Here is a 72089-nt window from a genome sequence, read left to right on the forward strand (position 1 = left end):
CACTAAAATTCCTGGGGCCTCCAGTCTCTTGACTGGTTAGGTGCATCTTCTCTGACTGAACCTGGGAGTCCTCTGCTGTATATGTGTTGGAGGTCTCATATCAGCTGGTGTATGCTGCCTGGTTGGTGATCCAGTATCTAGGAGATCTCAGGGGTCCAGGTTTATTGAGACTGCTGGTCTTCCTACAGGGTTCCCTTCCTCCTTAGCTTGCTCCAGCTTTTCCCTAATTCAATAAGAGGAGTCAGCAGCTTCGAATTCTGTCCATTGGTTGGGTGCACATATCTGCATCTGACTCTTTCAGCTGCTAGTTGAGTCTTTTGAGAGCAGACATGATAGGTCACTTTTTTTGAATGCCCCATATATTTTACTTTTTTGGTTAGAGTTATCCCAAGATATTTCACATTATCTGGGCTATTTTGAAGGGAATTGTTTCCCTAATTTCTTTGTGAGCCCATTTATCATTTGTATAAAGGAAGGTTACTGATTTATTTGAGTTAATTTATATATGGCCAGTTTGTTGTTTATTAGCTGGAGCAGTTCTCTGGTAGAACTTTCGTGATCACTTATATATCTTATCATCTGCAAATAGTGGTACTATTAATTCTTATTTGCCAATTTGTATTGCCTTGATCTGTTTTTGTTGTCTTCAACTCATCCCAAACTTGATCTACTATTACCTCATCCCATCTGCCAATCTCTTACTGGTCAACCTCTTCCAAATCATCACCCATGTTATCACATTGGCTCCCAATTCCTACAACCACCATCTCCATCATCATGATCTCTTCCTCTCTTCTATTGTTCTACTTTCTGACTTAATAGCACACACACACACACACACACACACACACACACACACACACACACACGCATGCACACATATACACAGGCACAAGCACACATGTGTGCATACACACACAGACACAAACACACAAACACACACACACGAAATTTTACATATATATTCTATATATGTGATGTATTTATCTTTCTGAACTTGGTTATTATTTTGAATAGCATAATGGTCTGATTCTGTACAATTTTATACCAATTACATGATCACATTTTGCTTATGGCTAGTACATTTTCCTTGTGAACATATACAACATTTAGAATATTATGTTTTATTTCTGAAAATAAAATGTAGCTACTTCATTTCCCACTTCCCTTTTCTCCATCTAAGCCTTTCCAACACTACAAATTTCTCTTCTGAAATCCTTGGCATCTATTTTTTCTAGTTACTGAATTCATACATATATACACATACACACATACACATATATACACACACATGCATATATACATACATATATATACATATATACACATACATATATAAAGATATTAGATGAGTGAGATGGATTATATGTATGAATCTGTGCATGTAAAATGAAATTTATAAACATAATATTCTCTGAACAATGCAACAATGCGAAAATTAATGTATTCAATGGAATGATTGAACAAAATTGTCTCAAAAATATTTGTTCATGGTGATCTTTTAACTGACTGTAGCCTTGATTCTAAAAGACAAATGCATTCCCTTTGTAAGGCACATGCTACAACTGCATCACGCAGGGAGAAAGAACTCTGAGTTAAGTGCCTTGGCTGGGGCTGAAGAAAATAGTCAGTGCTTCGAAGCATGTGACACATTTCCAGAAGACCCAGTTGGATTTACAGTCTTCATGCCAGCTGGCTCACAAATACCTATAATTCTAGATCAGGGAGATTTGATGCCACTGTAGTTTAAGAGATATTTATAAACATGAGCAAACACATACAGAGAGATGGAGAGACTTAAAAATAATAAAATGAAGTGTATAAATTACCTCAGTTTAGACTTGAAATTAATCTCTACTATGAACTCTAATGTTTTTACTCTAAACCTAAGACCTTCTATATTAAGGTGAGGTGACTATGAAACTTAAACATTTTTAAATTTCCTACTGTCAATATTCAGAAGTTATCAAATTACCATTTGCTTGAATAATGCTGTTTTGAAATGCCTAGTATTCAAAATTGTTCTACAAGTTTCATTCATTGCTGTGAAATGTGGAGCGGCTAATTGTTCCAAAATGGCAATAAATATAATTCTGTTATTTCCGCAATGGCAAATATCCAGTATTGATTTTTTAAAGTGGAAAAAATGTAGCTAACTCTGAAAAAGAAAGTGTTCTATTGCTAAATTTTCAAATATTTACTCATGAGTTAATGCTTTCCTAAAATCATCACCTAGAAGTACAATCATCAAACACACAGATGTCTTGATGCCAGTGTAAAAATATAGTAACAAAGCTTATCAATCTTACTACACCACAACCTGAGTATTGCAACATATCTGAAGCATAAGTAAAAGATATTAAAATAGCCTTTATGACTATGATAGAGGCCCATAAAGAAGGAATAAATAAATCCCTTATAGAAACACATGAAAGCAGAAACAAGCAGTGAAATAAAATGAATAAAATAGTTCATGACCTGAAAGAAGAAAATAATAAATAAATAAAACCCAAACTAAGCAAAGTTTAAAAATGAGAATTTACACAACAGAAAACTCAGAGGCAAGCCTTACCAAAGAATACAAGAGATAGAAAAGGCAATTTCAGACAATAAAGACATGATAGAAGAAATAAATACCTAAGTCAAAGAAAATGTTAAATGTAAAATAGACCTAGAATGAAATATTCAGGAAATCTCAGACAGTAAAAACAATTTCCTTAGGCTAAAAGAGGACATATCCATTCTATACAAGCGGAGTGCAGAACACAAATTAGATTGAACAAGAAAGCACAACATAGAGTAAACAAAACACAAAATGCACAGGCAAAGAATAATTATTGAAAGCTGTAATGGAGGGGCTGGGGATTTAGCTCAGTGGTAGAGCGCTTACCTAGGAAGCACAAGGCCCTGGGTTCGGTCCCCAGCTCCGAAAAAAAGAACCAAAAAAAAAAAAAAAAAAAAAAGAAAGCTGTAATGGAAAATGACCAAGTGACATACATAAAAGACCTATCAGAATTACAACTGACCTCTTCATGGATACTTAAAAATTAAATAAATGCATTAATTAATTAATTAATTAATTAAAAAACCCAGAAGGTATTTTCTGCAAACTCTAAAATATATTGAGTGCCAACACAGAATACCATGCACAGTAAAAGTTTTAAGTAAAATATGTAAAGAAGATAGAATACTACGATAAAACCAAATTTAAAAAAAAAAATCTTTGCCTAGCGAGCGCAAGGCCCTGGGTTCGGTCCCCAGCTCCGAAAAAAAAAAAAGATAAAAAATAAAATCTATCTATAAATCAAACATTATATAAAGTACAAGAAGGAAAATATAAAAGTAAAGAACTAAACCACATAAAAGAAAATAAAATACATAATCCCAGAATAGCAATTTTAAAAAGGAGACACACACCAACTCAACCACTATTATCACCAGCATTGTCACCAATAACCTCACTACCACCAAAACCACCAAGAATAAAGTAACAGGAATCAACAAACACTGTTAAATTTTATGTCTAAATACTAATATTCTCAGTTCTGTAATAAAAATACAAAAACCATGGAAGTAGATAAAGAAAGGATTTATTCCTCTATTGTGTTCAAAAATTGCAACTTACAACCAATGATAGAATCACCTCATGTTTAAAAGGGGCTAAAATATATTCCAAATAGCTGGATATCAGAATCAATCTCACATATCAATTTTAACAAAATAGGCTTCAATTCAAAACTAATCAGAAGAGATAGGGAATGAGATTAGATGTTAATCAAAGGAAAACTCCAAGTAAAGGATCCTAAAATTCTTAACATAAATGAATTAAACACAAGGACGACAAGTTTATAAATGAAGCACAACCACTTATCAAATCACATATGAAACCTCAATTACTGAGAGAGGAAACTTGAATACCCCTTTCTTATGAAAAGTGAGGTGGTCAGTACTACCCGAAGACCCAGCTATTTCACTCCTAGGCATATACACCAAAACGCTCCAACATATAACAAGGATACATCCACTATGCTCATAGCAGCCTTATTTATAATAACCAGAAGAGGAAAAAAATCCAAATGTCCATCAACAGAGGAATGGAAACAGAAACTGTGGTACATTTACACAATGGAGTACTACTCAGATATTAAAACCAATGAGTTCATGAAATTTATAGGCAAATGGATGGAGCTAGAAAACATCATCCTGAGTAAGGTAACACAATCACAAAAGAACACACATGGTATGCATTCACTGATAAGTGAATATTAGCCCAAAAGCCCAGAATACCCAAGTTACAATACACAGCCCACATAAAGCTCAAGAAGAAGAAAGACCAGTGTGGATGTTCCAGTCCTTCTTAGAAGGGGGAACAAAATACTCACAGGAAGAAATGCAGAGACAAAATGTGGAGCAAAAACTGAAGGTAAGGCCATCCAGAGGCTGGCACGCATGGGGATCCATTCCAAATACAGCCACCAAAGCCAGATACTATTGCAAATGCCAAGAAGTGCATGCTGACAGGAGCCTGATATAACTGTCTCCTGAAAGGCTTTGCCAGGGTCTGATAAATACAGAGCAGATACTTACAGCCAACCACTGAACTGAGAATGGGGTCCCCAAAGGAGGAGTTAGAGGAAGGACTGAAGGAGCTGAAGGGGTTTTCAACCCCATAGGAAGAACAATATAAAACAGATACCCCAGAGCTCCCAGGGACTAAACCACCAACCAAAGAGTATAAATGGAGTGACAGATGGCTCCAGCTGCATATGTAGCAAACAATGGACCTTTCAGGCATCAATCAAAGGATGGGTCCTTGGTCCTGTGAAGGCTTGATGCCCCAATCTAGGGGAATTTCAGGATCAGGAGGCAGAAGGTGGGTGGGGGAGGAGGTGGGGGGACTCTGGAGGGGAAATTGAGAATGGGGATAACATTTGAAATATAAATAAAGAAAACATGCAATAAAAAATGAAAATTAAAAAAAAAGAAACAAAAGAAAAGTGAGGTGATCTAGACAGAAACTAAACAGAGAATTTCTGGAGATACGTTATTAAAGAAAAGGCCCTAAGAGATATTTATAGAATATTTCAGGCACACTCAATGGAATATACCTTCTCAGCATATTACAGAATTTTTTTGTAAATGTCACTTTCATTTCCTTGAATGAAGTGATGAAAAGAGAGCTATACCCAAGCTGTGCTGAATTCAGTGTTTCCTTTTCTGTTGCAATCATCCCTAGGACTAGGCCTAAAAGCTTCTAGCCTCTATACAATCTAATCTTCCAAGCTGACTGACTCAATCCAACTTCTCTTGGCTTCTCAATGCTCTACTTAGCATCATAATAACTTTGGTAATCTGTTTTAATCTTCTGGCTCCTTATCATTCCCAAGCTCATTCTGCCTCCACATATGTCTAGCTTGTCACTCTATAACCTAAATTCGCAAAACAGTTGAGACCAACTGCCATAAACACTCTTTCTCTCTCTTGCTGCTCTTAAATAATTTCTCCTATGCACTTTTTATTTGAATTGGACATATCCTATCTCTGACCCATTCTGTTAAATCTTTCTCTGATTCTTCATTTTGTTTGTCCCTCAATTAGACATTTCAAAGATGGCTGCTTCCTTCTACAAACTAGCCTTACCTTCCGTTTTAGGCATCAACGGTATGCACTGAATGAGTGTTTGTGTACCATCCAGATCATACTGTAATTTAGTGTTTGAATTCTGGTGTATCATATCTTTAGATGTGACCCTTTGCCAGAGCAGCTGTGTTGCTGTATTAAAATTCTTACACATTTTCTCTAAAATTACACCATATTTGGACACAAACAAAGCTTCTACAGCTACAAGAAAATAGAAAAATCACACTGCATTCTATTGGTCTATCAAGTAGCTTTAGCTAGATATCAATTATTAAAACAAAGGAAGTTTATGAAGTCATGGAAACTGAATAACTCTCTACTAAATGAAAAAATGTATCAAGACAAATATTAAAAAGAAATTACAGACTATCTAAAATTGAATGAAAATGAATATTCAACATAAACCAAACTTATAGGATACAATGAAGATGGTTCTAAAAGACAAGTTGATAGAAAATACGAAGAGAGTATGCTATAGTGATCTCATACTACAAACTTAACTGCGAACCTGATATTTCCAAAACCAAAGAAGAAATCACATCCAAATTCAGCAAAAATAATTAAACCCAGAGCTGAATTTAATAAAATAAAACTGATCAAACAATACAAAGAATTAATGAATGATTTATTTGAAAAAAAGAAACATTTGATAAGCCTATATCCAAATAATGTAAAAAGAAGAGGAAAAATATTCAAATTAATAAAATTAGAAATGAAAAATAGTTATAACAACAGGCATCAGTGACATCCAGTAAATCATAAAAGCCTATACTCCAACAAATTGGAAAATCTGAATTTTCTAAACTCCTATCCCTTTTCAAAGTTAAATAAAGATTATATAAGCAATTTAAATTTAATCCCCTTGAAATAGAAAGAATAGTAAAAAGGTCTCCCAACCAAAAAGCTTCCAGAACCAGATGATTTTAATGCAGAATCCAAACTTTCAAAGCAAATTTAATATCAATATTTTTCAAATAGTTGACAAAATAAAAATTGAGGAAAACTTACCAAATTTATTCACAAGGCTGTAATTACCCTCACACTCAGAAAACATAAAGATACACTAAAGACAAGAATTAGAGAGCAATTTCCAATATGAGCATACATATAGAAAAATATCCATAAACCAAATCCAGGAATACATCAAAAAGATCAATTTCCATGATCAAGAACACATCATCCTAGAGATACAAGGATAACTCAGCAAAGATATATAAATTGATAAATGCAATCCACCATATAAACACTTGGAAAAAGAAATCCAAGTGGTTGAGTATTTGATGAAGAAATGGCATTTGACAAAATTCAGCATCCATACAGTGATTTGAGATTCAGATAACATAGCTCAATATAAGGCAAGGTTTTATAGAAAGCCTATAGCCAACATCAAATTAGAGAGGAATCCAAAGCAATTTTAGAATAAATTTTAGTGGGGTAGATCCAGGGTGGGTGAGAAAGGGAATATCAGGTCGGAATGATGCGAGAGGGGATTGAAGTAGGAAATGAGAGGAGGGACAGCTAGAATTGAAGAGTATTTAAGTGACAGCATAAAAATATAGTACAAAGGAAGGAAACAAAATGACTCCTAATGTTATTCTCCTATATTCATACATCAGTGCATTATTTAGCCACCATTCAGAAAGGCTTCATCTGAAGCAAACATTGAGGGAATAAATTGAGGCCCACAACTAGATATCACACAGAGATAGAGACCTTGGAACACGCAACTCTACAGGAGATGTCTCCATCAAATCTCTCCACTCAGAGTTCAGGGAACCCTGCAGAAGAGGAGGAAGAAAGAAGAGAGGCTAGGAGAACAAGGACCCCTAAAACAACTTTGCAAATCTGAAATGAACTCACAGAGGCTAAAACAGCTGTCACAGAGCCTAGCCCCAGTTCTCTGGCATATTTACTAGAGCTTTGGGTTTAGTACTTTGATGGGATGACTCCTATTCAGCAATGTGAATGAGTAGGTCCCTGATTCTTGTGCCTGCTCTTGAGGATTTCATTTTTCTGTCAGCCTTTCTTGTGCAACTTTTATATGATAGTTTTTGCTTTATATTTTATTTTATTTTGTTATGTTGTGTTGTTATCTCTTAAATGTCTGTTCGTTTCTAATAGAAGATAGTGAATCAGGATGGGAGAGGAGATGGGAACTATGTAGAGAGATATTATACTATATTCAGATTATATTATATGAAAAAAATCATGCTTGGTAAGAGGAATAAATTGAAATATTAAAAATATTTTATTATTTCTTTTATAACCAAATATGATATATTTGGACCATATTTACCAACAATTCTCTTGATGATGAGTTATAGTAAGTAGCACTACTTGATAGTAATTAGGAGTTCTGTACTTACTAATGGTATGGCTTTGTTAGGGGAAATATGACACTAAGAATGGGCTTTGGAGTTTTAAATAAATGAGACCCACTGAAGCTCTCTTCAAGATAGCTGGAGTTCTGGATATAGAACCCTCAGTAACATTTCAAGAACCATATCTGTCCACATGCTACCATGTTGCTTGCCATGATGATAATCGACTGAACCTGTGAAACCTTATGAAACAGGCACAATTTAATATATTCCTTTATAAGAGCTTCCATAGTCTATTGAAAGCAATAAATCATTGAATAAGACACCCTAAATGAAAACTGGTTCTTTCATCAAGAGCTATAAATTATCTACAGCACAGATTCTCATCCAGGGATTAGGGCATGTGAACACTATATCCCTCTATGGTGGAATGTTGACTGTGGTGATTTCATACAGGTTTTAGATAGGCAGCCAAAGAGACTGTGAGTTCATAAATTCAGCAGTCTGATAATTTCAAGAGTCCACTATTTTACTATAGTCCTCTACGTCTTCTGGCCCTTACATTCTCTCTGCCACTTTCACAGTGCTCTCTAATCCCAAGGAGGAAGGGTAATGCAAAGTGTTTGTGACTGCCCACTCATCTGGATTATATTCTGTACATTTTGACTAATTATAAGTTTCTATGTTAACCACCCTCAACTATACAAAAAAACTTGTCTGATGAGATGTGAGAGGTGCACTCATCTGCAGGTAAAAAAGATACAGATTTGAATGCATTTATACTTTGTTCATTTATCACAATAATTGTAATAAATTCACAGTGGGGCCTATGAGTTCCCCAACAGTGGTCTCATAGCCATATTTGCAGGATTCCCCTTTTATTAGTTAAATTAATTTCACTGTTAAATAGTAACAAAAATACAAATCAATGACCTGTTTGCCAAGGACCACCCTGGGATTGAAGAGGGTGAGAAAGGCATCCTGAGAGAAGGCATGTTTACAGAAGAAAGAGAAATGAGTCAAAGTCAAATTGTGGGTTACACCTGATAGACTATGTTTTGCTCAAGACACCTTTCCTACATCTGTAGACAGCTTTCTCTTGCAATTCCAAAAACTCCCAAGATAGCTCTTCTCTTGAAGATCAAAAGCCTGGTCTTTTATTCACATATAAATTTACTCATTAATCCAGCTTCCCTTAGGATTATCCAATGAATCAGCATCCCAAGACCCCAGCCCCTTGATCTTTAGAAAGAGACAACAAACCCATTTTTTAATATTGCAAATATATTCAGAGATCAGTCTGCCTTTTTTAATCATAGACAATAAGCTAACTGGATTGAATCTTGCACTGAGATCACCATTCCTGCCAAATCTGTGCCTAAACTAGCTCTGTACCAGGCTGACCTTGAACTCAGGGATATCCCTGCTTTTGTATCTACCTAACAAGCTGGTTCACACTGTAGCTACCTCTGCTTTTTTAGGTCTGTGACGCTCCTTATACATATCATATTGCATCCTTATATTGTGCATTGCTGGTCTTGTGCTTTCAGAGTTCTTTCCCTCAGCACAAAGCACTGCTCTGAAGGTCTCTGCCTTTACTCTTTTGCTCAAAAATTAGCCACACCCTAGCCTCTCAGACTCCTGATGTCTCTGATTATCATGGAGACATTAACTTTGGCAGAGAGAACATTCCTTTGAGGAAGAACATGAATATTATATAAACAAACCTAATGCCCACAGGATCCATCAGCATTCATGGTGTCTCATACCCTCCTGGCTCTTTTTCAGCGACAGTAACCATGTCATACCTTCTCTTCTACATGGCCAAGTAGGAGTAGGCACCTGATCTTATGGAAAACAGCATGGATCCTCCACTTGAAACAGACATAGCATCCTTGAGATCATACTACTGATTAAGGTCCATAGGAAGCAGAGCCAGTGTATCAAAGATTGACACATTGCTCACATCAGTGACATTACAATAGCTATCACTAACAAAAGGGCCTGGTGTATGGTAGATGGTGAATTAGGAAGAACATGAAACTTCTCAGCCATCTCAATCTTCAGTTATAAACTAGATACATTGTACGCTTTTAGCAACACATTCTAATATTAATAATGGTAACCTGTTACTTATATTGTGCTTTCTAGTGAATTCCTTTTATTCCTATTCACCATTCTAATGACCATGCTGCTTCTAATATAAGTATTGATGCAGGTGTTCAGGGAAACAATATGTCCCTAGCAAATGAACTTTCCCAAAGATAATTTGGATTCTTTATGAGATGGAAAAGGGCAGTAAAAGATTTTAATCTCACTGGAAATCAGTAGGAAGGTAGGCTTACTCATTGACAGTAGGAGTACTGTCAAAGATCTGAGGCTAGAGATACTGAGGGAGAATAAACTAGCTGAAAAGTGGCACAAATGTTCAGAGACTGTGACAAAAACTCCTGGGGGGGGGCATTTAGCCAAAACCACATATAATTGTGAGTTTTAACATAAAATTAACACACTAGTATACTACTTGATGCTAGTACAGGTGATTTTAAAACTAACTCCACTTTAAATCTAATTCCAGGCTTTTAATATGGTTTGGACAGATTTGTCCTTTCGTCCTAAAGGAGGGGCTTGCTTTGGGTAGAGGGGCTAATTTTTCACAGTAATGAAGGGATATATATCTGTCTTTGCCTAAATATTGCCACATGTAATGTGTGTGTTCTACAGTAGATAGCCAGCAAGAGCCACAATGAACCTATCAAGGGAGATAAAACATGGGTGGGCTCAGGACACAGCACTGACTAGATGACATAAAAACCTGTCCTTCCAAAGGAACTTTTGACTTCCCACAGTGTCCTCAAGCCCATGATTCATGTCACATATTTGAATGTGTGGCTATCTGAACACAAACACAATCAGTGTTGCTCCCTTAAAACATTCTCATGCCAGAACCTGGACTTTGATTTACCAAGCAGAAATCCAGAGTAATACAGTCAATTGTTTTCAAGCGTTCCACAGTTAATGGCTAAGTCTTATAATACTGCAAGTGAATAAGAGAACACACATTTTCTCCATGGTCACAAGTGTCCAGAAATCCCAGGTTTGGTTCCCGGATATGTTCTACAACCACCATCCCTTCATGAGAAACATAGTTAAAAGGCAGTAGTTAGAAGACTACAGTTCCAGCACAGGTAAATCATGGACTTGAACAATAGTACCTGGCCAGAGCAGGGAAAACATAACTAGCTACCAATGTATACCCTGTCAGCACATGAGAACAAGGGGCCTTGCATATTTATGGACAACATGATCACTAACATAGTTATTTTGGTGACAAGTTGGCAGAAGTTGGGACAAATTAAAGCAAATGATCCCAAAAGTTTTTTCACCTCACAAGCTGGGCTTTGTAACACCATGTGTGTGCTTCATCCATACTGTATATATTTATTCACTCTTCATCTATTTGTGATTGTTGTCGGTACTGTTCATTCTAGAATCCAGGGCCATGAACATTCCAGTCCAATATTCTCCTGATAAATTATAATCCACCTCAAGTTAAAAGATTAAGTATTCAGAGGTCAGGTTAGGAAACAAGCTATATTTACTTTTAAAGGCAGATACAAGGGGCAATACCCTGCAGGTTGAGTGACAGCAATGAACCATGATGACTGTAGAGAATCTGAGATGAAGAGACGGAGAGTGGGGTTCAGGCATTTGAGCTTAGGAAGCAGCCTTGGCCACCATGTTTCTCCTCTCAAGGCTGAAGGACCCTGTGGGAAGATGGAAAGCTGATCAGACATGTAGGTATATAATTTCCAGGGAAGGGTCTCTAAGAAACACCTCTAACTATTTCCCCAAAGCTAACTGTTTCCAGAGTTGCTTGCACATAGATTGGCAGAGAAAAATCATGGACCATGCTGGAAGATAGCTGAGGCCTGGATGCCCATTGTGATCCACAGAATTAAGTGGGGTAAGACTTCTGTGACCTCACAGGATAAATCCAAAACCTAGTGACTGCAGTGTTCTCTACCTGAGGCAAATCAGTGTAAATCAAGGAGTTTTGGTATTCACAGCAAACCCACATGTCTAGGTAAGTTTGAGCTGTGATCTAGAATGGATACTATCTGGAATTCATCATGTGAATGACTCACTCAGTTTAAGATAATTATTCATGTGGATATTAAATGACAAGACTAAAACATAGTAAGTACTTGAAGTGTCCCTGACTGGGGAGAGTTCATTGCAAGAAGAACAAGAAATGACAAGAGTTAGAGGTCTCATAGTAGTGGGATTTGCCACCCAAGAACTCAGGGAGAGGAATCCCTCCCCTCACCAAGGAGAGAGGCCTTTGAATAAAGTTACACATGAATACCTAAGCCAGGACTCCAGCCTCCAGTCTAGAAAAGAAAAAAATGAAGCATTGGTGTCTGCATGCATACATTTTACCAACACTCATTGGTCATCCAGGAAAAGCAGACAAAGCACACAGGGTACTGGTGTCTGAGTTTACCTGAGATCTTCAGACCCTGGCAGTGGTAAACTTTTCATTTGTACTCAGATAGCTGCCACAATGTGAGCATAAACATCAATGTCACTATCACAGGAAACATTAAGACAGCACACTGTCCTTGTACTTATATTAGATGTGTATTTTTCATTTGTGTGTGTGTTTCTGCTCACGTGTGTGGTCCTGTCTGCAGGTCCATGTCCATATGTGTGAAGGTGTCTGTAGTTGACATTTAATGAGGTCATGTCTTTCTCTACTAAGATATACATTGTTTTATATGAGTCAGGGCAATTCTATGTGCAGACTTGTTAAGATGACACACACAATATGTATAGCCTATTTGTTGGGACAGTGTGCTCATCACAAAGTGAGAAAGCATGGCATTCCTCCTGCTATACATACAGACACATGATAAAGATGGACAGAGGTGGGATCAGGGCTCTGTTCCGTCATAGAATAGCTCATGGCCATGATAAAGTCCATGACCTTGATAGGAGGAAATATAGGTCTACTAGGATAGAATGGTATTCAGTAGGAAGTATAGGTTTGTAGGTTTATGTGGGGTCCCATGTCAGCTACACCACTGGTCATGTCTACTTAGGGAGGCGGGACACAAGAAGTGTGACTGTGCTCTACCCCATGGCTTCACTGGGTGGGTGTCGGGTCATAGGGAAGCAGATGGACATCACTCTGGGAATAAGGAAGCACTATCTGAGATCTTGGGGACTCCTGTAGCTGGCCCGGCGGTCCCTGGCCCATCAAGGAGGCCAGGGCTATTGGGTTCTCAAGCTCTTGGGCATCCAGGTATTGAGGAAAGTTTGGGCTATGTACTTGGAGAAATCCATACAGGATTTCTAAGAGGCCTAATTTGTTCTCAGTGTGTTATACTAGAAGGTAGGGCTGATAAAGGGTATGAAGCACAGTGTGGTCCATGAAGTAATCTTTAACAGGACCTGTTATATAGCCATAGAAACAGTTGAAATGTCAGCAGGAAATGTGCTAATAATTAAGCAAAGAAGTACTCAGGGAAATGATAACCACAACTCACTAAAGCATGAGGCCACAGGACGACTATACCCAGTTTGTACCATATGAAAAGAATCCAGGTACAGAATGAAGCTCTGCTCTTGTACCCTATAGTGGGGACAACTTTGAACTATGGAAGCTTACAGTGTCCTGGGAAGGTAGAAGATACTTCACAGAGTCCTACTTTCTGAAGTTGTGAAGGTACTTTGCTATTATTCAAGTCAGTAATCTTGCCTTCTTTAAACATGTGTTGTCTGCAGCATGACTGAAGGTGTGAAATACAGTGGAAATAGCATCCCAGCACTCTATGTAAGCCAATATTAAATTTAAATTCTATGTTACTTAGCTCATATGGTCTTGTTGTATATTTATATAAGTGTCTGTGCCCTTAGGTATGCAGGTTTGCATGTAAGAACAGGAGAAAAGACAAGAATACTGGTGAGTGGGGCTCAAGGAAGTGTGTGAGGTATTCCTAATCTAACACAACAATGGATCTAGAAAGAGTTCAAACATAATGAACACAAAGATTTATGCATAGAGGCATGCCATATAGAAGCTCAAGGAGAAGACATTATACATATGCCATTTAGAAAGCCCTCTGGAAGAAACTGTCAAGTCTATACTTGGTCTAAGGCCCAAGGTTTGAGCCTACAGAAGGTTAGTGGTTAATTCCTTACATCACCCACCTAGGAAATCCACTCAGGTAGTACATTCTGCACAGGGTAGATAGGGATTGCTTCACTGGACCTTCTCTTAGGCTTTTCTAGTCAAGAATCTTCCCAGAAAAAATCTATTCACCTCATTGATCCTTCCTTGTCCGGCCATAGGCATGCCATACTCTCTCTTCATCTTTCATACTTAAACTGATTATAATACATATGTTAATACATTTTTGGATGACTGTGTTTATATGTGTGTGGAGGAACTAGTCAGTTGTTCTGTTGTTGTTTTGTTTTGTTTTTGGGTTTTTTGTTTGTTTTTGTTTTTTTTTTTATTCTATTAATCTCCATCTGTATTTGAGAAATGGCAAGGCAGAGACTGCAGTGGTCTGAGGACTCTGGTTTCCAAACTGTGCCCGAATTAAGCTCTGTTCTGATTCTCTTCTCCAGTGAGTGACATTCTCAGGATTCAGCTAGGGAAACTTTATGACATCCTGCTTTCTGGGTAATGCTACTTCAAGCTGTATTTAATAGTGGTTAAGTGACAGGTTGAATGCTAAATTTGTTAATCAGTTCTATAACCAAATACTGCAGATGGCTCAATCTAAGTCTCATGACAAGAGAAACTTGATGTTAACCTGAGAATCAGAAATAATAGACCAATGTTTGAACTTTGTACATTGTGTTGAAGGAGAATTCAGCCCAACTTGCATGGCTCTAAGAAGAAGTGAAATTCCTTACAGGAGAAGAAATAGAAGACAGTGTCCCACGAATGGCCCTAAGCGAAAGCTGTAGGATGATGTCATTACACAAGTAAGGCAAGTACAAGATAGAATGAGGCCTGTAATTGGATGAGAACAAAGGGTGGGTGGGAGAAAAGTTTGAGGGAAGAGGACAGGAGAAGCCACAGAATAGAACAAGGAGGCTGACGTTATGATTCCACTCTGTGTATTTGCAGGTTGTTATGAATATTCTTAAGGGATAGATGTGTACAGGGCTTTGTATGTTTAGGTGGGCAATTGTATCTTATCAATTGGATCAGAGGTTATTGTGTTGTTTGTTCTTTCTTGTAGCAATTTAAGTTTAAGAGAGTGTGTGGCAGCTAGAGACCCGAAGTCACCAAGGAATTGGGATGTATGTTTCTGGCAAGATATCTACCAGATATCTTGGGGCACTGTGGTGCCAGATCTAGTGGGGGGGTAAAATATAGTCCATTTCTTATAAATTTTACAACAATAGAAAGCCTTCAATACTCCCTACAAGAACCATTCCAAAAGGTATGCCTGGGCAACCTTTGATCTTTTTTAAACTCTAAAGCCTGGCCTTTGTGACCTCATATCCAGGGCTAAAGTCACAATTACAAATATGCCCTGCTTTGGATGGCAGAAGAGTCCATTATATTGGGCTATGATTTACAGTCATGAGAAAGTAGGTACTGATTCTTTCAGGTAAGTCAGCGTGGTGGTTTGAATATGCTTGGCTCAAGGAGGTGTCTCTTTATTCTAGTAGGTGTTGTCTTATTGAAGGGTGTCAATGTTGGGATTGGCTTCGAAATCTTCTTTCTAGTTGACTGGTAGTCAATCATCTGTTGTTTGCCTTGGGACCAAGATGTAGAACTCTAAATTCCTCCAATGCCATGCCAGACTGGAAACTGCTGTGCTTGCCACCATGGTGATAATGGACTGAACATAAGAACCTGTAAACCAGGCCCAATTAAATGATGTCCATTGTAAAAGTTGCCTTGGTCATGTCTCTTCACAGCAATGGGAACCTTAACAAAGAGAGTCAGTGGAGAAAATTTTTTGAGTAAAGACATGATCTTACATTAGTGTATATGCTTGGCAGAGGGCTTTCTAGAAAGGGATGATTATGGGACATAATTTGGTATTTGAAGAGTTTTTGAAGTACAAGTGTGACCATAAGAAGAGATGAAATCAGAAAGACCAGAAAAATACATGACACACAGTCAGAGGACACAATCTCCATACCTATGAATTGGGCCTTGTGAAGATCTACACAGCCTCTAATGTTTAAGTGGGACATCCTCTAGGCACATGGAGGACTAACCTTTCTTGTTTCTCTTAAATACCTGTGGTATTCTAGCAAAAGATCTGATAACAGAAGGAAGGGAAGCCTGCATGATAACTTTGTGGAATATACCCTCTTTGTACCTACTTAGAAGCAACAATCTTTCCACATGACCTCACAGGGCCTCTCCACTACTGGCACAGCCACCTATGCAACAGGAAGTACTTTGCGAACTATCTTTCCCTCCTCCATCTTTTATCTTTCTATTTCTCTAATGTATGCTGTGCTTCCTCTGGACTGTGGGCTGTATGTTCTTTATCAGTATATTATTTCCCTGGGGATAGTTCAAAGATATTCTACATGTACTAGAGATGCTAGAGAAGGTCACCAATTAAATTTCTCTATCAATATCCACACATCTATTTTATTTTCCAGAAAGGCTGCTAATAAACCAAAACTAAACAAAAAATAGGTTTGGACAAACGTGGAATCCAAAGACTCTACAACCTTAACTGTAAAAAAAAAAAAATCTGATACAGTATACCCAGAAAACATATGCATCAGGCAAAATTCTGAGAACAAAAAAGCGCAGAAAAAAGAATGATATAATGAAAATTGTCAAAACAAACATGGGCCCTGAAGTAGCTGGATCTAAATGTGAAAGTGAAAGTATTTGAGATTTAAACATGACCCCAAAGACCCAAACATAGAAGAGAAGTGTTCCTAGGCCTAAAACAGACCATTATAAAGGCCCAAAGACAGAAGTATGCCTTGGAGTAATGATGATGCCTGGGGCAAAAAAAGTTGTGTGCCTGGAAAAAAAATGTAACCCTGAAGAAACTGTGCACAGAACAAGATGAAAAGGGGTCCAGAATCAGATCCAGACCATACTGATGAATCTGATACTGAAAGAGATGTGGGACTTGATAAATTTCTGAAATGAAAGAGGCCTGGCCCAAACCAGGAAAAGGAGTGTGCCAAGGACAAACCCTAAACATGAAGAATCCCATCCCTAAAGAAAGAAGAGATATGGGTCTGCACCAACCTCTAATCTTGAAGATGTGGGTTTATGTAAATTCATGAAATGATAGAGGATTGGGCCAAACACACACACACACACACACACACACACACACACACACACACACACACACACACACACAATCTGCCTGGGCTAAAGAATTTCTAGTGCAAAAACAAGCTAGATAGGCCTGGGCCCATCTCTGATCCTGAAGAAAACTGGGCCAAAACCCAGAACATATAGGTCCCTAGGCCTAGATCTGGGTGAAATAGAGAGACAAAGATGTATGAGTGGGCCAATTCTTCAACCTGAAGAAACCCAAGCCAAAAAAGAGAAGGTAGTACAGCCCCATCAATCCCTGATCCTGAGGATGCCAAGTCTCAAAAAGAGAGGAGTTATGGGCCTAGGTTCATCCCTGAACTTGAAAATGCCCAGGGCCAAAAGAAGAGGAAATATGGGCCTGGACCCATCCTTGACCTGTAGATGCCTGGGCTCCGAAAGATAAAAAAAAAAAAAAAAATATGACGCCTGGGTCCATCCTTAACATGGAAGATACCCAGGTCCAAAAAGGGAAGAAATGTGGGCATGGGCCATTTCCTTACCCTGAAGATAGATGCCAAACTCCAAACCAAGAAAATGTATGGTTTCACAAAGAGAAAAGCTAAGGGTCTGTGCTCATCCTTGACCTTGAAGATGTATTAGCCCAAAAAGAGAAGACATTTTTTCCTATGTACATTCAAGAAATTAAATAGGCCTGCATCAAAAAGAGAAATAAACTGTGCCTGGAACAGTTGCTGACTCTGAAGAAATATGTTCTTCACTAAGGTAAAATTAGGTGAGATTACACAAAGTATGCCTGTTCCAAACTTAAAGGGAAACAAATGTATGGCTAGAGAATAAGCCATGAGGCATTCTGACCCAAGGAATTAATTAAAATTGATATTTAAACAAACCAAGGCATCAATGCAGAAATGTGCTTTCTTGTTCAGTAATAATCTTGGACCCACCTACAATACTTCCTATATTGATTAATATAAGCTGACATCTTTAGATTCAAATATATGGATCACATGTACATATATTTCCTCCAACACATGTGAGCACAGATGTCACTATCATCATAATAAACCTAGGGCTCATCTAATAACCTATCAATAAAGATATATCTTATAAATTGTTTAATACTGCATCCTATAATCTATCCAAGAAAATTCTTGACCTCAAATAACTTTTTTCTGTTTCTTTCATTTCCTTTTCTTCCCTCTTCTTTTCTTTTTCTTTTTTCTTTTTTCCTTTTTTTTCTTTTTTCTTTTTCTTTTTTTAATGCAACAAACATTTTCCAAATGTAACTCAGGCCACAGTCTATTATCCAAGTAAAATTTGTCCACATGCCAGTTAATCAGAGCAAGATATTTGCTCTAAAAAGGTGAACTTGATGATAGCTCAATTATTAAAACAGGTGCAAAGGCATAATAAACAGATACCAAATAAAAAACTGAAGCTATTTAGACTCCAAACGACATGAGGCTATATTATCTTCAAGGATGTGTAGACTGTCCCTTCCAATCCAGGACACAATATGAGCAGAAAGAAGCCACATCTTAAAGGAAACAAGCTTATTGAGCTAATTCACCAAAGGAAATGGACATACCCATGATTCTGATCTGGTGTGATGCTAGACATTATCATCAGGTCTATTTATTTTGTTGGATAAACCAACATCTCATTTGTGAGCCAGGACATGCCATATTTTGACTCACCGACAACCATTCAGCAATGACTGAGATTACCATCAAATAACCATGAAATACCATCAATGCTATCTGGATGCTCCTTGTGGTACAATAGTGGTTTGTGGACTTTACTAGTTATTCTTCTGACATCAGCAACACTCACATATCAATGTGTCACAGCAACTTCATTGTTTTTTAAGTATACTGGGTCACACAGAAAATAAAATAATACTTGGAATCAAAGGTGTTTGGGCCACATCCAGAAATTCTCTGTGCCCAGGTCTTCCTAAGTAAGGACTTCCAGAAATCATGGATAACAACTGGGCCTCACATGTGACCTTGGTCATATTTCACATAGGGACATCAATAGGTACCTAATAACTCCCTACCAAGAATTCTTGTCTCAGCTTAAATTCAAGGATGTTTGGGCTATATCTTTATATGACCCAAGACAAACATTATTACAAAGGATACCAGACCACATCATCGATTTAAAAGAGTCAGAGGCTTATATAAATAATCAAACAAAATGGATATACATAAATATAAAGCATCATGTGAATCTAGCCTTATTTAAGTTCAAAAGATATTTTTCCTTGCCAGTCTCTGCTCAACAGAAATCATGGAATCATACAAAGGCCTTCCTTGCCTTATAGATACCTGACAAACAAAAACCAAATCTCAAGTGTATGTGGGCCATGACCTCTCTTCTTCCAACCCAGGAAACATTAATTCAGGAATCAAGAATCAAACCACATCATTCATGGTGTCTGACCCACATGACCATCAAAAAATATGAGCTGAGTTTATAGTTAAGGATGTATGGACTACACCCTCTATTTATGTCCAACCATATCCTATCTGGACTCCAAGAAATACATTAACAGTTGATGTAAATTGTGAGCCCATATTAAATTCTCCAAGTATGGATTCACTGTACTAACAAGAGGGTTGGTGGCTTAATCATTGAATTCCCACTTATTACCTCCAGATTAATAGGCTAAATCTTTTTACCCTCATTTCACCCAACTCAGGTAGCATTCTCAATTAGAGATTAAAGATTACTTCACAAACCATCACATTTGATTATCAAATACCATGGGTACATTTGGGGATCAAAGGTGTATGGGCTGCACCCAAGAATTCCATGTTCAAGTTTGTCTGGACTACTATGGATCAAAGTTAACAGTTTGCCCTCAAAAGGGACTACACCAAATACTAATCCAACAAGGTTGGACAAACATTAGTACCTTTGTGTGATGTTCTGAAGAATAATATAAGACCACAATGTGATACTAATGAAATCCTGGAAGCTTACCAAAAACACTAGGTCCAGCTTAAATTCCTGGGTATGTTTGGGATGTACCCTCTCTTTTTATGATCCTGAACAATCTAAACTACAAGGAAGCTAGGACCATGGTATTCCCTGAATAGAAACAAGGACTAACCTGAATAACAAAACAATATAGAAATAGTCTAACATACATGACTAACCGGCATTGCCCTTATCTTGACTTCAAGTGTTTTTGTGATCCAAGCAAGCATTGCTCAGTGGATTATTGACCATCAACTTATTATCAATATATGCTGGAGAGCCTTGATCAATGAATCCAGTGAGAGATTATAATAGAATGTATTTGGAACTTTATATTAACTCGACCCAAGATACCAAGACAAGCCCTTTATGATGTCAGGGCACATGGGAACATTAAGCTGGGTAGACAGATCCTATCTTGTGCACAGATCCTATCTGGGTTTCAATATAGTTGATGCTAATTGAGAGTTAAGTCAGTACTAAGCCTGCTAAGTATGCTAGTCTCACTTTAAACAGAAATGGTGCTTGTCTCACAAGTGACATAAAGGCAGTCTTAAAATAATATCAATGATGTTCTAACATATTGGGACAAGGTAAAATCCAAGGGTATCTGAGTTACACCCTATCTTTATATCACCTAATACTATCCTCAAAGAACCTATACAAAAATGATACAATATGCCCTTAAATGGGACAAGGACTGTTGACTTGAATCTTCAAAGCTAAATACATAAGAATCTTGCTGAAAACAATCTACAGTTTCAATGCAATCCCTCATCAAAATCCCAAAACAATTCTTCATAAAGTTAGAAAGAGCAATTTGCAAATTCATTTGGAATGACAAAAAAACCAGGATAACAAAAATTGTACTCAACAATAAAGAATTTCTGTAGGACTTAACATTCCTGAACTCCAGCTGTATTACAGAGCAATAGTGATTAAAAAAATGTATGGTATTGGTACAGAGACAGGCAGGTAGATAAATGTAATAAAATAGAAGACCCAGAAATTAACCCACACACCTATGGTCACTTACTCTTTGACATAGGAACTGAAACCATCCAGTAGAAAAAAGATAGCATTTTCAACAAATAGTGCTGGTTCAACTGGTGGTCAACTTCGGCATGTAGAAGAATGCAAATTGATCCATATTTTTATTTCATTATGTTTCAAATGTTATTCCCTTTTCCAGTTCCCTGTCCATAAGCCCATTATCCCCTCTCCCTCCCCCATGCGGAGTATTTCCCCTCTATGCACCCTGCTTACAGAACCCCTGACACTCCCTGGCACTGAGAGTCCAACCTTGACAGGACCAATGGGCTTCCCCTTCCACTGATGCCCCCAACAAGGCTATTTATTCTCTGCTACATATGAAGTTGGAACCTGGGTCAGCAGTTGGTTGGGATTGTTCTTCTTATGGGGTTGCAAGCTCGTTCACTCTTTCAATCCTTCCTCTAATTCGCCAAAGTGGGACCTATTCTCAGTTCAGTTACTTACTGCTAGCATTCATCTCTGTACTTGATATGCTCTGGATATGTCACTCAGTAGAGATTTATATCCGGTTCCTTTCAGCATGCAATTTTTAGTTTCATCAATCTTATCTAGTTTCAGTGAACATATATATATATATATATATATATATATATATATATATATATATATATATATATATATATATGCCTTGTAAGGGGGACTGGAAACATCCCATTTTGGTCTTCCTTCTTCTTGAGCTTCCTGAGGTTTTGTATTGCATATTCAGTAATTCTAGCTTCTGTGCTAACATCCACTTATCAGTGAGTGCATACCATGTGTGTTTATTTTTCTGTGATTAGGTAACCTCACTCAGTATGATATTTTCTAGTTCATTCCATTTGCCTATGAATTTCATGAAGTCATTGTTTTTTATTACTAAGTAGTACTCCATTGTGTAGATGCACCACATTTTTTAATCCATTCCTCTGTTGCATCTGGGTTCATTCCAGCTTCTGGTTATTATAAATAAGACTGCTATGAACATAGTGGAGCATGTATTTTGGTTATAATCTTTTGGTAATATGCCAAGGAGAGATATAGTTGGGTCTTAAGATAGTGGAAAGCCCAATTTTTCTGAGGAACCTCCAGATTGATTTCCAGAGTGGTTGTACCAGTTTGCAGTCCACCAGTGGAGGAGTGTTCTTCTTTCTCCACATCCTTGCCAGCATCTTCTATTACCTGAAAGTTTTATCTTAGCCATTATGACATGTGTGAAGTGGAATTCGAGGGACGTTTTGATTTGCATTTCCTAGTGACTAATGATGTTGAACTTTTCTTTAGGTGCTTCTCTGCCATTCGAATTTCCTCAGGTGAGAATTTTTTATCACTGTACCCCATTTTAATAGGGTTATTTGGCTTTCTGGAGTCTAACTTCTTGAGTTATTTGTATATTTTAGATTGTAGCCCTCTATTAGATGTAGGATTGGAAAGATCTTTCCCAAACTGTTGGTTGCCATTTTGTCCTAATAACAGTGTCCTTTGCCTTACAGAAGTTTTGCAGTTTTATGAGGTCCCATTTGTCGATTCTTGGTCTTAGAGCCTAAGCCATTGGTGTTTTATATAGGAAATTTTACCCAGTGCCCATGTGTTCAAGACTCTTCTGCATTTTTTTCTATTAGTTTGAGTGTATCTGTTTTGATGAGGTCCTTGATCCACTTGGACTTAAGCTATGTACAGGGTGATAAGAAAGGATCGATTTCTTCTACATGCTGACCTTCATTTCAATCAGCACCATTTGTTGAAAATGCTCTTTCTTCTATTGGATGGTTTTGTTACCTTTGGCAAAAATCAAGTGACCATAGGTGTGTTGTTTCATTTCTGAGTCTTCAATTCTATTCCACTGATCCATCTGCCTGTCTCTGGACCAATACTATACAGTTTTTATCACTATTGCTCTGTAATACTGCGTGAGGGGAGGGATAGTGGTTACCACAGATATTCTTTTATTATTGAGTATATTTTTTGCTATCCTGGGCTTTTTCTAATTCAAATTGAATTTACAAATTGCTCTTTCTATCTCTATAAAGAATTGATTCCAAATTGGATGGGGATTGCATTGAATTTGCAGATTGCTTTTGGCAAAATGGGCATTTTTTTACATTAATCCTGCCAATCCATGAGCATCGTAGATCTTTCCACCTTTTGAGTTCTTCTTCAATTTCTTTCTTCAGAGAATTGAAGTTCTTGTCGTATAGATCTTTCCCTTGCGTGGTTAAAGTCACACCAAGATATTTTATATTATTTGGAATTATTGAGAAGGATGCCATTTCCCAAATTACTTTCTCAGACAGTTTATTCTTTCAGTAGAGGAAGACTACTGATTTATTTTAGTTCATTTTATACCCAGAAATTTCATTGAAGTTGTTTATTAAGTTTATTAGTTCTCTGGTGTAACTTTTGTGGTCACTTAAGTATACTATAATATCATCCGCAAATAGTGAAATTTTGACTTCTTTCTTCCAATTTGTGTACCTTTGACCTCTTTTCGTTTTCTGATTACTCTAGCTAGGATTTCAAGTACTATATTGGATAAGTTGGGAGAGAGTGGAAAGCCTTGTCTAGACACTGGTTTTAGTGGGACTCCTTCAAATGTCCCTCGATTTAGTTTGATTTTAGCTACTGGTTTGCCATTTAATGGATTAGTGTTTAGATATGCGCCTTGAAATCTTGACATTTCATGGAGGGTTGTCAAATTTTAGAAAATCCTTTCTTAGCATCTAATGAAATGATCATGTGATTCTTACCTTTGAGTTTGTTATGTTGATTAATTTCCATATATTAAACCATCCCTGGAATGAAGCCTACTTTGTCATGATGGATGATCATTTTGATGTGTTCTTGCATTCAATTTGCAAGAATTTTATTGGGTATTTTCCAGCAATATTCATAAGGGAAATTGGTCTGCAGATCTCTTTCTTTTTTGGGTCTTTGTGTGGTTCAGGTAGAAGAGTAATTGTGGCTTCATAGAAGAAATTTTGTAGTATTCCATCTGTATCTTTTTGGGGGTGGATAAATTTGACTGTATTAGTATGAGGTCTTCGATGAAGTTCTGATAGATTTCTGCACTAAACCCATCTGGTCTTTGGCTATTTTTGGTTGGTAGAGTTTAATAACTGCTTCCATTTCTTCATGAGTTATGGGGCTGTTTAGATGTTTATTTTTTCCTGATTTAACTTTGGTAACTGATATCTGTCTAGAAAATACTCCATTTCCTCCAGATTTTCCAATTTTGATGAATATAGGCTTTTGTAGTAGGTTCCGATGGTTTTGGGAATTTCCTCAGATTCTGTTGTTATATTTACCTTCTCACTTCTTTTTTTTCTCCATCTTTATTAAATTGGGTATTTCTTATTTACATTTCAATTGTTATTCCCTATATAGGTTTCCAGGTAATCAGCCCCCTAACCCCTCACCCTCCCCTTCTATATTGGTGTTTCCCTCCCCATCCTCCCCCCATTACCGCCCTCCCCCAAACAATCCCTTTCACTGGGGGTTCAGTCTTGACAGGACCAAAGGCTTCCCCTTCCATTGGTGCCCTTACTAGGCTATTCATTGCTACCTATGCAGTCGGAGCCCAGGGTCAGTCCATGAATAGACATTGGGTAGTGGCTTAGTCCCTGGAAGCTCTGGTTGGTAGGAAATGTTGTTCATATGGGGTCTCAAGCCCCTTCAAGCTCTTTCAGTCCTTTCTCTGATTCTTTCAACGGGGGTCCCGTCCTCAGTTCAGTGGTTTGCTGCAGGTATTCGGCTATGTATTTGCCATATTCTGGCTGTGTCACTTAGGAGAGATCTACATCCAGTTTCTGTCAGCTGCACTTCTTAGCTTCATCCATCTTATCAAGTTTGGTGGCTGTATATGTATGGGCCACATGTGAGGCAGGTTCTGATTGGGCGATCCTTTGGGTTCCTCCTGGGGTTTGTTTCTTTGTGTTCTGGAGTATTTAAGTGTGCTGTCATGCTGCTGATGTATACTCTCTCCTGTTTCTTTTTGCAGGCACTCATAGGTATGAGTTTTCTTCTTAGCACCACTTTCATTGTGTCCCATACGTTTGGGAATGTTATATCTTCATTTTCATTAAATTCTAGGAAGTCTTTAATTTCTTGCTTTATTTCTTCCTTGACCAAGTTGTCATTTAGTAGGACATTGTTCAAGTTTCATGTATATGTGTGCTTTCTGTCATTATTTTTTTATTGAACACCAGCCTTAGTCTGGAGAGATCTAATAGGATGCCTTTGATTATTTTTGTCTTCCTGTATCTGTTTAGTCTTTTTGGTGACCAATTATATGTCAGTTTTGGAGAATATATCATGAGCTGCTGAGAAGAAGGTATATCCTTTTATTTTAGGATGGAATGTTCTATCAATATCTGTTAAATTCTTTTGGTTCATTACTTCTGTTAGTTTCTCTATGTCTCTGTTTAATTTCTGTTTCCATGATTTGTCCATTGATGAAAGTGGAGTGTTGAAAACTCCTACTAATATTGTGTGAGGTGCAATGCGTGGTTTCAGCTTTAGTAAGATCCCTTTAATGAATGTAGGTGCCCTGCAGTTGGAACATAGATATATATGATTGAGAGTTCATTTCTTGATGGATTTTTCCTTTGATGAATATGAAGTATACTTCCTTATCTTTTTTGATGACTTTTGGTTGAAAGTTAGTTTTTTTTCGATATTAGAATGGCAACTCCATCTTTTCTTATTTTTTGAACCCTTTGCTTGTAAAGTTGTTTTCCAGCCTTTTACTCTGAGGCAGTGTCTGTCTTTGTCTCTGAGGTGTGTTTCCTATATGCAGCAAAATACTGGGTCCTCTTTATGTATCTAGTCTCTTAGTCTATGTCTTTTTACTGGGGAATTGAGTCCATTTATGTTGAGAGATATTAAGGAATAGTGATTGTCCCTGATATTTTCATTGTTAGAGGTGGATTTATGTTTTTGTGTTTTTCTTCTTTTGGTTTCATTACAAGGGGATTAATCTCTTGCTTTTTGTATGGCATAGTTTTTCCTCTTATGTTGGAGTTTTTCATCAATTATCCTTTGTTGGGCTGGATTTGTAGAAAGATATTGTGTAAATTTGTTTTGTAATGGAATATCTTCATTTCTCCCTCAATGTTAATTGATTGTTTTGCTGGATATAGTAGCCTGGGCTGGGTTTTGTGTTCCTTTAGTATCTGTATGTCATCTGTCAAGGATCTTCTGGCTTTCATAGGCTCTGGTGAGAAGCCTGGTATAATTCTTATAGGTCTGTCTTTATATGTCACTTGACCTTTTCCCCCTACTGCTTTTTAATATTTTTTCTTTGTTTTGTGCATTTGCTGTTTTAACTATTATGGGATGGGAGGAATTTCTTTTTTGGTCCAATCTCTTTGGACTTTGTAAGCTTTTTGTATGTTTGTGGGTATCACTTTAGTTTAGGGAAGTTTTCTTCTGTAATCTTGTTGGAGATATTTACTGGCCCTTTAACTTGGGTGTCTTCATTTTCTTCTATACCTATTATCCTTAGGTTTGATCTTCTCATTGTATCCTGGATTTCCTGGAGGTTTTGGACCAGGAGTTTTTGCATTTTACATTACCTTTCATGGTTCTGTTGATGTTTTCTATAGTATCTTCTGCCCCTGAGATTCTCCCTTCTATCTCTTGTATTCTTTTGGTGATGCTTGCATGTGTGACTCCTGGTCACTTCCTTAGGTTTTCTATCTCTAGAGTTGTTCCCCTTTGTCCTTTCTTTATTGTTTCTACTTCCATTTTTAAATCCTGAATGGTTTTGTTCATTTCCTTCACCCGCTTGGTTGTGTTTTCTTGTAGTTCTTTCAGGGATTCTTGTGTTTCCTATTTAAGAGCCTCTACTTGTTTACTTGTGTTGTCCTGCATTTCTTTAAGGGATTTATTTATGTCCTTCTTATAGTTTTCCATCATTATCCTAAAATGTGATTTTAAATCTAAATCTTGATTTTCCAGTATGTTTGGATATCCAGTATTTTCTTTGGTGGGAAAACTGGGCTCTGATGATACCCAGTATCTTGGCTTCTGTTGCATTTTTCCTGTGCTTTCTTCTCACCATAAGGTTATTTCTGGTATTTGCTTATCTTGCCATTTCTGATAGTGGCTTGACCCTCCTGTAGGCCTCTCTGTCAGCACTCCTGTTTTCCTCTTTCCTTTCTGCTGTTTGTGGGAACAGCTTCTCTGATCTCAGTTGTGTAGGTGCTCCTGGTGACTATCTTTCAGCACTAGGTGTGGGCAGGAATCAGATGGTTCCTGCCCTGGACTGTTCTTAGGTCCTTGAACCCATGGGGCACAGTTGGCACTAGGCAGTTCATTCTTGGGTTGCAATGTGGGCAGAGGGTAGTTGCCTCTGATTTCTCATGAGCATCCTCACTTCTGAGGGTCCTGCTCTCTCATTCACATGATTTGGGTGCAGGGAGCTATTTGACTGTTTCAGTTCAGTTCAGTTCTGGGCACAGACCAGAACCGCAGGTACCGGTGGCTGAGTGTTCCTTTATTCCTGTGTCCAGAGCCACTATGCATTTTCCCCTCGGACCAGGGATGTGGGCAAAGGTGGGCAAAAGTGGCAGTCTGTCCAGAAGTCTCAGTATTTCTGCACTTCTGGGTGTTCAGCTCTCTTCCCTATGGGATTTGGGTGCAGGGAACTGTGGGATACATTCTTATCACCCTGTACAATGATCAAATACAATGGATCAAGTACCTCAACATAAAACCAGATGTGATAACCCTAATAAAGAGAAATTGGGAAAGAGCTTTGAACACATGGTCACAGGAGAAATTTTCCTGAACAGACCACCAAAGAGTTATGCTCTAAATCAAGAATCTACAAATGGGACCTCAGAATTGAAAAGTTTCTGCAAGGCAAAGGACACTGTCATCAGGACAAAATGGCAACCTAGAAATAGGAAAAAGATCTTTACCAATCCTATGTCTTGATAGAGGGCTAATATCCAATATAGACAAAAATTCAAGAAGGTAAACTTCAGAGAATCAAATAACCCTATTAAAAAATGGGCTATAGAGCTAAACAAAGAATTCTCAACTGAGGAACATCAAATGGCTGAGAAGCACCTAAAGAAATGTTAAACATCCTCAGTCATCAGTAAAACGCAAATCAAAACAAATCTGAGATTTCAATTCACATCATTCAGAATAGCTAAGATCAAAAACTTGGGTGACAACAGATGCTGGCAAGGATGTGGAAAATGAGGAACACTCCTCCATTGGTGGTAGGATTGCAAGCTAGCACAATCACTCTGGAAATTGTTCTGGAATTTCCTGAGCAAATTAGACATTTTACTCCATGATGACCCAGCAATATCACTTCTGTGAATATACCCAAAAGATTTTCCAACATGTAACAAGGGCAATGCTCCACCATTTTTCTAGCACCCTTATTTATTAGAGCCAGAAACTGGAGAGAACCCAGATGTTTTTCAATAGAAGAATGGGTACAGAAAATGTGGTCCAGCTACACAATGGAATATTACACAGCTATTAAAAACAACGACTTCATGAAATTCTTAGGCCTATAGATGGAACATGAAAATATCATCCTGAGTGAGGTAACCCAATCACAAAAGAACATACATGGTATACATTTACTGTTAAATGGATATTAGCCCAAAATCTCAGAATACCCAAGATACAATTCACAAAACACATGAAGCTCAATAAGAAGGAAGACCAAAGTGTGGATGCATCATACATTCTCAGAAGGTGGAACAAAATTACTCACAGGAGGAAATATGGAGACAATGTGTGGAGCAGAGACTGCCCCACCTGAAGGATCCATCCCATATACAGACAAGAAACCCAGACAATATTTCAGATGCCAAGAAGTGCATGCTGGCAGGAGACTGATATAGCTGTCTACTAAGAGGCTCTGCCAGATCCTGTAGATGCTTGCAGTAAATCATTATTCTAACAATGGGGTCCCCATTCAAATCTGGAAACATATGCAAGCAAACATAATGGAACAGACTCAGCATATTGTAGGCATACATTTATGCATTTCTCAAAAGGTAAGTACCAATTATAAAAAAAAAATAAACCATGAATTTGAAAGAGTAGGGGTGAAGAGACATAGTAAGGAAGCTAGGTGTGAGGAAATGTTGAATTTTATTTTAATTTTGAAGTTGCAAAATATATACTTTGGAAACTTTAATGAAGTCTTAGACAGTTCAATATTTAATACAATATTTATACAATGACATACTACACGTATGCCTATTATAATTTAATATCCATAGCTCTACCCCTAGATCTTGTTTCTCACAAGGAATCATACTCACAGACATTAAAGCATCAGGTTTGAAAAGTGGGATCCATGGTGACAAGGACTGCCACCATGAACTTTTAAATTAGCCAACATTCCAAAGCTTAATACTTTATCTTTTGTTACAATTGGATGTTATCTACTCATTTTCCAAAGCCCCATCTCTCATGTTAAAATCCACCCCTGTAACTAGGCTACCTTAATGTAAAAGAAAAGCAACATGGAAGACTACATTACCCTCAACTTGTTGCTGGATCAGCAGAACCCTTGTCTGCCACAGATTTATACCTGAATTTGTCAGATATCAGAAAGCTAGTGATGCATCTGATAAATATATTTTTTAGATTTTCTATTTCAAAGACCTAAGGAAAGTTCATTTAGATGTGACATTCTACTACTTTCCCAAACCTCAAATACACTTACTTGTTTCAGATAGCCTCATACATATTATACTAGTTTGCACTTTTATGCAAATTATGTGGTTAGTTGGTCCATGCCCAGCATAAATCTTTGAAATATATCTAAGTCACTGTGGAAAACTCATGCATATGAGGCACACTGATTAGGTCATTGAATGTCTACATTATGTGCTAGGAGAAGATATTTCTTAAAATGTAGTTTTTAATAATCAACATTTTCAAGTTTTATTTTTAAATTTTTCCATTAAATTATTCATTTTAACATGCTGATCATAGCTCACCATCTCTTCCCAGTCCCCAATTGCATGGCTTTCCACCATCATCACTTCCCATCATTTCTGAGAAGGGGGAGATCCCCCAGTGAGTACCAACCCACCATGATACTTCAAGGTAGGACTAGGCATATCCTTCCCCACTGATGCTGGACAAGACAGCCTAGTTAGGGAATCTATGGGTAGGCAATAGAGTCAGGGTATGCCCACGCTCCACTTCTTAGAAGACCCACATGAAAACCAACCTAAACATACACACACACACACACACACACACACACACACACACAGAGGGGGAGAGAGAGAGAGAGAGAGAGAGAGAGAGAGAGAGAGAGACTAGATATAGATATAGATATAGATATAGATATAGATATAGATATAGATATAGATAAAATCTTCCAAATATATGCAGGGGCCTAAGTCCAATCATTGTGTGTTTTTCAGTCTTTGGGAGCTCTCAGGGCTCCAGGATAGTCTTTTGTGGAGTTACTCTCAGCTCCAGGTTCTGCAATCCTTCCCTCACCTCCTTATAAGCATAGCCTGAGGCTACAAGGTAGTTGGAGGAAGTCAGGCCTACAGTGTGTCACTGTTAATCCTCTGAGGAAAGTTCAGCACATCCCCTCTAAATTGTCAGGGGTTCCTATTGCATTCATTTATGTCTATCTCACAATGAGCACCTGTGTATCCAGGTTATCAGTGACAAACATAGTTGTCAACAGTTTCTTCACATGTTGTATCATTGTGTAAGGCTTTGACCAACAAAGAGCCATCAAAGTCTCACAGTGTGAGACTTTTTGTGAATCTGTTACCCATGCAGTCATAATAACAGTTGTTTCCTCCATGCATACAGGGTGACATAACTAACTGGCATATTCATCAAAGTTGTGTTCACATTGATCTTCAAGGAATCCATATACATTTTCGTGGATTAAAGCTCCAAGATTATCCTGATACATGGTACCATGTAGATACTGCTGGGATCTACATTCCATCAATATCTCATTCACAGTTCATACCAAAATACTCTTAAGGACAGATATTGATGTATTGTTCTACCTTGTTGAAGCATACAGCCTTATTCATGCAGGGATCAGAAACATATTCATCCAATTCCAAGTCACAATACCTGCCTTGGTATCGAAGCACACTGAAGCAGGAGTAGTCATTGCAGTACACGATAGATAGACTCATTGTACTTGTCACATAGAACCTTCCAGAATATATATGTATGACAGACACAAATAGGATGCTCAGGGTCTATATAACAGATGCCTCCCGACTCATTATTATTGATCATATCTCTTTTGATTTTGGCAATAGGTCTTGCTACATATCCCATATACTGGCTTCTAGGTCACAACACATCTCTTATCTCTCTCTCTCTCAAGGGCTTAAATTCAGGGACCATCATGTCTGGCTCTAGTACTCACATCTGCAATTAGAGCTACAACTACAGGTGAAAGCACATTAATACATACAGCTTGTATTTTTGCTGCTTGTCCTCAATGTGGTGGCCGGTAAATGTTCTGCAATGACAAGGAGGATCAAGAAAATTGGAATATATATTAATGCATCAGATCCAAGACCTTTGGCTAATCTATCTAAAGGTTTTGCTGATGAGTGCAACTTAGGCTGGACACTAAAGAAGAGAAAGGACAAATAGGATGAATATTAAATTAAATTTCATATAAATTCTGATATAATTAATATTAATTATGTTAATAGTGAATATAGTTTTACCTTAAATAAAATTTAGCTCTTAAAAACATTTTGTAAAATGAAATTCTTCATCCCTATGATTTTTTTATCTTTCTTAATTTTAGTATTTCTTATTTACATTTCAATTGTTATTCTCCTTCCTGATTTCTGGGCCAACATCCCCATAACACCTCCCCCTCCCTTACAAAAGGGCTTCCCCTCCCCATCCTCCCCCCATTACCACCCTCCCCTCAACAATCACATTCACTGGCGGTTCAGTCTTGACAGGACCAAGGTCTTCCCCTTCTACTGGTGCTCTTATTAGGCTATTCATTGCTATCTATGAGGTTGGAGCCCAGGGTCAGTCCACGTATAGTCTTTGGGTAGTGGCTTAGTCCCTGGAAGCTCTAGTTGGTTGGCATTGTTGTTCATATGGGGTCTCAAGTCCCTTCAAGCTCTTTCAGTCCTTTCTCTAATTCCTTCAATGGGGGTCCCGTTCTCAGTTTAGTGGTTTGCTTCTGGCATTCACCTATGTATTTGCTGTATTCTGGGCGTGTCTCTCAGGGGAGATCTAAATCCGGTTCCTGTCAGCCTGCACTTCTTTGGTTTATCCATCTTATCTAGTTTGGTGGTTGTATATGTATGGACCATCCAATTGAAGAAAAGATACCATTTTCAGCAAATGGTGCTGGTTCAACGGGATGTCAGCATATAGAAGATAGATATAGATATAGATTGATCCATGCATATCACCCTGTACAAAGCTTAAGTCCAAGTGGACCAAGGACCTCTACATCAAACAAGATACACTCAAATTAATAAAAGAAAAAGTGGGGAAGAATCTCAAACACATGGGTGTCCCGTGCTGTCTCTCGCCAGCAAGAATATGTGGGAACACATGAATCCTTCTGTAGCCAAAATGCTTATATTTATTAATAGAGAGGGCGTCCGGGCGCCAGCATGGCGCGGCTTATATACACCCTAGCACGGCGCAGCCACACCTGATTGGTTGCTTACCCATGATCTCATTAGGCACGCCCCGGAGTGGGCAAAGACCTGGCACGAAGGCACTCTTGCACATGCGCACACAGTTAACTTCCTGAAAGGAAGTCGTCTGGCATGGCGGAGGCCAGCGCCATCTTGTAATGGCGAAAGCTATCCTGGCCTTCCACGTGGGGTGCAGTGGAAGCCAGCACCATCTTGTGGTGGCGAATGTTATTGCAGCCCTCTACATCTCTCCCTTATTATTTTATTAATTAATAATAAATTATTGTCTAGGCTGGTCTAGGTCTCTGCAGTTACGTCCATCTGCTGTGGCTCCTGTCTTAGATCATTCCTCTATGTAACAGCCAATCTGTCGAAAGGTAACCCTATCGCCACCGGGCCCCATGTACTGTGCATGAGGAAAGTTGCCCATCTCTGGATACCACAGTGCTGTGTGACAGTAACTGTTAAATGACCTAGGGCGAACTCTATAAAGAGGCCAGCCAGAAGATGAGTTAGTGGGGGAATCATGATCACCCTATCGCGTGCAATGAGGAAACCTCAGCGATGTGGAAGGGCTGATCAAAGAATCATTGAGTATCTCTCATCCCAGTGCAATGGATCCACAGATCCATGGGGTGCAAGAGCAGAGAACTCAGATACCGACTAATTTTTGAAGATAGATAACCAAATTTCAGGGGAGGCCCCTTGTTCAATGGCCACAAGTGCTTGAGTGATAACGGCCTTGTCACGTTTCTATTGAGATCTGAGTTTGTAAACCAACCATAGCATGAACACTAATCCACAGCATAGGGCTGCACCAGACAGAGCCACTCCTGATAAGTAGTGGCCACCTCATTTGGTTCACCTCAGCTGTTACCACCAAGGGCCGTAGTCAAGCCGCTCCTATAATAAAATTTTAGAATTCCCAATTGTTAGTAACTACTCCAGAAAGTTCACCCACTGTGCTTGTCTAACAATAGATTGGGGGAGGATAACTCCAGACACTGCAGACACAATGTCTGCAGCAGTAATGGCTGCTACAATAGCAGCGAAAGTGTCAAGGTCTTTTCCAGGACAGTTCAGGATCTCTGGAACAACCAGCAGGCAATGGAACCATGTCTGGGATCTGCATAACCAGGACAGAGTTCCCCAGTCCACAGCAGCTTCATGCAGGTGGCATTCCTGTGACGCTACAGTCTGCAAAATGACAACACCAGGTAAGGCAGCAAGAGTCACCAGGGAAATGAGGGGGGCAGCAACGGCTGTAGTCCAGTCTTCTCCAGAAAGCAGCAGTGCACAGAGGGTCAGAGAGCAGGCCACAGTGGGACTGGACACATGCAGCGGTAACAGTGACTGAAGCAACGGCAAAATCTCTGTGATGACAAAAGATGAGGGGGAATCTTCCATCTTCCTCTTAAGGGCACAGGAATGACTTCAGGGACCAGAACCAGGAGAGCTGAATCTTCATGCTCCCAGGATCAGCAAGTCTCACCAGCCACTCAGGCAGCTGGCACACTCTTGTAGCATCCTGTAGAAAAAACACAAAGATTCCCTCTTCCCCATATAAAATATCGGGAACAGGATCATGTCAATACGTGGATCTTTCTATTTCACCTATACAGAAGTATGCCTAGTTGTAGGGTGCCATAAACTTTGGCATCCAAATTTTAAAATTGAAATAAAAGGAGCACCTAGGCAGAAGTATGCCTAGTTGTAGGGTGCCATAAACTTTGGCATCCAAATTTTAAAATTGAAATAAAAGGAACAGGATCATGTCAATACGTGGATCTTTGTATTTCACCTAGGCAGAAGTATGTCTAGTTGTAGGGTGCCATAAACTTTGGCATCCAAATTTTAAAATTGAAATAAAAGGAGCATTATTTAGCATACAGGGATAACTCTCCCTTTTTATTTATTAAGATATAGTAAAGATATTATTAAGGTAAGTCCTCGAGGATTAAATTGAGGACACTGAGCATTTATATTTATAAATTGACTTGTATACCAAATTATTGTCTCCAGCATTATTGTTTTGGATATATAAAGAATGAGATTTTTTGACTAATTGTTCCTATGTAAGGCCTACAATCTGTCTGGTATCATTGTCCTCCCTTGTGAAGGGGTCCAGGCAATCCAGTTTGAGTTCTTAAATGGCCTATAAAGGAACAGTACTTAGTGCTCTCAACCACTAAGCCATCACTCCAGCCCCTCACAAACTTTATTTACCTAAACATAAGCATTAATTAGAAATGCCAAATCCTGTAAATATTGTCTAATTTCAGTCTTACTAGAAATCCCTGAGCTGGCAGGGTGAGGCTGGGAATTGAAAGTAAGCAAATGGAGTCTTCCTCTTTTCATATTAACTCTATTACCATTTTCAAAGAGCTGGGTCTATGGTTTTGTTTAGTTGTCTGAGCCAGAGCACTGAAAGGACAGTGAGTTGTCAGACATTCACCCTGAAATCACTCATTGATTTTAAGTAGAAAACCCGTCTCTAATAAAGCATTAAGTAATTGAAATCAATTGTAAACCACAAGCCACACATTGGCTATCAGTATGTGAATTGAAAGCTTGATTTTTTTAAACATTTTAAAAACAGTGGCCACAACACGTAATTTAATAGTCTGTGTTGAAGCAGGGGAAACTCGGGAGAATAAATAAGTGATCCAATCATATATGTAGCCTTTTCATTAGATGAATCACCTACAAATACAGTAAGCACATTTCCTATGGGTTGCATGCACAAATATACAGGAAGTACAAAAGCATGCAAAGAGTAAAATTATCAATTTTGCCTGAAAAATTTGTATATGTAATAGGCCAAATATCAGTATTTTGTAATAACCAATTTACTGTTGTTTGGAATAAGATATGTTTTACCAGGTTTCTTTTTAAAATACTTCCATGACTCTAGCCTACAATTCTGTATTAACACAACTGAAGCTTTTTCTCCAATGTGGATAACAAAGACCTAAGTCCTCTGGCAAGGTGAGGTACTTAGTCAATTAACATATCCTTAGTAGCTTAAAATTAGTTTCAAATATTCTTTTTTGGAGTAGTGCAACAGTTACTCCACAAATATTAAAGCTCATTTTGAGAGCAAAAGTTTGTAGTAATCACAATCCTTAAGTTCTCCTTGTACCACCAGAGCACAGCCACCACTTTGGAAAGTCAATTCCTACAAATGAATGCACGATGGTACGGTCTCCAGTACCTCAACAAAGAGACATTGTCCTAAATTCTTTTAGAAGCCTGGTTTCTAGAATAAGAATTCCATTAAAAAATTTTATCTCAATTTAGACCTTTTTCCATAGGTTGGCTCATGCCACATGTTGTCTAGAATGACTCTATCCAAATTACCAGCTTTATGTCAACTTTCTGTTACCAATATTATACCTTTTGAACCATATCCAATAAGTTGAAAGCCAACAATCTATGACCAAGGCAAGGAGAGCATATTTATACATTTAAAACCAATGAGAAACAAAATTGAAGTGGCTACACATATCTTTGATATTTAGACCAAGCACCATTTTTACCTTTTTAGCTATGATTTTAAGAGAAGCACCTTGTTACCTGTTGAGTCAAATAATAAGTCAGGGATTTTTCTAAGAGAAACAGCTATCAGCTCTTGTACCAAAGAAGCTGAGGAGCTGCTGGCGCCTTTAAGATCAGCTCGTGCAGACGCTTAGCCCCTGGGCAGCTTCTCCAGCTGACCTAGACTCCTGGCTGCAGGTACAGGGCTCTAAAGGCCTGATTGAAACTGCTTTTTAATTCATTTGTTCCTTTTTTGAAACAAGTTAAAACCAAATCAAGATGTGAACGACCAGCAGATAAAGTTTTTACCATTTTTTCTTTTGAACATGAAACATAAAACATTTAAGCAACAAGAAACAAAAACCACAGACATAAACTGACATATAGGGACAGCTTGGTGCACCAAGGACAGACAATAGACAAAGAGGGAAAAAACCAGATGGTGTCAGCAGAGAGGTAGGATTTTCCCTTTCCCACAACTTTCACGGTGACTATCCACTCGAGTGGAGTTGATATGGACGATGGATTGTCTCAATTCCTGGACTAGTCCATCAACGTGTTGAAACCCAATTCCTGTAAGATACAGAGATATATTATCTGAGCAGCACGACTGACATTCACAAATGGTATGGAAGTGAAACAGAGTCCTGAATATTTTTACTCACAACCCAATTACATTAACTCCATCAAGCTTTGCATGGGCATTGAGATGTCCTTTTGTTTGATTCTCCTGAATAAATTTTCAGGCGGTCTACCTCTATCAAGTCTGATCAGTATGACTCTGTGAAGCTTCCAGAGCCTAATCACACCTTTTACACGCACAAAGACAAAATTTTTCTTCCAAAATACTGTGTTCCTTTTATCTCCTCCCTTTTTCTCTCCCGGGGCGTTTTTCCCCCAATCTCTCGCCTCCGCAGAGGGGACTGTCTGCTTATTATCTTTTTTCCTTGAGCTCTTTAATTTTTTATCCCACCCTATTTCTGACATGCTGCCTTGCCCCTCCCCCAGCACTCTCTGCTTTTCTATTACAGATGGGCGGCTCCCATGCGACCTCTGATGCTGTCTGGCGGTAGCTAGAAACTCAAAGGCCAATAGAGAAAGCCCGAGGGCTGCCAAAACGATAATAAAAACTTCCGCCGCATCTAGCAGGGGAGGGAAGTGGAACAGGTTAAGGCTAAGCATTGTCTCTCAGAACCTTACCTTTTAAACAGTACAGTTCTGGATTCCTTCCACAGATGGAAGACCCCCTCTTGGCACCTTGGCGCTGGCGTGGCATCCCGGGTGTCCAGCACCAAATGTCCCGCGCGACCTCTTGCCAGCAAGAATACGCAGGAACACATGAATCCTTCTGTAGCCAAAGTGCTTATATTTATTAATAATAGAGAGGGCGGCCAGGCACCAGCATGGCGCGGCTTATATACACCCTAGCACAGCGCATCCACACCTGATTGGTTGCTTACACATGATCTCATTAGGCACGCCCCGGAGTGGGCAAAGACCTGGCACGAAGGCACTCTTGCACATGCGCACACAGTTAACTTCCTGAAAGGAAGTCGGCTGGCGTGGCGGAAGCCAGCGCCATCTTGTAATGGCGAAAGCTATCCTGGCCTTCCACGTGGGGCGCAGTGGAAGCCAGCACCATCTTGTGGTGGTGAATGTTATTGAGGCCCTCTACACATGGGCACTGGAGAAAATTTCCTGAACAAAACACCAATGGCTTTTGCTCTAAGATCAAGAATCAACAAATGGGATCTCATAAAACTGCAAAGCTTCTGTAAGGCAAAGGACACTATTGTTAGGACAAAATGACAACCAACAGACTGGGAAAAGATCTTTACCAATCCTACAACGGAGAGAGGGCTTATATCCAAAATATACAAAGAACTCAAGAAGTTAGGCTGCAGGGAGATAAATAACCCAAGTAAAAAATGGGGTTCAGAGCTAAACGAAGAATTCACAGCTGAGGAATGCTGAAGGGCTGAGAAACACCTAAAGAAATGTTCAATGTCTTTAGTCATAAGGGAAATGCAAATCAAAACAACCCTGAGATTTCACCTCACACCAGTGAGAATGGCTAAGGTCAAAAACTCAGGTTACAACATATATTGGCAAGGATGTGGAGAAAGAGGAACACTCCTCCATTGTTGGTGGGATTGCAGACTGGTACAACCATTCTGGAAATCAGTCTGGAGGTTCCTCAGAATATTGGACATTGAAATACCTGAGGACCCATCTGTACCTCTCTTGGACATATACCCAAAAGATGCCCCACCATATAACAAAGACGCATGCTCCTCTATGTTAATAGCAGCCTTATTTATAATAGCCAGAAGCTGGAAAGAACCCAGATGCCCTTCAACAGAGGGATGGATACAGAAAATGTGGTACATCTACACAATGGAATATTACTCAGATATCAAAAACAATGACTATGAAATTCATAGGCAAATGGAGGGAACTGGAAAATATCATCCTGAGTGAGATAACCCAATAACAGAAAAACACACATGGTATGCACTCATTGATAAGTGGCTATTAGCCCAAATCCTTGAATTTCCCTAGATGCACAGAACACATGAAACTCAAGAAGGATGACCAAAAGACGAATGCTTCACTCCTCCTTTAAAAGGGGAAAAAGAATACCATTGGCAGGGAATGGGGAGGCCAAATTTAGAACAGAGGCAGAAGGAACACCCATTCAGAGCCTGCCCCCATAGGTGGCCCATACATATCCCTATGCTTTTTTATCAACTATACTATTCTATAAAGAAGATGACCTCTATTTGTAATTTTGCAAATCTTATCAAGCAGAGCATGCAATTAGGTTATTAGAACAATGTGAATGTGAAATTGGCTTTCTACTATGACTTTTCCAATGATATTTCATTTGAACAAGTACAAGTGTCAAGAGGCATGCATTAGTGTTGAAAATACAATGCATTTTCCTGTAAGTACCATAGGGCATGGAGATGTTATAATGAATTTTCCTAAAATTAAGTAATGCACTCACATGACTTTACATTGTGTGTGTGTGTGTTTGTGTGTGTGTGTGTGTGTGTGTGTGTGTGTGTGTGTGTGTATTTCATTTCAGTTTCAGGGGATAGCCAAAGTATTTACTCCTCAAAATAGAAAATTAAATGATAGTTAAGAGTAACTTTTTGTATTTTGTTGTCCTAATTCTGCTTGCATTCTACTCCTAATTTGGGATCCCCAAGACTGATGTCTTCAAGTTTATTTTCAGAGAAAGTTTGTTTGTAAAAAATTGAGTGAATCTGCCCCTAGTTAATTGTGATTGGAAAAAAAAGATGCCAAGAATCAAGAGCTGGGCAGAAGAGACAAAGCTGAACTACAGTGACACTTACTTTCAATGTCTCCAGTGCAAAATTCAGTGACATTGACTTCCTCACTTTTTTCTTCAAAAGATAAAAGTTTTCATAACAATTTTAACAGCACCAAACAATTAACTTTCAAATAATCCAGTTTGACTCTGAAAATTTCATACATGTATACACTCTGTTTCGACCACATTCCTCCTAATTTTCCCTAAATTCTACCTGTTCTCACACTTATTCTAACTTGGTAGGGTTTTGTTGTTTGTTTTGTATGTTGGTAGGGTTTTTTGTTTGTTTTTTGTTTTTAATGACCTACCTAGACCAACATTTCATGGCCATATTCTCACAAGTGTGGTGCCAGCCACTAAATCTTGTTCCACCTACATGTCATCAGCACCTAAATATAAACTGACTCTTCCTTCTGTAGAAAAAAAAAATTACTAACAGCTCCTCAGTTAAAGGTGAGTGACCATGAGTCTCTTTTTCTTCCATGCTAGCATATTGAATATTTAAGAGTTCCTAAGTGCACCAGTGATGCCATATCTAGAGGACACTATTTTAAGCACATCCTCTTGGACGTTTGTCTCTACAATCTTTCTATAACCTTCTTCTGAATGTTCACTGAGATGTAGAAGAACATGTAGCATAAATATATAACTTAAAATTTCACGGACACTCTGCATTTTGACAATTGCCACTGTTAAACACAGCTTCCTGAACTAAGAATGTTCTCTGAAGAGGTCTGAGATCTCACTAACCCATAAATGTAAAGCTATGAATTCAGAGAACAGTTTGGTATAACCCTTTAACATAGTAATTGTGTTAGGTTGACCCTCGAGGTCAATAAGTTTTCTAGCCATGGATTTACAGTATGAAGCATGCATTTTTCTCTGGTTGACTGGATAGTAATTCCAATCAGAAAGTGGTTCAACACTGGTGGTTCAAATGAGAATGATCCCATAAGTTCATATGCTTAAAAACTTAGCTCACAGCTGGGGCAACTGTTTGGAAAGTATTAGGAGATGTGGCATTGTAGTAAGAGATATGGCATTAGGATGGGCTTTGTGGTGACTCTCTCCTTCATAAGGTCTCGAGATGTGAGTACTTGACTATAGCTCCAGCAACATACATGCTCATCTGTTGCCATGATCCCTGCCATGATGACCATAGACTCACTTCCTGAAACTGTGAGCATCCAATAAACTCTATATTCTGTAAGTTTCTTTGGTTATGGTGTCTTTCTAGAGCAATAATAGTGCATCTCATGGTAGTGACTCCCATAACATCCATGCCAGTATTGTACACATAGGTAAACTTTGCCACACTACTTATCATTTAAAGCTCCCAGTTACACAGATGGATGAGACCATTAGTGTACAATTCCAACAAGCTACATAGCATATTTCTGTGTAATTAAAGCTAGTCAGCATGAATCTTCTGCTAAGGTTCCATTTGTTTTCTTCATGTCCTGTGACCAAAGCATGTAGCATTTTCAGAAATAGGGTCTTACCACAGTCCCAGTGTACCAAGACAATAAATTATTGTGTTTAAAGCAAAAATATTAATAAACCATTATTAAAAGTTAATGCAAATTTATAGCTCTTCATTATATATCAATTAGCTCTTAAAAGCATTTGGTAAAATGGACTTCTGTGGGAAAACCAGGTAGGAGTATTGCAGATCTTCATCTCTCTGTTCCCCCAGAACCAATTTCGCAGTATCACTCCCAGATCTGTAGCAGAATATCTGTAGGAGCTTCCCTGACCTCTTCTGCCCTAATCTACCAATCTGCAGAGGTCATATCACAAGAATGAATGAATCTATTATGGTCCAAAAGTCCACTTGTAAATACATAGTCATTAGTAACAATAAGAGCAGCTGTCCCTTCCAATCTGTGGTGACAAAGGCTCTGTGTGTTTTGTAAAATAATTTGTTTCTTAATTCATAAAGGCTTAACTTAGCCACATATGGACAGACTTGACTTCTGATGATATGGCAAAACCTAGCCCTAACCCTAATCACAACCCTCACCCTAATCCTAACCCTAATTGTAACCTTAACCCTAACTCTAAACCCAAACCCTAACCTTAATCCCTAACTGTGACCTTTTGTCCTTTAGATGGAAGATTACTCTTTCTAGTGATTTTCATTGTCTCTTCACCATGTCATTGTCCATAATCCCAGACTGGAGAAAGGAAAGAGGAATCTATAAGGTTTCAGTGGATCCATCTACCATGACAGACACATGCCTCTTCCTAATATTTTTCTGGGAAAGTAAAAATATGGAAGATTAATAACAGCTTTCTTCTGTAATAAATACATGCAAGTTACAGTATGCATAGGTATGATTTTACTGCTGAAAATCATTCTACAACATAAGCAGAATCTGAAATGATATTTAATGGTATATGAATTAACTCTAATAGATGTTGTAGTCAGTTTCAACAGTTGTACTGAAGAAAACGATGTGTTAGTAAACTGGTGAAAATCTGCACTATAAATCATTCCTATAACATTGGAGGAGTCAATAAAATATGGATCTGCATATGGCATGAAAAAGGTTGGATTTTTTTATAATCAAAAGTTTAGTTCCTGAGAGAAAATTCCATAGCTTAACAGCTGGATAATGATTTTCTGTCTTTCCATAATAATCTGCAAATGAAATTTAAAAATCCTGAGTTCTACAATGCTCTTAAAAGTTGATTGTTAGTTAAAGGTAATATCGTATAACAGGGATCAAACTTATATAATTGTTGAGATGAAATCCCCCCTGACTTACTAATTTAGCAAGAAGAATGTGGTAAGCACTTACTATTTTATGTCTCAGTACTGTATAAATAAATGTATTCTAAAGGTTTAGTCTCATGTGCTATAATATCTGTAGGACACATTTTAGTGGGAAAAATAAGCTTAAAGGCAGTGAGGATCCACATGATGTGCAAGTACTCTTTTAAATTTGGATTCAGATAGATATAGTTTCTTTCATGCCTCTCAAGATAATATGTGAGGACTAGGGAAAGCTGTCTCTCCTTCTTGAGTTTTAAATAGATTAGGTTGCACATAGGAAATACGAAGTGCAGCTTATGAGGTTCAGGAAAAATTTGAAAACAAATTCTTTTTCTCTGCCACAGTCTAGCCTCTCTACATTGTAAGTTAGTTTTTCTTAGGTTTTCCTAAATCCTTTACAAGAAATGGAAAGAATTCAAGATTAGATTGATTATCCAGTTCTTGACCTCATGCCTCACAGTCATATTCAGGCAATAGAAGATACATAAGAAGGCCCAGTAAAGAAGCTGAGGGAACCATCCCTAGCATTGCTGTCAGCACTGTTTATCCTTTGATTTTTGCCTGATTAGGAAAATATTCTTGCCTCTTTCCCAAATCTAAGGGTATCTCATCCCGGTTACAGACATTCAAGTAATTATCCATCTGTTTCTTATTATAATATCATTCTTCCTTAAGCATATTAATAACAGCACATATTAATGCCCAAGGACACAAAATTGAACGAGTCTCTTCCCTTTATTTGTGTGATTTTACAATATTCTTTCTAACTCTGTCCTATGCAACTTCTTCCAAAGTTGTTTCTTCTGCAAACAAATTATTATAATCAAAAATCGCTAAAATCTAAAAGATGTGGTTTTAATATTTGTGTTCTTCCTTTAAAATTTACTACACAAGCTAAACATAAGAAATAAAAAACAAATGTTAATAGACTGATGAAAATCTGCACTATAAATCCTTCCTATAACATTGGAGAAGTTAATAAAATATTGATCTGCGTATGGCATGGGGAATTTCTGCCCCATTATTCTTACTCACTACTCTTGTGAAAATCCCCACCCTCTTTGCAATACAGGACTTATGTCTCTCTTCCAGATGCCACTTGACACACTGGTTTACAGGTGGTGTGACATCAAAGAATGGAGCCAATAATGAGGCCCACTACAGTCTCATGTAATAACCAACTATATTCAAAATATTATAAAATTTATACTTTAATGGTTAAGAAGAGACATATGAGTGACTTAAACATAGAAGTATAGATTTGGTCCTACTGCATGATTTTAAGCTCCTACATACCTCACGCTTTCAATTACAGAATATTTTGTACATTTCTAGTTGGAATATCTCCCCCAAACCACAGAGATGTTACAAGCATTACAAATGCCACACTGCAAGGACAACAATCCTAAAGAAATTAGAGATAAAAGAGGAATACCTAAATGTACCAAAGTCAAGCCCAAAATAATACTTGAAGTCTTAGCTAGAGAAATAAGAAAACTGAAGGAATGAGGTAAACCCAATCAAGGAAAAACACACATGGTATACACTCATTGATAAGTGGATATTACCCCAAAAGCTTGAATTACCCAAAATGCAATCCACAGACCAAATGATGCTCAAGAAGAAGGATGAACAAAATGCAGATGCTCCCACTCCTTCTTAAATGGGGAAAAATATCCGTAGGAGGGGATATGGAAACAAAGTTTAGAGCAACGACTCAAGAAACGGGCATTCAGAACCTGCCCTCATGTGGCTGCCAAAACTAGATAAGATGGATTAAGCTAAAAAATGCATGCTGACAGTAACTTGATATAGATCTCTCCTGAGAGACACATCCGAAGCATATCAAATACAGAGATGAACACAAGCAGCAAAACACTGAACTGAAAACAGGACCCTGTTGGAAGAATTAGAGAAAAGCTTGAAAGAGCTGAAGGGGTTTGCAAACCCATAAGAAGAACAATGCCAACCAACCATAGCGTCCAGGGACTAAACAACTACCCAAAGATTATACATGGACAAATCCAGGACTCCAACGCTATATGGAGCAGAGGATAGCCTTGTTGAGAACCAGTAGAAGGGGGAGCCCTTGGTCCTGCCAAGGTTGGACCCAAAGTGCAGGGGAATGTAGGGGGAGGGGTGGTGAAGGGGGTATGTGGGGGGAACACCCTTATGGAGGAGGGGGAAGGAATAGGGGTCTTATGGACAGGAAACCAGGAAAGGAAATAACATTTGAAATGTAAATAAAGAAATATATCCAATTAAAAAAAAAGGAATGACTTCAATAATATAACTGCCCATATGTCAATGTGTGAGTTATGTTATGTCTGGACAATGGAACGTTAATCATCAAAATAAGAAACACGGGGTAGAGGAACTAAGCTCAGAGCCATGGTGACTCCATGACAGCCGGCAAACTAAGAATTTGGGGGAAAAAGAAGATTGAAGGAGATCAAGGGAATATAAGTTGGAAAGGAACATTTGTAAATAAAATAATAGTATACAAAGTTTATATTAAACAGTCCACCATGGAACTTGCAAAACTCTTAAGTACTTTGAGCAAAGAAGCTTTGTACAAAATTATTTCATAAGAATCATCAGTTTTCATATATAAAAATAATAAATGGATTAATAATGAAATTAGGGAAACAACACCTTTTACACTAGCCTCAAACAATATAGAATATCTTGGGGACAATTCTATCCAAGCAAGTAAAAGATTTGTATGATAAAACTTTTTGACATTGAAGAAAAAATTTTTTTTTCTCCATCTTTATTAAACTGGGTATTTCCTATTTACATTTTCAATTGTTATTCCTTTTCCCGATTTCGAGGTCAACATGCTCCTAACCCCTGTACCTACCCTTCTATATGGGTGTCCCCCTCCCCAACCTCCCCCATTACCACCCTCTCCCCAACAATTCCATTCACTGGGTGTTCAGTCTTGGCAGGACCAAGGGCTTCCTCTTCCACTGGTGCCCTTACTAGGATATTCGTTGCTACCTATGAGGTTGGAGCCCAGGGTCAGTCCATGTATAGTCTTTGGGTATTGGCTTAGTCCCTGGAAGCTCTGGTTGGTTGACATTGTTGTTCTTATGAGGTCTCAAGCCCCTTCAAGCTCTTTCAGTTCTTTCTCTGATTCCTTCAATGGGGTCCCATTCTCAGTTCAGTGGTTTGCTGCTAGCACTCGCCTATGTATTTGCCATATTCTGGATGTGTCTCTCAGGAGAGATCTACATCCAGAATAGGGAGGAAAAGTTTAGAACCAAGACTGAAGGAATGCCCATTCAGAGCATAACCCACATGTGGCCTGTACATATATAGCCACCAAACTAGATAAGATGCATGAAGTAAAGAATTGCAGGCTGACAGGAAATGGATGAAGAAAAAAATTTTTAAAGACAACAAAGGATGAATATATTCCCCATGATCACATATTTGGGATTATATGTAAACATTGCAATCCATCCAAAAGCAATCTACAGATTTAATCTTATCCATACCAGAATTCAGAACTTCAACACCAATTATAATAATATCCTTCCCAGATCTTAAAAGAAGAGTTTCTGCCTTCATATGATAGCAAGCAGGAAAACAAATGAAACCAGGATGTCTAAAACAATTCGAAATGATTAATGTAATACAAAAACTATCATTACTCTGTATTTAAAGCTGAACTACAGAACTATTATAATAAAACTAGAATGGTATTAACACAAAAACAGACATTTTGATCAATATAATCTAAGTATAGACATAAATATACATATCAATAGTCCCTATTTATTGATAAATAAGAAATACATTAAGACTTCTGTTTTCCACCTGCACACAGAGTTGACCTGGTCCGATAGCTCTCTATACCCAGATATACATAAGGGAGAGAGCTGGAATCTCAGAAGTGCTGCCAATCCTAAGAGCATAGGTAAGACCACCATTTCTGCTCCCATTCACAGTGCAAGATGATCCCACCTGGAGACCTCTGGAGACAGGAAACTGGAAACAGTCTGGAAGAGGATATACCTGGTTTACACCTGTACCCTGAGCTGCCCAAGATGGACCCAGAACGCTTTGGGAGAAGTCAGTCTCCAGGACTGCTGACACATAAAAATACAGGAGGGTCAAGCCACTGTCAGGACAGCAAGACCAGCAAACAACAGAGATAACCAGATGGCAAGAGGGAAGCACAGGAAACTAAGCAACAAAAACCAAGACTACTTGGCATCATCAGAACCCAGTTCTTCCACTGAAGCAAATACTGGATATCGTAACACACAGGAAAAAGAAGATTTGGTTTTAAAATCACATCTCAAGATGATGATAGAGGACATTATGAAGGACATAAATAACTGCCTTAAATACAGAAGAACATAGGTAAATGAATAGAAGCGCTTAAAGATGAAATGCAAATAGCCCTTAAAAATTAAAGAAAAACAAAAATAAACAGATGAAGTAATTGAACGAAACAATCCAGGATCTAAAAATGGAAATAAAAACAATAAAGATATAGCAAAGGGAGACATCTGTGAAAATAAAATGCCTAGGAAAGAGTCAGGAATTATAGATGCAAGCATTAACAGCAGAATACAGAGGCAGAAGATATCATAGAAAACATTGACAGAACCATCAAAGAAAATATAAAATGCAAAAAGCTCATAGCTCAAAACATCCAGGAAATCCAGAATACAATGAGAAGATCAAACCTAGGGAAAATACATGTAGAAGAGAATAAAGAGTCCCAACTTAAAGGGCCAGTAAACATCTTCAACAAAATTATAAAAGAAAACTTAACTGACCTAAAGAAAGAGATATCTATGAATATACAAGAAGCCTACATGCCCTTAAAACCCTCCATTATTGATGTTAATAATATAGTTAAAGTATGACTGGGTTCATAGAAAATTCCCAGCCAGCTGCAGAAGACTAATACAAATCTGGTGGTCAGGATGAATAATGCTATGATAAAGTTGCTAAGAAATACATCTGACATCAAGATGCCCAATGATATGACCTATAACCTTTCTGAAAAACCAGCATCCTGCTGACTAATAGATATGACAAACCTGTGACCTTTCTGGCATCCTGTTGATGGCAGCTGATTGCCTGACATCAAGGACTGTGTCCTTGGCTTGTGTAAACACTTCCCCCTCCCTCTGTTAACCCTGTTATGGTATAAATTCAACCTTGGGAAAACATGAAAATTGCCTCCTTGATCAGACTTTTACCTTGGTGTCCTTTGTGTCTCTGGTCCCCCATTCTCTTTCAGGTATCCTCTGCACCCTCATTGACTGTACTGCAGGACGGGACAACTGGCACAGACAACTGGCGCCCAATGTGGGGCTGTTTGAAGTTCTTCTGGTGGAGAACATCATCTCTGGTGAACAGACAGGCCTGTCTTCCTTCTTCCTAGGAGCCTTTGCTCCTCCCCCCTCATAGCCTTTGCTCCCCCTTCAGAGCCTTTGCTCCCCCTCCTCCGGCTACCGTGGACCACCTGACCTTGGTTCAGACACTTGATGTGTTTCTCCCCAGACAATGCAGATCTCAGTGGTGAGTGATGAGACAAGCATTCTATAGTCACTTTTTGTGGCAGGATTCAAGGAATAGGGTTAACAAAAAATTTTAAAGAAATTCTTAGACTTTGTAGGAAATATATGTCCATGATTCTCCCAGGAGGGAACAATTGATACAAAAAGATAGTGCAGAGTTAGTGGTTGTTTTAAAGACTACTATGAGAGTATTGTCTCTGAAAAAATTCCAGTCGCTGCCTTCAGTTACTTGTCTCTTATTAATGATATTCTTAGGATTATCCCCCTATCAGCCAGTTCCTGATGCTGTGGTCAAAATGCCCCAGGTTAGGGGGAAGGGGAGCCGCTAAAGTAGTTTCAGAAAGAATCTGCAGCAAACTGAGAGGAACTTTGTTTTGCAAGTCAGAATTCAGAATTCAGGTTTGGCTGTATTTGCCCTAGGATGATATCAGGAGAAAGTCTTGGCACCAGCTCTTTAGCCTACTCCAAATGGAGGTTGTGGCCAAGGTCAAGATCAATGATCTCTTTTCCATGGACCTCTAACCCAGTTAGACAGCTTGGTGAAGGGCTGCTACTGCAATCCTGGTATTTCAGAGGTACAGGGAGGGCTGTAGTCCTATTAAAGGTCAGTATTCCAGTGTTAGCAATCTCTTTATTGAATGTAAGAGGCAGGAAGCCCAGCTCAACTGAGACTCCTGCCTCAAGATATCCCCAGGTGAACCAGTTATCTCTGACTATAGCTTACTCTCTGATACCTGAGGCTTCGATCAGATCACAGCCCCCTGGGTGAGCCTCCCTTCAATACTCTAGAGACTCACATGCTATTTTCTCCTGGTCTCTTGGCTCAAGTCCTTCAGGCATGTCTGACAGTCTGGAAGAAACTTCCCCCCTAGAGCCGACAAGCCATACAATTCTTTTGTCAGCCACTTGGCATCTAGCACCCAGGTCCTAACCATTTCTTCATCCTTTTGTTATTAGTTCTTATTGGAAGCCTAGCATACTTTAGAGGCTGGGTCTCATGAGAAGCAAAGCCACAGAGCTGACATTGAAGGGAGGAACTCCTTAAGGGAGAATCTAAGTTCAGAGAGACAGCTGGTAACAGAACAACTGCCCCTCTGCTCGCCTTTCTGTTTCACAGGTACAAAGTTTGCACTCACTTTTTGCACTGGCCTTTTTGTCCCAATAAAGCTTCCTCATTTAGCTGTGTGACTGAATGCTATTTGTCACCTGATCTGGTTGTTTCAACAGCTCTCAACTGGCCACCCCCTAGCTTTCTTGCCTGGCCCCTTTCCCCTGTTCTTAAGAATTTTATCACTTAATACACTGTGTTGTTTGACATATAATACTTCCAGTCCTACTGAAGATGCCCCAGAATCACATTGTGAAGGTTCTAATTCTAAAACAAGGGGATGGTGCATCCCCTTAAATATTAAATTTACCTCCACGGGTTGAAACCAAGATTGGACATGTGGATATGCTTGGGGTCTTAGAATGTTTCAATCAGGTACAAATACAGGGATTATAGTTTACCTTAAACTTATTAAAAGACCCTGTGCATTCCTACTCCCAGCTTCTGGGCACTCAGAAACCCATGGAGGTGCTGAACATGGTGCAGGGCAGATTTGACTTCATCTATAGCCTGCAGTCCACTAAGAGGAGCTGCACCACTTCAAGTTAATTGCCATCACACAAGAGGAACTGGAAGCTCTACCACCCACTCCAGGATAGCTGAGACATGTATTCTTCCACAATGTGATGCCTTTCATAGGGTTTGGCTATTTGGATAATGCAATTATGATTGTTGCAGGAACCAAAATTGAATTATCTATTGGAATTATTTTGGGAATTTCAACAATGGCAGTCAACATGTTACCTTTTCCTTCTATGTATCAACATATTATTTAACTTTCAGTCATTGAGACTGTCCTGTACTGACTTGGGGTTTTGATTATTTCTTACATAATGTGCATGGGATACCTATTTATGTCTTTATTTTTTCCTGATGGTTATAATTCAATGCTGAGGTTTCTCCTTATTATTTCAGATGTTTAATATCAGTTAAAATTGTTATTTCCTGCCTGCTGGCATCCCTTCTCTGATATTTCATGACAAACATTTACAATCAAATAAATTCATTCAATTTTTAAACTTCCACATCTCCAAAATAGAACAGTGTTTTAAGTGTATCTGACTATTTTAATTTTGACCCACGCTGTCTTTAAGTGTCTGGGGTTAATCAGAAAGAACAATTGTCTGGCCCCTCTTTTACATAAACCATGCATGCTAACAAATGTAATTATTTCTAATTGGCTTTCTACCTTTAATTTCCCAATTTTGAGCAATCACAGTGAATTCTGTTTTGTGAGAGAAAGTCAGTGGTTGGATACTTCCTGTGTCTTAGAATATGGTTAAAGAGAGCATGAAAAAGTTCAGAGAAGGCTTTGTTAAGAGAAAATGAGAAAGAGAAGAAGCTGAGAGCTGGTATCAAAATTTGTTCTCCACTTCCCATTGGTTGACCACCCTGCTTCCCTCCCTGTTGGATCCCCTAGTAGGACTTCTTTTGCTTATAATTTTTGGCCCTTGGGCATTTAGTCTTTTAACTAGCTTTATTAAACAACAGGTAGATAATATAACAGCAAAACCTCTTCAGGTATATTATCATAGTCTAGCTATGGAGAATGCTTTTGGTGTGGGCCAAGCTCACCTACACATCTCCTCAGAACCCAGGCAATGATATTTTTGTCCTTCAGATAAACAGGACCAACATTCTTTTCTACCTGTTGTCCTGATGCCTTTGCCTAAACATCAACAAATTGTCACCCCTGTGTGCTGAGCTGGACAGTCAATGAAGGGTAAGAGAGCGATATACTCACAAATAAAGGGCCTAAGACAGGAGGTCCACCATTAGCTGCTGCCTTATCCCATGATGGACCTGTACACAAGATTCTCTTGGCCATGTGACAAATATCACTCCAACCTAAGACAGACACAGTTCCTAATGGGCTCATTCCAGGACAGCATGGCCATTTGGTCACCTTTTCATTTGATTATAAGGAAGGGGGAGATGTTGGGAGCAATGCCCTTAAAACCCTCCATTATTGATGTTAATAGTATAGTTAGAGTTAAGTATGACTGGGTTCATGGAAAATCCCCAGCCAGCTGCAGAAGACTAATACAAATCTGGTGGTCAGGATGAATAATGATATGATAATTGTGAACTTGCTGAGAAATACATCTGACGTCAAGATGCCCAATGATATGACCTGTAACCTTTCTGAAAAACCAGCATCCTGCTGACTAATAGATATGACAAACCTGTGACCTTTCTGGCATCCTGTTGATGGCAGCTGATTGCCTGACCACAAGAACTGTGTCCTTGGCCGGCATAAATGTTTCACACTTCCCCCCTCCCTCTGTTACCCCTGTTATGGTATAAATTCAGCCTTGGGAAAAAGTAAAATTGTCACCTTGATCAGAATCTTGTCTTGGTGTCCTTCTTCACATCTCTTGACCCCCATTCTCTTCCAAGCACCCTCTGCACCCTCGTTGACTGTCCTGCAGAATGGAACAACTCACACAGACACCTACAGAACTCCAAAAAGATTGGACCAGAAGAGAAATTCCTCCCATCATAAAATAGTCAAAACAACAAATGCACAAAACAAAGACAGAATATTAAAAGCAGTAAGGGAAAAAGGTCAATTAACATAAAAAGACAGACCTATCAGAATTGCACCAGACTTCTCAACAGAGAGTATGAAAGCCAGAAGATCTTGGGCAAATGTCACACTGAGCCAGCAAAACTCTCAATTACCATAGATAGAGAAAAAAGATATTCCATAACAATACCAAATTAACATAATACCTTTGCATAAGTCCAGCCCTACTAAAGATAGTAGATGGAAGGCTCCAACACAAGGAGGGAAACTACATCCTAGCAAAAGCAAGAAAGTAATATTCTTGCAACAAACACAAAATAAGAGACATGAACACTCATAATTCTACCTCTAACAACAAAAATAACAAGAAATAACTATCACTATTCCTTAATATCTCTTAACATCAATGGACTCGATTCTCCCTCCAAAAAAAGACAGAGTAACAGACTAGATACATAAAGGAAGACCCAGCATTTTGCTGAGTACAGGAAGCATGCCTCAGTGACAGAGACAGACACTACCTCAGATCAAAAGACTGAGAAACAACTGTCCAAGCCAATGGCCCCAAGAAACAAGTTAATATCCAATAAAATCGACTTTCAACCAAAAGTTATCAAGAAAGATAAGGAAGGACACTTGATATTTGTCGAAGAAAATATCTACCAAAGATGAACACTCAATCCTAAATATCTATGCTCCAAGTGCAAAGGCACCTACATCCATAAAAGAAACCATACTAAAGAACAAACCACACATTGCATCTCACACAATAATAGTGGGAGACTTAAATACCCCACTCTCAGGGATGACCAGATCATGGAAATTGAAATTAGAGACACAGAAAAAGTAAGAAAAGTTATGAACCAAATGGATTTAACAGATATCTATGGGACATTTCATCCTAAAACAAAAGAATATACCTTCTTCTTGTCACCTCATGGTACCTTTTCCAAAATTTACTATACTATACTATAGAGATTGAAATAATCCCATGCATCCTATCAGATTACCACAGACAAAGGCTGGTCTTCAATAACAACAAAAGTAACAGAAAGCGTACATAGACATGGAAGCTGAACAATGCTGTACTGAATGACAACTTGATCAAGAAGAAATAAGAAAGAAATTAAAGACTTTGGAATTTAATGAAGATGATGGCACAACATAGCCCAATTTATTGGACATGATGAATGGAGTTCTAAAAGGAAAACTCAGAAAGGAAAACTAATAGCTCTGAGTGCTGTCAAAAGCCAAGAAGTTCTTGCTGACAGGAGCGTGATAAAACTGTCTACTGAGAGGCTCAGCCAAAGCATATCAAATATAGAGGTGAATGCTAGCAGCAAACCACTGGACTGAGAACACGGTCCCTGTTGGAGGAATTAGAGAAAAAGTGAAGGAGCTGAAGGGGCTTGTAAAACCTTAAGAACAACAATATCAACCAATCAGAGCTCCCAGGGACTAAACCACGACCCAAACACGACACATGGGCAGACTTATGGCTCCAGCTGCATATGTACCAGACAATAACCTTTTTGGACACCAATGGGAGGAGAAGCACTTGGTCCTGCCAAGGTTGGACCTCCCCAGGGGTAAGGGGGAAGGGGGTTGGTTGAAGAAGGGGAAAACCCTTATAGAAGAAGGGGAGAGGAACACCCTTATAGAAGAAGGGCAGGGGGATGGGATTAGGGGCTATGGCCAGGAAAACAGAAAGGGAAAATACATTAGAAATGTAAATAAAAAATATCCAATTAAAAAACTGGAAAGAGCATACATTAGCAGTTCGACAGTATACCTAAAATCTCTAGAACAAGAAGCAAATATACCCAAAAGGAGGAGACAGCCGGAAATAAGCACACTGAGGGCTGAAATTAACCAAGTAGAAACAAAAAGGACTATATACAAAGAGTCAATAAAAAACAGGAGCTGGTTCTTTGTAAAAATCGACAACATAGAGAAACCTTTAGCCATACTAACTGGGGCCACAGAGAGAGTATCTAAATTATAAAATACAAAATGAAAAGGGAGACATAACAACAGAATCTTAGGAAATTAAAAAAAAATTCAGATCCTACTACAAAAGGGTATACTGAACAAACTGGAAAATCAAGATAAAAGAAATAATTGTCTGGACAGATACCAGGTAGGAAAGTAAAATCAGGATTAGATAAATCATTTATACAGTACCATAACTCCTAAGGAAATATAAGCAATTATAAAAAGTCTACCATCCAAAAAAAGCCCAGAAGCAGATCTGTTTAGTGTAGAATTCTGTCAGACCTACATAGAAGACCTAATACCAATACTCTCCAAACTATTCCATGAAATAGAAAGAGAAGGAACACTACTGAATTCCTTTGATGAAGTCACACAAAGACCCAAAAAAGAAGGAGAACATCAAATCAAACTCCCTTATGAATTTTGACACAAAAGTACTCATTAAAACTCTCGCAAACCAAACCCAAGAACACATAAACGATCAAATAGGTTTCATTCCAGGGATGCAAGGATGGCTCAATAAACAGAAATCCACCAATATAAACAAATATAATCCACTATATAAACAAACTCAAAAAATAAAACACATGATCATCTCATAAGATGCTGAGAAAGCATTTGACCAAACTCAACAGCCTTTCATGATAAAAATTTGGGAAAGATCAGGAATTCAAGACCCATAACTAAACAAAGTAAAAGCAATATAAAGTAAATTAGTAGCCAACACCAACTAAATGGTGAGAAACTTGAAGTAATCCCACTAAAATCAATATAGTACTTATAGTCCTAGCCAGAGCAATCAGATAACAAAAGGAGGTCAAAGGGATACAAATTTGAAAGGAAAAAGTTAAAATATCACTATCTTATAATATACTTAAGGGACCCCAAAATTTCCACCAGAGCACTACGAAGCCTGATAAACAACATCAGCAAAGTGGCTGGGTATAAAAATATTTCAAACAAATCAATAACCTTTCTGTACTAAAATGATAAACATGCTGAAAAAAAATTAGGGAAATGACACCCTTCACAATTGTCCCAAATAATATAAAATACCTCAGTGTGACTCTAACCAAGCAAGTGAAAGATCTGTTTGACAAGAACTTCAAATTTCTGAAGAAAGCTATTGAAGATCTCGGAAGATGGAAAGATTTCCCATGCCCATGGATTGGCCAAATTAATAGTGTAAAAATTGCCATCTTGCCAAAAGCAATCTCCAGATTCAGTGTAATCTCCATGATGATTACAACTCAATTCTTCATAGCTCTAGAAAGAGCAATTTGCAAATTCATTTGGAATAACAAAAAACCCAGGAAAACAAAAACTATCCTCAACCATAAAAGAACTTATGGGGGAATGGCCATCCCTGACCTCAAGCTGTATTCCAAAACAGTAGTGATAAAAAAAATGGATGATATTGTTACAGAGACAGGCAGGAAGAGCAATGGTTATTTGATCTTTTAGAAGAAGCTAAAACCCTCCAGTGGAAAAAAAATATAGCATTTTCAACAAATGGTGCTGATCCAACTGGAGTTCAGAATGTAGAAGAATGCAAATTGATCCATTCTTACCACCCTGTACAAAGCTCAAAGTCCAAGTGGATCAAGGACCTTCACCTAAAACCAGATATAACCAAACTAATAGAAAAAATGTGGGGAAGATCCTTGAACACATAGGCACTGGTGTTTCCTGAACTGAACACCAGTGACTTATGCTCTAAGATCCTATTTCTGCAGATTGAACCTCATAAAATTGCAAAGCTTCTATAAGCTAAAGGATACTGTCAGTAGGCCAAAATGTTAACCAAGAGATTGGTTAAAGATATTTGCCATCTCTATGATCTATAAAGAAATAATATCCAATATATACAAAGGACTCAAAAAGCTAGACTCCAGAAAATCAAATAACCCTATTAAGAATGGGGTTCAGAGTTAAACAAAGGATTCTCACCTGAGGAATATCAAATGGCTGAAAGTACCTAAAGAAATGTTTACCATTTTTAGTCATCAGGAAAATGCAAATCAAAACAAACCTGAAATTCCACTTCACGCCAGGCAGAATGGCTAAGAAAAAAAAACTCAGGTGACAACGGATGTGGATAAAGAGGAACACTTCTCCATTGTTGACGGGATTGCAAGCTGGTACAACTAATCTGTACATTTCTCCTTTGGAGGCTCCTCAGAAAATTGAACATAGCATTACCTGAGGACCCAACTATACCACTCCTGGGCATATCCCCAAAAGATACTCCAACATATAACACACAGACCTACGCCACTATGTTCATAGCAATCTTATTTATAATAGCCAGAAGCTGGGAAAAACCCAGGTATACTTCAACAAAGGAATGGATACAGACAATATCATACATGTACACAATGGAAGTACACAGTACTCAGCTATTAAAAACAATGACTTCATGATATTCATAGGCAAATCAGTGGAACTAGAAAATATTCTGAGTTACACAAATCCAATCACAACAACAACAACAATAACAACAACAACAACAAAAAACCCACACGCAGTATGTATTCACTGATAAATGGATATTCAACCCAAAGCTAGAATTACCCAAGATCCACAGACTACATGAAGTCAATAGGAAAGATAGCAAAAGAGCAGATGCTTCAGTTCTTCTTAGAAGGGGGAACATAAATATTCATAGGAGGAAATATGGCGACAAAATTTGAAGCTGAGACTGATGGAATGGCCATTCATAGCTTGCCCCACCGGTGGATCCAGCCCATAACATACAACCACCAAACCCAGATAATATTGCTGATGACAAGAAGTGCATGCTGATAGGAGCTAGATACAGTTCTATCCTGAGAGGCTCTGCCAGATCATGACAAATACAAGGGCAAATGTGTGTGTGTGTGTGTGTGTGTGTGTGTGTGTGTGTGTGTGTGTATGAATTACTTCTCTGATGAACAATAGACTGATTCAATTATATACGTTAAACTAAACTTGCATCATAAGATAACATTAATTTAGAGTCATTTTTTTTCTGGGAATCTTAATGTGTTCTTGAATTCTATTTGTAAGGATCTTATTGTGCATTTTAGTTTACAGTTTTAGCATTTACTGTTATGCTATGATCTTCTTCAATTTGTTGAATTAATTCATAGTGTTTTCTTTCTTCAATTTTAAATCCAATTATTTTAGTGAGTCTTTCTGATTCTCCTTTATCTTTGAGGAAAGGATTTATATGACTTCCACTTCCTCACTATGGGTAGGGAACTCTAAGTAAGTCATGTTTTTTCTTTTTTCTTTTTTCTTTATTTGATAGCATAGAATAGAGTTTATTCAGGGCATGGGGAGAGGAGTTAAGAGGGTAGTAGAGGCAGAGAAAGGCAAAGAGAGAGAAGAAGAGGAGTAGAGGCCGGCCATGAGCACGTGGAGAGAGGAGGAGACAGAATGGGGAGAGAATGGAGGAAGGAAGGCAAGAGCAAGAGAGGAGCAAGAGGAGTCATGTTTTTCTTATTACGTTTTGATAGCTCATATTTGTCCAACAGTTTATTTCAGCTTATTTGAATATGTTTTCAAATTATTCAGTTATAGTCATGTAATTTTTATTGAACAATATTATATTGTCAAATCTAATTTTATTAATTTGTATTTTTCTTCTGTCCTTTGGAGAAGATAGCTTGGAATTATACTTTTTTAATCTTTTTTAAAGAACGAACTATATATATATATATATATATATATATATGTGTGTGTGTGTGTGTGTGTGTGTGTGTGTGTGTGTGTGTGTGTGTATATGTGTGTGTGTGTGTGTGTGTGTGTGGAGAGAGAGAAAGAGAGAGAGAGAGAGAGAGAGAGAGAGAGAGAGAGAGTTATTATTATTATGCCTTGTTTTAGATTTAGAAGTTTTAGGATTCAATTATATTTTGCAATGGATATTTGATTGTTAAGCTATTCTGTTTACGTAGATCCACCTACACACCATGAATTACTAAGTAGCAAATTTAGTCTGTATATCAAATTTTTTTTATATTCGCTAGCTTTAGAAATTTTGTTTTAAAAAGGAGCTGTTTTATGTGGAAATTATTAATCAATGGCATTTTCTGAAATATGATTTTATAATTAACTGGAATTATTAGATAGATGCTAACTTAAAATCAGATCATTGATTTGCTCTGATAGTATTAAGGTTATCATTATCATCAAAAATGAAGTACATATAGACACTTATGTAAATATCTACAGTAGTAAATATAAATCATAGTGATAATATCCTCACTATAAAACTTTAGAACCCAATATCAAAATGACAGACTCTTGGAACACTATTTTCTGTGAATGAAAACTTATCAACACAAATAATACATAGGTTTGGAGAAATATGACTAAGAACAATATACATAGTCAAGATACCTGTGTCATAACTGTAACAAAGACAACATGTTTACCCATTAAGCAAATGGTACAAGTATCACTTTCTATGAGTAATTCAGATGTAGTGGAAATAAAAATTCCATTTTAAGTCTGTTTCTCCACTCTAATGAATTTTAAGTTATTTCTCTGCAAATTGAAGGCTATTTTTACTTACTCAAATATAGTCTTCAATTTATTGCTAATCATTGAAACAAAACTTGAAAACGATATAGAATTCATTCAATTCTTCTCCAGTTCTTTAAATAATCACTGCAAGCTAAACAATATTTTACATGCATATAACATAAAATCAACAGTATTCAATATATTAACACATGTACACATGTAAGCAACTTACTTCAGAAATGGTACTCTAAAATCTAAATGTAAAATAATGGTGCTTGACTGAAAAGAAGCAGTTTAAAAGAAAGTTAAAATTATAGTCTCATAAATAAGATTGTAATGAAATCTAACAAAATACATAGTAAAATGTTCAATTTCAATCTGATCTAATATTTTAATATTATATTCAGAATATTATCTTATAGCAAAGTGATACAATTCCTTACTAAAGTTAACATGATTAGGATTTTTCCCCCATACTACAAATTACAGTGCAACAAATTCACTACTTCAGAAAAGATCTCTGTGTTACTTGAAAACAGTAAGTCAATCCATCATTATAATGACTCAATAAGCTGTGGTATTTAAAATTCACCACCTTTAGAGTGTTTGGATGGCTCTTTTGCATAAACTTCTTTCACTATCTTAACCACTCTGAACAACCATTCATCTTCAAGATGCCCTGTCAGGCAAATTACAAATACACTTCTCTATGAAATGTTATAGAAAAGTTAATATAGAAACACTTCAGAGTTTAAAAATATTTAATGTTGTATCACAGCCTGACAACAGCCATCGTCTCTGGAGTTAAAATGATTATCTGTATCATGGAATTACTTGATTTAAGGAAATAAAAAAAACAATTTTGTATCATCAGATCCATGTGGTTCTGATATCTGATTACATTAATCATTGCAGATATTTTAAGATGTAATTGAATTTATACTAGCTTATTTCATCATGAATTTATATAATAACAGATATGTTTATTTTATTTAAAATACTTAAATATGCTATTATGTTTTATTTGCTTTAATTTGGTAGAGCAGCTATTTTTAATAGGTAGATATTATTCATACTAGAATGTGGTATAATGACACTTTTCATAGTGAAGCTACTCTATACTGCCTGTCTGTCTTTCATTATTTTCCATATCAATATTACAATCCAGTCACTAAAGGCAAGAAATGTGAGATATTTTTAAAAGCAGGAGTACACATGAGGTAAGAAGTTGGAAGGGTAATTAGGGTGAGGGTTCATGGAGGAATTTAGATGCTAAAAGTGGACGGTTGTAATCATACATACATATATGTATAATTCTTTTTTTTTTGGTCATTTTATTTATTTACATTTCAAATGTTTTCCCTATTCCTGATTCCATGTCTGTACCCCTCTCATACCATCCCCTCTCTCCTTTGCTCTATAAGGGTGCATCCATCAATTCCTGCCTCAATGCTCTAGTATGCCCTCACACTTGGGCATTAAACCTCCACAGGACAAAAGGCCTCCCCTCCCATTGATGCCAGATAATGCAATCCTGTCCTACATATGTAACTCGAACCATGTGTACTCTTTGGTTGATGGTTCAGTCCTTAGGAACTCTGGGTAGTGCAGTTAATTGATATTGTTGTTCTTCCTTTTGATTTCTATTTCCCTTCAGCTCCTTTAGTCCTTTGCCATAACTCTTCCACTTGGGTCCCCATGCTCAGTCTGATGGTTGGCTGTAACTGCATTGGTGCTGGTCAGGTACTGGTGAAGCCTCTCATGGACAGCTATACCAGGCTCCTGTCAGCAAGTAATTCTTATGATCAACTATCATGTCTGAGTTTGGTACTGCAGATGGGATGAATCACTAAGTGGAGTGAGCTATGGATGTCCTTTCATTCAATCTCTGCTCTATTTTTTGTCCCTGAGTTTCCTTTAGGCAGGAAAAATTCTAGGTTAAAATTTTTGAAATGGGTGGGTGACCCCATCCCTCAACTGGGTGCTGTGGCTATCTAAACCTCTGAAACAGTAAGCCACCCCCAATTATTTTTTTTTCTGTAAGAGTTACCATGTTCTTACTGTCTCTTCACAGCAATAAAACCCTAAGTCAAGCACGGATAATTATAATTATCTCTCCAAATTCAGATGCCTAGATGACAGTAAAAAAATGAAGTCAATAACAACCAGGACAGTTTGTCTCTACTAGAACCCAGAAACCCTACCAGAAAATGACTTTTACCGTAGCCAAAGCACAAAATTATATCAACGTATCATTTATGAGTATGATAGTGATCTTTAATAGATGTGTAGCACTGAATTAGTTAAACCATTTGGCTCCAAGCAGTGTGTGCATGCACACTGCACCCACCTAAGAGTTCTGGATTAATCAATGAAATAGAAACACACACATACACACACACACACACACACACACACACACACACACACACACACACACGTGCACCTGTACCAACTAATTTTGATATGCCTTGGCTAGTTCAATGTATGGGCACTTCTGACCCTCCCCTTTGCTAGCATACATTTCCCTCTAGTATTCCTAATTTAACATTGTCTAAAATATGTATTTCAGCTCTACTACCTTGTTACCTTGTGTGGAGGTCTTTTTTGATTCCCCTTATTTCTTCTCTTTTCTATGAATTCTCTACCTGTTTTCTTAGCCCTCTCAACATTCTATAGTAACCTAGATTTATTTTTTCAACTGCTCAACCAAATACAACTGTAATTATTTATTCAAACTTTAAAAGAGAAAAATAGTTAAATCTCTTTCAACATAGACATATTTTAAATTGTTAATATACATGAATATTCAAGTACATATTTAATAAGTATTTGGAATTTATGATATCACAAAATAGAAGTCACAAGAAAACATGTCATAATCCCATACACAGTGTTTGATAATTTTATAGCGAGATGTAAAGCCTGTGTAGTAATTTTTAAGTACTATATTTAGAAAATTTGAGAAATTTAGAGTGTGTAGTTCCTTGCAATCACTGTTTTAAATTCTACCAGAGAACTTCTAAACCTGATAAACAAGTTTAGTAATGTGGCTGAATATAAAATTAACCCCCTCTCCCCAAAAAATTCAATAGCCTTCCTCTACTCAAAGGATAAACAGCAATCAGAAGGTCCAGGGACAGGCCCAGAGTGGGTTCCAGATCAATGGGAAGCCCTAAGACCTAACACTATTACTGAAGCTATAGGTATTCACAAAAAGGGACTTACCATTATGGCTCTCCAAAAGTTTCAACAAGCACCTGAAAGACCAACCAATGAAAAGAAGCTGCTGACCACTCTGGTTGAATTAGGGAAAAGCTAGAGAAATCAAAGGAGGAGGGCAGCACTGTAGGAGGACCAGCAGACTCAATTAACACTGGATCACCAACCAGGCAGCATACACTAACTGAGATGAGACCTCAAACACATATACAGCAGAGGATATCCAGGCCTGGGTTCAGTCAGAGAAGATGCACCTTATCTTCAAGAGACTGGAGATTCTAGGAAGTTTAGCAGTCTGGTGAGATGGGTAGGGTGGGGACATCCATGTGGAGATGGGGGAGGAGTGCAAGGATGGGTAGAAGGACGGGATGTGGAATCCTCCAGGGGTGTACCTGGAGGAGAATACAAACTGGAGTGTAAAAATAAATAAACAAAGAAAGAAAAAACAATGAATAAATAACCTGAGAAAGAAATTAGGGAAATGACACCCATCACAATAGTCACAAATAATATAAAATAACCTTGGGTGACTCTAGCCAAGCAAGTGAAAGATCTGTATGATAGGAACTTCACAACTCTGAAGATCTCAGAAGATGGAAAGATCTCCCAGGCTCATAGATTGGCAGGAATAACATAGTAAAAATGGCCTTCTTGCTGAAAGCAATCTACAGATTCAATGCAATCCCCAAAATTCCAACTCAACTCTTCATAGAGTTAGAAAGAGCAATTTGTAAATTTATTTGGAATAACAAAACCCCAGAATAGTAAAATCTATTTTCATCAATAAAAGAACTTCTGGGTGAACCACCATATCTGACTTCAGGCAGTATTATAGAGCAGTAGTGATAAAAAGTACATGGTATTGGTAAATAGACAGTCATGTAGACCAATGGACTAGAATTTAAGACCTAGAAATGAACCCAAACTCCTATGATCACTTGATCATTGACAAAGGAACTAAAACTATCCAATGGGGAAAAAAAAGACAGTGGTTTCAACAAATGGTGTTGGTTTAACTGGCAGTAATCATGTAGAAGGATGCAAACTGATCCATTCTTATCACCCTGTACAAAGCTCAAGTCCAAGAGGTTCAAGAACCTTCACATAAAACCAGATACAGACCCAAATCCTATGGGGGAGAGAGCTGGACAACCAGAAGTACGGACAATCCTGAGACCTCAGGACAGACGGCCACTTCTGTCCACTTCTGCTCACAACCCTGGCCCAAGACAAAACTGCATAGTGCCTATGGATACAGGAATATAGGAGAAGTTAGCAGCAGAAACCTTCTGGTTTCTACCTGCACCAGGAACTGAAATGAACTGATCACACAGCTCCCTACACCCAAATCCGGAGGGGGAGAAAGCTGGAGCCCCCAGAAGTGCAGACACTCCTGAAAAGACAGAGGAGACACCTACTTTCTGCACATACTCCTGACCCAAGTAAAAATCACCTAGTGCCATTTGTGTCCCTTGGGCAGAGAGATCTAGGAGCAATCAGGGGCAGGACCGTTCAGCATTCTGCCTATGCCAAGAGCTGAAAGCCAATCACCAGAAGCTCCTACACACCCCGAGACCAGAGCTCTCTCTTTTCAGATACAACAGAAAGGAAACAGGTCAACAGGAGTGCTGACACACAGGGCTAAGGGAGGGTCAAGCCACTGTCAGACCCAGCAAGACAAGCTGATACTAGAGACAACCTGACGGCGAGAGGCAAGCACAGGAATCTAAGCAACATAAACCAAGACTACTAGGCATCATCAGAGCCCAGTTCCCCCACCAAAGCAAATACTAGATATCCAAACACTCTTGAAAAGCAAGATCTAGATATAAAATCACATTTTATGATGATGATGGAGGACCTTAAAAAGGACATAAATAATCCCTTAAAGAAATACAGGACAGCATAGGTAAACAAGTAGAAGTCCTTAAAGAGGAAACAAAAAAATCACTTAAAGAATTACAGAAACACACAACCAAGCATGAGAAGGAATTGAACAAAACCATCCAGGATTTAAAAATGGAAATAAAAACAATAAAGAAAGCACAAACAGAATACAAGAGATAGAAGAGAGAATCTTAGGAGAGAGTGTCAGTGTGATCGAGAGTCTTCCCCACTTTTTCTCCTATTAGTTTGAGTGTATCTGGTTTAATGTGGAGGTCCTTGATCCACTTGGACTTAAGCTTTGTACAGGGTGATAAGAATGGATCGATTTGCACTATTCTACTTGCTGACTTCCAGTTGAACCAGCACCATTTGTTGAAAATGCTATCTTTTTCCCATTGGGTGGTTTTAGCACCTTTGTCAAAGATCAAGTGTGTGGGCTCATTTCTGAGTCTTCAATTGTATTCCACTGATCTGTCTGCCTGGCTCTAAACCAATACCATACAGTTTTTATCACTATTGTTCTGTAATACTCCTTGAAGTCAGGGATGGTGATTCCCCCAGAAGTTATTTTATTGATGAGTATAGATTTTGATATCCCGTTGTTGTTGTTGTTGTTGTTGTTGTTGCTGCTGCTGCTGCTGTTGTTGTTTTGTTATTCCAAATGAATTTGCAAATTGCTCTTTCTAACTCTGTGAAGAATTGAGTTGGATTTTGAAGGGGATTTCATTAAATCTGTAGATTGCTTTTACTATGTTAATCCTGCCAAACCATGAGCATGGGAAATCTGTCCATCTTCTGAGGTCTTCTTCAATTTCTTTTTTTCAGAGACTTCAAGTTTTTGTCATAGGGGTCGTTCACTTGCCTGGTTAGTCATACCAAGAGTTTTTTTTTTTTTTTTTTTTTTTTTTTGTTTTGTTTTCCATTATCTTCAATGGTCGTTTCAATGTTTTCTATGGAGATTCTCTCTTCTATCTCTTGTATTCTGTTGGTGACACATCTATAACTCCTGATCTCTACCCTAGATTTTCTATCTCCAGGGTTGTATCTCTTTGTCCTTTCTTTATTGTTTCTATTGTCATTTTTAAATCCTGGATTGTTTTGTTCAATACCATCACCTGTTTAGTTTTGTTTTCCTGTAAATCTTTAAGGGATGTTTGTGTTTCCTCTTTAAGGGCTTCTACATATTTACTTGTGTTGTCCTGTATTTCTTTAAGAAAGTTATTTATATCCTTCTTAATGTCCTCCATCATCATCATAAAATGTTTTAAATCAAAATCTTGCATTTCCAGTGTGTTTAGATATCCAGCACTTGTTTTGGTGGGAAAACTGGGCTTTGATGATGCCAAGTATTCTTGGTTTATATTGCTTAGGTTCCTGTGCTTGCTGCTTGCCATCAGGTTGTCTCTGGTATCAGCTTGTCTTGCTGGGTCTGACAGTGGCTTGACCCTCCCTTAGGCCTGTGTGTCAGCACTCCTGTAGACCTGTTTTCTTTAGCTGGATCTGGGAACAGGGACCTCTAATCACAGATCTGTAGGGGCCATTGGCTTCTACAGATGACCACTGGCTTTCAGCTCTCTGTGCTGGCAGAAACCTGTAGGTTCCTCTCCTGACTGCTCCTAGGTCCCTGTGCCCTGGGGGCACAAATGGCACTAAATGATTTCCTCTTGGATCAGAAATGTGGGCAGAAAGTAATTGTTTCCTCTGAGTTTTCAGGGGTCTCTCTAATTCCAAGTGTTTAGCTCTCTACCCCTCAGGATTTGGGTGCAGGGAACTGTGTTACCAGTTCATTTCAGGGGCAGGCAGAAACCAGCAAGTTCCTGCCGCTGACTGCTCCTTTATTCCTGTATCCAGAGACACAATGCAGTTTCCTCTTGAGTCAGGAATATAGGCAGAAGTGGGCAGAAGTGGCTGTCTGTCTTGTGGTCTCAGGATTGTCTGCCCTTCTGGTAGTTCATATTTCTCCCCCAAGAGATTTGGGTGCAAGCAGCTGTGGGATCAGTTCACTTCAGTTCTGGCTGCAGCCAGAAACAAGAAGTGTCCTGTCTCAGAGGACTTCTGCCTTTGTGTGCCCTGAGTCCACCATGCAGGTCACTTGGAGCACAAAAGATTTTCTTATCTCTGCTTTTAGGTGTGTATTCCACCCTGCAACTGGCTTTCAGCTCTTGGCAGAGGCACAAACCCGAAGGGTCCTGCCTGTGACTGCTTCTAGGTCCCTGTGTCCAAGGGGCACAGATGCCACTAGGCAGTTTCTTCTTGGGTCAGGAATGTTGGCAGAAAGAATTTGTCTCTTCTCAGCTCTCAAAAGTCTCCACACTTCTAAGGGTCCAGATCTCTCCCCCAAGGGACTTGGGTGATATGTAACCACATATGAAATAAAATACCTTCTAAATATAAAACTGAAGGAAAGCATACAAAATTTTTTAAAGTTAATCTTGAAAAGCCTATACAGGATATGATACCCAGCAATTTTAAACTATATCTCCACTCTGAACAATAATGCAGAAATGACAAATCATCCTATATCATTAAAAACAGCATTGTATCTTCTACCAAGTGAAGAAAAACCAGAAAATGAATAACTACACATATATGAACATTTAACATGGTATTATTCAGAGAAATCCTAAAAGTAACATTAAAATATGCACAGAACTAATCTGTGAGTTCTGCAATGTTGCAATGCATAAAATCAACACATAAAAATCACTCATATATTTCATCCTGACTTTTCATTCCTTCACACTCATTCACTCCACCATTTACCTTCAGAAAGTGGCAGGCATTCTACTGATATTATCCACATACCTGGAGTATTCAGGTGCAATAAGACTAAGCACCTCCCTTCATATTAATGCTGGATAAGGCAACTCAGTCTAATAACAACAGTCTCAACGTAGCCAAAAACATTAGAGATAGCCCCTTTGCCTCTGATAATAGTCCCAGAAAAATACCACCCTACAAAACTATAATATGAATAATTAGTGTCAAGGTTATGCTGTAGACATCTTGATTGTCAGTTCAGTCTCTGCAAGCCCTTATGTGTGCAGGTTTGTTGATTCTGTGGGTATTACTGTAGTGTCATATATCCTTTGGCTCCTAAAAACTTCCTCCCTCTCTTTAGTAGGATTCCCTGATCTCTGGTCTCTGCATTTGTTTCTATTAGTTCCTGTATGAAGGCCCTCTTGTAACAGTCGAGTTAGATACACATCTATGAGTATAGCAGAATATAGTTAGGTATTATTTCATTGACTATTTTTGCCAGTCACATTTATAAGGGAGAGAGTACTAGAAAAGATAACTAGAATGGGGGTAAGGCAGGAAATCTGGAGGCAACTTAGACATCTAGTGCAATGGAAACGCCCAGTATTATACTAGAATGATCCTAGCAAAATATCTTAGTAAGGGAGAATTCAGAGACTGACCTCACCATATGCAATAAGCAGGTAAAACTTCCAGTGAAGGTATTGGAACACCCAAAGAGCCACAAAACTTTTAACCTACAATTTATTCTGACAGCAAAATGTCCTGAGGTAAAGGTGGGACAGAAATTGTGAAAGTAGCTAACCAATGACTGGTCCAGCTTGAGTCCTATGCAATGAGTGAGAGCCCAGCCTCACACTGCCTGAAGGACTGAAAAATAAGAGGCCCAGAGAGCCCAGAAACCTAGGATAGCACCAAACGCAATTGGAAAAAAAATGAACAAACACAAAAAACAAACCAAACTAAACCAAAAATCTTTATTTTCTTTTTTATCTTTACTCTACACTAACAAAGAAATAAGTCACATCAAATTAGGACACAAATTCAATTACCAATAACAGCAACCTGTGCAACATACTAAGTAAATATTTCCTAAGATTAGTATGTTAAATAGTGAAACATATTAAGAGTTATCAACAGATTCAAGACTATCTTAAAACAGGTTTTATTCTCTCTCTTTCTCATTCTCTCTCTCTCTGTCTCTCTCTCTCTGTCTCTCTCTCTCTGTCTCTCTCTCTCTTTCTCTTTCACACACACACACACACACACACACACACACAGAATATGTGATATTCCTATGAATTTATCGAAAGAATAGAGTCAGATAAGAGGCTAGAGGCAACAGACCTAACAATTTAGGTATAGTTTTAAGGCTATACTAATAAAACAATCTAGTACTAGCATAAGAAAAAAGTGTATACACCACAGACAGCAAAATAATGGAGAGATGGTTCCAGGCATGTATAGTGAGCATATTTTCAAAAAACTACTAATCCACAAGAGAGGAAATAATCACTTCAACTTTCTTGTGAAAATTCAATATACAAATATTAGAAGATTATGATAGAGCTCTTATTTAGTAATATAAAAAGCAACCCAACATTTATTAAAGATAGAAATATAACTCTTCATACTCAAACTACTAGAAGAAATCAAGAAGGAAAGACTGGTGATTTTGATTCGTCAACAGTTTCATGATTAGGATGCCAAAAACATAGATCACTAAAGTAAAAATACACAACAGAGACTACATTAAACACAGCAACCATATTGGGCTGGCACTCAGGGAAATACTTGAATAGAAAAAAATCACTGCAAATTCTATATGACATGCTAATTTCCCAAATACATAAAAGTCTTCAACCTCATAACAAAAGAATTGGTCCAATTATGTGCAGAATGAGAAGATGGAGCTAAGATTAAGGAAGAGTGTGAATGGCCAATTTATGAGGCAGGCCCTGAGTTTGATGTTCTTCATCACACAAAAACACCAAAACTCAGCTAAATATAAAATAATACACCATGAAAGTGGCCAGATGACAAATGTAAAAAGTTCAATGTATTACTCATCAAAGAAAATAAATAATTAAATTTAAAGCCATAAAAGTTATCACTTCAAGATAAATTTATCAAAGTAACAATTGGGAAATACAACAAAGAGTACAGACAAAAAGAAAAATGTTAGGAAGAATGAGAAGTTATACAACCTGTAAACAGAAATGTAAAATGGTATATTCACTGAGATAACTTAATGGAAAATAGTATGTGAGTTACAGAGATATTCAATAGCTTGAAAATAGACTCTTTTCCATGATTTAGAAGTCTGAGTTTGGTATATTGACAAAAATTTTATTAAAACCCTGTTTATAATAATAAAGGCTTGGACATAACATAGTTAACAACAGTTTTCCATGTACCTCTATGGCAAAAAAACTAAATCTTCAAAATTATGCAACACATAACCCTATGGATAAACTTAAAATCTTTCTACCAGTGAAGTGATCACATTACACAGTCAAATACTGTTCAGTCTTACTTATTTGAAGTATGTAAAATTATTATATTCTTACAGACAAGAGAAGTTGAATAATGGTTGTCAAAGGCTGGTAGAAGTGTTGAATGAGATTGACTGATGAATAGGAGTACAATATTAAACAAGTTGGGTGATTTTTAGATCTTTGTCACAACATTATACCATAAGTTGGGTGATTTTTAGATCTTTGTCACAACATTGTACCCATAAATAAGAATATGATATATGCTTCAAAGCCTAAGATTGTATACCTTGTAAGGTCTTCTTTTAAAATAATGTAAGATTTCACTTATAAACAACCTAATTTAAAATTTAAAATGATTGTCTATACTTTTCTTTTATTTACTAAAACAGAGACTGTAATGTTGTTCACTATTTCTTCACTAGAGTTGCTTGATGAAATTTAAAATAAGAATCTTGCCTTGATTTTTCTTAATTGGGGTTTTTCCCTTTACTATATATTTAATTTCTGGTCTTCTCTGTAGCATCTCTTGGGAAATATTGTCACCTTTCTTCCATTAGATGTCATGTTTACTCAAATATCATCAAACACATATTAACAAAAGAGATATCTCTGAGCATGAACAAGTGTATTTGGTGATCCATGAAAGCCATCCACAAGGACACTCCCAAAAGCTTCCAATACTTTTCCGCTGGCCCCAACACAAATATGCACCAACAACAACTTTCTTGTTTTTGTTGAATTCTCCCAGTGACACTATTTGTTTCATTAAAATATTTTGAGCTATTCACATATCATTTGTTCAAAGTTAACATTAATCTATTAGTACCGTTGAATTTTTGGGCAGTATAAAATATTCTTAGGATAAACGAAAAATGATTAATTAAATTGTGAATTCTACCTCTCTATAGAAGAATACAGGAAACCTGCGTTTGGAAAGAGAAAAATTCTATGGGTGAGGGAATATTTTCATTTTTACCTTGTTTCCTTAATAGAGGCTAAAAGTGCCAGAATATACTTAATATTAATACTATTTGTAACAGCAGGGCACATTGTACTTTAACAGCTTCAAATAGCAAATATTGTGCTACAATTACATATTTGTGGGCTTGTTATTTTAGTTAATTATATACTGGATTAGACACCATGGAAGAATCTGTCAGTTATGGCTACAAATAAATGTTTATTTTTGTAGCTGCAGATTTTACAACATAATAAATGAACAGGAACTAAGAAAATTTAACCATTAGCCTTTATGCATCATCTAATGCTATGTCTTTTAATAGCATTTCTTGTTTGACAGGTTTAATAAACATGGTGGTTCAAGTACTTCAAAATTCACAAGATCCAAATACTTGGATTTTTATTAAAGCAATTATGTAGGAGTGTTAACTTCCATTTGACAAATCCAGAGAGCATAATTACCTTTAAAATAAAAATCTTATATAAGAATAAAAATGAATTGAAATATAACATTTAGAACTACAATAATCAAGTGAAAGTCAAAATAGATATTTTATACATATCTGAAAATAAAAAAACACAAAATGAGTATTCCTTTCAAGCATATGAGAAAGTAACAAATACTAGAAATAAAGGAATGTGTAATAGAAGCTCTAATCTCAATTTTTTTAAAGTACCTAGTATACTTCCTTGATGTATATACTTCTCATGTATATACTTATGTGTATTTCATGTAGCTTCTTTAAGTTGCTCTTAAAAAACATCAGAGATATGGGGAAAATGTGACCTTTAATGAACAGACTGTGGTGCAACTACTGATAAAATTTTGCACAAGTCACTGTCTTTCCAAGTTTCTCCCAAGACAAATTGTCACACTGAGGTTGCTGGTTGAAACTTATTACCTAGCACTGTAATAACTCTCCACCATGTTTCTCTGTGTATTCAAATAAAGGATGTGGTGTCCTCTACAGCAAGGTCTTATCATTTACATTTACACTGTGCCAAAGGGATGATTAGAGCTTGCATTGTTTAAGGAGCTTTTGGGTCTTCCCTAACGCAATTCATAGAGAGTAAGCCAGACCCAGCACAGGAAGTTTTGTTTTGCAAAGTGGCTATCAGTGTATAGAAAATGCTTAGCATTTTTTTTAACTTTCTCACAAAATTCAAAGTTCATTTGAAATAGGGTTTTAAAATTTATCTTATCAAATGATGAAAAGAATAGAAATTTCTAACTCCAATAAACAATATTTAGAAAACTTTTCTTTGACTTCATTCTTAGTTATTTGATATACTTTTAAAGGGGGGATAGCAAGACAAGGATGTCCACTATAAGCTTATATATTGTATGTCATTCCCTAGGGCCTAAATAAAGTAATATACATAGAAGAGTAAATAGGAATAAATTAGAAAATAAACCACTCAAGAATATTAATAGTAATGACTGCTGCCACTAAGCCTGAAAATCTGAGGTGGAATTACTTTGGAAGGAGAAAACAAACTTCAGCAAGCAGTCTTCTTGTCTTTACTTCCTTCTCCCCAAGCACTATAGCACTGTAGAAGATAGAACACACACACACACACACACACACACACACACACACACACACACACATATATATATCTATATATATATATATATCTGTAGAGTTAAGGAAATGAAGATGAGACATAATAATTGGGCATTATGGAACACCAATATTTTTCTGTAGCATTTCTATGTCAGGAACAGTCTTACACAGTTTTACTTTGTTCAACTTATTGTTCTCTGCTAATGCCATGTCTTCAAAATGACTCTTCTTAAAATAGTTGTTACTCCATTTGCCTGTCTCAACTGTCTTGATTCAATGAGATTCCAAGACTGCCATAGTCAGGACCATATATACTAAATGTGATCTCTATATAACATTACTTGTATGTGTATTTTCTGAAACAACCATTTGGTATTAGAAAGTCTATTGGTGTGCTCGTCTCTGGGGAAGAATATTTCTTCTACTTTCCACATTTCTTAGTTGCCTGCACTACTTCATGTACAGTTGAGACCATCTGAGTACTACTCTATTCACTTTGGAATGCCTTTTGTTTTCTTTATCCACTTCCTAAGAAATGCCTGTTGCAATAAGTGATGCCTACAACAAGCTTTCATAGGTAAAGTGACCACAATTAATAATCATTTTCCAGTCTCGTAAAGCTTAAGACATGTATGACTAAAATGAAAGGCCTTCTTGTGAAAGACAAGAAGGGAGTATATTGGTTGACTGAAATGTTAATATTCTAACGACATTGATGGCTTTAGTGATTTATTTCATCGACAGAATATAGAATGAGATTCATTTATCATTTTAGCCTACTCATCCATCAGTAACATATCAACCCAAGCTTTAAGCTTCCTGTTAAAAATTTAAGTCTTCTTTACAGTAAGTATACAGAGAAATTAAATATTGGCTTCATTTGATTTTATTTAAGTTAAATAAACATGTTTTCACAA

The 72089-nt window shown here is 37.7% G+C and overlaps 2 long non-coding RNA genes across 2 annotated transcripts; both read left to right on the plus strand.

The window, feature by feature from the left end:
- The first annotated feature begins 11471 nt into the window (after positions 1-11471).
- LOC120102234 (uncharacterized) lies at positions 11472-17342 on the plus strand. The gene is made up of 4 exons (XR_005503454.2): positions 11472-12048; positions 13752-13800; positions 13884-13929; positions 14842-17342. It is a non-coding gene; the product is annotated as an uncharacterized LOC120102234 (long non-coding RNA).
- A 4505-nt stretch (positions 17343-21847) lies between these two features.
- LOC134486728 (uncharacterized) lies at positions 21848-42134 on the plus strand. The gene is made up of 2 exons (XR_010066101.1): positions 21848-34150; positions 37706-42134. It is a non-coding gene; the product is annotated as an uncharacterized LOC134486728 (long non-coding RNA).
- Positions 42135-72089: the final 29955 nt, after the last annotated feature.

Source organism: Rattus norvegicus, chromosome 4 (genome assembly GCF_036323735.1).
Source record: "Rattus norvegicus strain BN/NHsdMcwi chromosome 4, GRCr8, whole genome shotgun sequence".
Lineage (NCBI taxonomy): Eukaryota > Metazoa > Chordata > Mammalia > Rodentia > Muridae > Rattus > Rattus norvegicus.